The 72,089-nt window shown below is 42.6% G+C and overlaps 2 protein-coding genes across 2 annotated transcripts in view; one reads left to right on the top strand and one right to left on the bottom strand.

The window, feature by feature from the left end:
* The window catches only part of MARF1 (meiosis regulator and mRNA stability factor 1), a 53,960-nt gene extending 38,104 nt beyond the window's left edge, over positions 1–15,856 (top strand). The window contains exons 16-20 of the mRNA XM_070760232.1: positions 1,245–1,454; positions 8,200–8,260; positions 8,395–8,529; positions 11,437–11,607; positions 13,175–15,856. Of these exons, the coding sequence (XP_070616333.1) occupies positions 1,245–1,454; positions 8,200–8,260; positions 8,395–8,529; positions 11,437–11,607; positions 13,175–13,410 (813 nt within the window). The 3' untranslated portion in view covers positions 13,411–15,856. The remainder of the gene's footprint in view (positions 1–1,244; positions 1,455–8,199; positions 8,261–8,394; positions 8,530–11,436; positions 11,608–13,174) is intronic.
* A 4,399-nt stretch (positions 15,857–20,255) lies between these two features.
* Positions 20,256–58,955, bottom strand: BMERB1 (bMERB domain containing 1). Its single transcript, XM_070761879.1, has 6 exons — positions 58,574–58,955; positions 34,722–34,845; positions 31,287–31,360; positions 27,160–27,274; positions 23,695–23,777; positions 20,256–20,675 (listed from the first exon to the last, which is right to left on the bottom strand). Exons 1-6 carry the CDS (start codon positions 58,680–58,682, stop codon positions 20,545–20,547), a joined length of 636 nt encoding a protein of 211 aa, XP_070617980.1. The 5' UTR covers positions 58,683–58,955; the 3' UTR covers positions 20,256–20,544.
* Between the last annotated feature and the right edge of the window lie 13,134 nt (positions 58,956–72,089).

Here is a 72,089-nt window from a genome sequence, read left to right as displayed (position 1 = left end):
TGTGAGAAGAGGAGTGAATAGAATAGAATAGAATTTTTATTGGCCAAGTGTGATTGGACACACAAGGAATTTGTCTTGGTGCAGATGCTCTCAGTGTACATAAAAGAAAAAGATACATTTGTCAAGAATCATGAGGTCCAACACTTAATGATTGCCATAGGGTACAAATAAGCAGTCGAATCATATTAGGAACCAGTCAATATAAATTGTAAGGATACAAGCAACAAAGTCACAGTCATTTGTAGAAGGATGATGGGAACAATGAGAAGATTAATAGCAGTGTAGACTTAGGAAATAGTTTGACAGTGTTGAGGGAATTATTTGTTTAGCAGAGTGATGGCATTCGTGGAAAAAAACTGTTCTTGTGTCTAGTTATTCTAGTTGCTTGTCAGAAAGGGCACAGAAGGGGATCACAGGACCCCTGGACAGCACAACTGTCATAAATATGAGCCAATTACCAAACTTCCAAATTTTGATCACATGACCACAGAGATGCTGAAATGGTCGTAAGTGTGAAAAACAGTCATAAGTCACTTTTTTCACTGGTGGTGTAACCTCGAACCGTCACTAAATCAACTTTTGTAAGCCGAGGGTTGGTTGGTTGGTTGGTTATTCATTCATTCATTCATTCATTCATTCATTCATTCAATTTTTATGCCGCCCTTCTCCTTAGACTCAGGGTGGCTTACAACATGTTAGCAATAGCACTTTTTAACAGAGCCAGCCTATTGCCCCCACAATTCGGGTCCTCATTTTACCCACCTCGGAAGGATGGAAGGCTGAGTCAACCTTGAGCCGGTGATGAGATTTGAACCGCTGACCTTCAGATCTACAAGTCAGCTTCAGTGGCCTGCAGTACAGCACTCTACCTGCTGCGCCACCCTGGCTCATACCCTATTATTTATTTATTATTATTTATTTTTATTACTTAGATTTGTATGCCGCCCCTCTCCGAAGACTCGGGGCGGCTCACAACATGTAAAAAACAAATCATAAGCAATCAGACAGATTTAAAATATTTAAATACCCTGTTTCCCCCCAAAATAAACATCCCCTGATAATAAGTCCAATTGGGCTTTTCAGCGCATAGCAGTAAAGCCAAGGGCTTATTTCAGGGTTCAAAAAATTATAAGACAGTGTCTTATTTTCGGGGAAACATGGTAGTTCATAACTTGAGAATATTATTTCTTTTGTGGAAGCATGAGGGCTAGTTACATGGGAGTCCCTTTTTTTGTCCCCTACAGGTTTTTATTGATGGTGATACAGAATATGTGAAGCTTACAAACCTGTATATTTTTGCGAAGAAAGTACGATTGCTGCTTCACACCTACCATTACCAACAGATCTTCCTCCATGAGTTCTCATCAGCCTACAGCAAATACACAGGAGAAACCATTCATCCCAACACCTATGGCTACAATAACATTGAGGAACTTCTAGGGGCAATTCCATCGGTTTGTAGCTCCTGGCTTTCTCTTTTCTCTTAAAATGTGCAGGATTCTTAACAGTCCAAATTATAGTTTCCCTTAGTCATCCTGTTCTGTCGGGCTCTCTGGTAGACTCCTCCCAAAAATTCACAGGTACAAATGTCAGACACACGTTTGAAAATTCAAAACAATGTTCTTTATAATGAAAATTCACTTAAACCAAGCCCTGTTTTGGTATAGCAAAGAGCACTCCTCTCCAAACAAACTGGTAATTTGTACAAGTCCCTTATCAGTTCTGTGATACTTAGCTTGCAGCTGTGAGGCAATTCACAGTCCTTCTTCTTTCACAAAGTGAAACACACTTTGCTCTGTTTAGTTTCAAAGCGGGGAAAAATCAGCACACAAAAGGTCAAAGTCAGTAAAGCAGTCACAAAATACAACGATCAGATAGAAACATAGAAACATAGAAGTCTGACGGCAGAAAAAGACCCCATGGTCCATCTAGTCTGCCCTTATACTATTTTCTGTATTTTATCTTAGGATGGATATATGTTTATCCCAGGCATGTTTAAATTCAGTTACTGTGGATTTATCTACCACGTCTGCTGGAAGTTTGTTCCAAGGATCTACTACTCTTTCAGTAAAATAATATTTTCTCATGTTGCTTTTGATCTTTCCCCCAACTAACCTCAGATTGTGTCCCCTTGTTCTTGTGTTCACTTTCCTATTAAAAACACTTCCCTCCTGGACCTTATTTAACCCTTTAATATATTTAAATGTTTCGATCATGTCCCCCCTTTTCCTTCTGTCCTCCAGACTATACAGATTGAGTTCATTAAGTCTTTCCTGATACGTTTTATACTTAAGACCTTCCACCATTCTTGTAGCCCGTCTTTGGACCCGTTCAATTTTGTCAATATCTTTTTGTAGGTGAGGTCTCCAGAACTGAACACAGTATTCCAAATGTGGTCTCACCAGCATTCTATATAGCGGGATCATAATCTCCCTCTTCCTGCTTGTTATACCTCTAGCTATGCAGCCAAGCATCCTACTTGCTTTCCCTACCGCCTGACTGCACTGTTCACCCATTTTGAGACTGTCAGAAATCACTACGCCTAAATCCTTTTCTTTTGAAGTATTTGCTAACACAGAACTGCCAATACAATAGTCAGATTGAGGATTCCTTTTCCCCAAGTGCATTATTTTACATTTGGAAACATTAAACTGCAGTTTCCATTGCTTTGACCATTTATCTAGTAAAGCTAAATCATTTACCATATTGCCGACGCCTCCAGGAATATCAACCCTATTGCACACTTTAGAGTCATCGGCAAATAGGCAAACCTTCCCTACCAGACCTTCCCCTATGTCACTCACAAACATATTAAAAAGAATAGGACCCAGAACAGACCCTTGTGGCACACCGCTTGTAACCTGACTCTGCTCAGAATACTCGCCATTCACAACAACCCTCTGGTGTCTATGCTTCAGCCAGCTGCAAATCCATTGAACTATCCAGGGATTAAGTCCAATCTTCACTAATTTATCTATCAGCTCTTTATGTGGAACCGTATCAAAGGCTTTGCTGAAGTCCAGGTAGGCAATATCCACGGCACCACCTTCATCCAACACCTTTGTGACATAGTCAAAGAAATCAATGAGATTAGTCTGACATGATTTGCCTTCAGTAAAGCCATGCTGATTTGGGTCCAATAATTTATTGTTTTTTAGGTGCTGATTTATCCTCTTTTTCAGTAGAGTCTCCATCATTTTAACGACAACTGATGTCAAGCTAACTGGCCTGTAGTTACCAGCTTCTTCTCTACTGCCCTTCTTGTGGATAGGCACAACACTTGCCATTCTCCAATCCTCAGGAACATCTCCTGTTAACAAGGATTGGTTAAACAAATCAGTCAGGGGGGTAGCAATGACAGATCTGAGTTCTTTAAGAACTCTGGGGTGGATGCCATCTGGACCCATTGCCTTATTTATCTTTAATCGTTCAAGTTCTTCTAAGACATCGGCTTCTAAGATCACTGGAGCTGAATCCGTACAGTTGGAGGCAATGCTATATCCCTCTATAGTATTATTTTGTAAGGTGTCTTTTGAGAAAACTGAACAGAAGTAGCTATTGAAATGGTCAGCGATCTCCTTATTCCCATTAATGCATGTATTTTTCCCGGTACTAAGCTTCGTGATGCCGCAGTTTTTCTTCTTCTTATCACTAATATATCTGAAGAAGGTTTTATCCCCCTTCTTTAGAGATTTGGCAATTTCTTCCTCTTTTGAGGCTTTAGCAGCATATATTATCTGTTTCGCCTCCTTCTGTCTCATTTTATACACCTCCCTATCAGCTATACTTCCAGACTCTTTATACCTCCTATAGGCAGCCTTTTTTTCATTGACTATAGTCCTTACATCATTGCTAAACCATAGCGGTTTCTTCTTCCTTTTACCTTTAGTTATTTGTCTTACATACAGTCCAGTGGCTTTTAAGATGGCCTTTTTAAATACAGTCCACTGGGTGCTCGCTCCTGCCATTTTATCCCTCCCCTTTAATTCATTATCTAAATATTCCCCCATTGCATTAAAATTTGTTTTTCTGAAATCCAATACTTTGGTTGCATTATAGGATTGCTCACAATGAGTTTTTATATCAAACCACAAACATAGATGGTCACTGCAACCTAAATTTTCTCCCACCTTGACCTCTGAAACCCAATTCCCATTCGTAAAAACTAAATCTAGAATATTCTCCCCTCTAGTTGGTGTCTTAACCAGCTGTGCCAGAGCTGCTCCTGTAAAGGCCTCTACTATATTCTTACTTTTGCATGTAAGGGCACTGGGGATATTCCAGTCAACATCAGGCATGTTGAAATCACCCATAACCACAATATCTCCCTTTACTGCCATTTGGGTAATTTCATCCACCATCTTGTTGTCATATTCCTCAGATTGCCCTGGAGGCCTATAGATCACCCCAATTCTAATGACAGAACCGTCTTTATTTTGCATGCAAATCCAGAGGGTCTCTAGATCTTGACATGTATTTTGAATTAGTGTTGTTTTTAGAGTTTCTTTAACATAAATGGCTACTCCACCTCCCCTTCTCTCTATTCTATCCTTCCTATACAGTGTATATCCTGGTATGGATATTTCCCATTCATTAGAATACTTAAACTATGTCTCAGTTATGGCAACCAGGTCCAAATTATCTCTAGATATTATGGCCATTAATTCACAGAGCTTGTTGCTCAAGCTTCGAGCATTCGTGCACATTACACGAAGAACATTATTTTCATTATTAGTTTGCCCCTTATCATCAACAACTACATCTATTTTATTTGCAGCTCCCTTTTCATAAGCTTCCAAAAACTGCTTTATCCTCATTGGTCGGGGACAGAAATCACCCACATCAGTTACATCTCTGTCCCCTTTACCTAGTTTAAATGCCTGTCCAAAAAAGTTCTGAATTCCTCACCGAGGACCTGGGTACCTCTGTATGATGGATGCAAACCATCCCTCTTAAACAACTCCCTATTAGACCACCTACTGACATCATGACTTACATAGCCAAAACCTTCGGCTTTACACCACTGATTTAACCACACATTAAACTCTATGATACACGTTGTTTTATCCTCTTGGCCACAAACCGGTAACACCTCTGAGAAAGTCACTGAATCTGCTATTTTACCCAGCTCCACACTTAGACATTGAAAATCTCTTTTTACTATATTGACATTTCTCTGGGACAAATCATTTGTGCCAAGATGCACCACCACATCAATGTTATTGCCTTTACTCACAGCCTTGACAATGTTTGTAATCCTCCTCCTGTCCCTGCTGGCAGTGGCCCCTGGGAGACACCTCAGCACCTTCACCACGTCCTTACTCTGTCCCAAATCAACACCTCTAACAGTCGAATCACCCACAAGAAAATGTGTCCTCTTTATATTTCTACTAACTGCACTTGATGGTTTGGTGACATTTACAACAACTTCCCCTTTGAATATCCCCTCATTCTCTGCCTGAGGGGCCTTGCTAATATCTCCAACATCCTTACTATTTAAATCCGCAAGAACAGTATAGGAATTCGATAAAGAGAGACCAAAATTACTATGTTTTTGCTCAACTGCACGCAATCTTCCTGAACCGACAGTTGTCCACACAGCCCTCCTCCTCGGGTGGCGCTGTGGAAGTGGAGGCTGGACACATGGCTGCATTACAGCAGGTGGCTGGGACAATCTTTCCACTTCTGACTGCAAGCTACAAACTAAGGACTGCAATCCTCCACAATGGCCAAACCCACAGGCTGCTATTTATAGCAGCCTCACTAATTACCACAACGCCACCCAACCACAGGTGGCCTCATTTTCTTTGATAATAATCTCTCAGTTGTTGCTGCCTATGCATCGCTCTCTGCATGCGTGGCTGTATCATTACATTAACTCTTGTTCTGAATCCAAGGAGGAGCTAGATAATTTATCTCCTTCTGAGCTGTCTGCCCCACTCTCCTCCTCCCTATCACTCCTGTCTTCTTGGTCAGAGGAGCCTTCATCAGCAGATTCCACTGGGGACAAAACAGGCCTGCAGCATGTAGATTTCTCCCCCACATCCACAGTCCTTGGGGCAGGAGCTGGGCCAGAGCTAAGCACAACATCATCCTAACTCAAGGGGCCCATAGACACTGGCTGCCCTATTGCCCTTTAGAGTAAAACAGTAAGAAATGAAATAAGTTACTTTCCTCCGATATCTTAATTGGGGCCGTCATGCTGTTAATCAAAAAACCCTTGACATTCTCAATGAAAATGTTCATTTTATATCTTTAGCATGCCTATAAAATTCAGAGATAAAGTGGAGACGGATGGCCCTTCAGAAATCTGTGATTTAAACTCAGTAACGCAGCTCATGGGGTTTGGCACAGTGGTACTGCTTCAGGGCGTTTTGCTCAAAATACCATATTTTTAGAGTATAAGATTCACCTTTCCCCCCCTAAAAAGGGTGGAAATATCGGTGCATCTTATATACCAAATACAGCCATTTTTGACCTCCCAAAGCCCCATTCCCCACATTCCATTTTTCGCGGAAATGCGATGCGCTAAGGGTTTGGGAGCTCTGCAGAGTGCTCCTGAGGACTGGGGGAAGGCAAAAACACCCGCATTTTTGCAGAAAAACTGGGCATTTTTGCCTTCTCCCAGCCCTTAAGAGCACTCTGCAGGCCTCCCAAACCCTCTGTGTGTCCCATTTTTGTAAAAATTGGGTTAAAAACAACACACAAAAAAAAGGGGGTGCACAGAGAGTTTGAGAGGCTTGCAGAATGTTCCTGGGGGTCAGAGAGGACAAAAACCTTTTTTTCCTCACTTATCTTTTTGAAATCTTGGTGCGCCTTATAGTCCCCAAAAAACGGTACTGTTTGGAACGTTGAATTCATTTTTTCCAAAAAAGAATAGCTTGATGTATTCATCTGTGTATCTGCAGACCTGTACAATTAGTCCTCGACTTAAGGCTACAATTGAGCTTATAACTTATGTTGCTAGCAAGGACTGCCTGTATTGAAAGGAGCTTAGCAGCAACTGCCGTCTTTAACTTTATAATGATATGAAATGTCGTTTGGCGGGACCTAGGAGAAGAGCCTTCTCTGTGGCGGCCCCGACCCTCTGGAACCAGCTCCCCCCAGATATCAGAGTTGCCCCCACCCTCCTTGCCTTTCGCAAGCTCCTTAAAACCCACCTCTGTCGTCAGGCATGGGGGAATTGAAATTTTCCCTTCCCCCTAGGCTTATAGAATTTATACATGGTATGCTTGTATGTATGAGTGGTTCTTTAAATTGGGGTTTTAAAGATTATTTTTAATATTAGATTTGTTCACATTGTCTTTTTTATTGTTGTTATACAAATCTAATAAAAGGAAAGAAAGAAAGAAAGAAAGAAATTGTGATTTGAGCATATACAGTGATCCCTCGAGTTTCGCGATCTCGTGCTTCGCGAAACGCTATATCGTGATTTTTCCACCCGATGACGTCACTCTCTTCCTTTCTCATCTTTCTCTCTCTCTTTCTCTATCTTGCTTCTTCCTCTCTCACACTCTCTTCCTCCCTCTCTCATCTCTTTCTTTCCTTCTCTCTCTTTCTCTATCTCTCCCCCTCTTGCTGGCGGGCGGGCGCATCAGCGAGGAGCCGGGGTTTCCCCTTTGCGTGGGTGGCGGGGAAACCCCGATCTTTGTCTGCTCGCTGCTGCTGCAGGCAGGCAGGCGGCGGACAAGCGGCGGGCGGACAAGCGGCGGGCGGACAAGCGGCGGGCGCGGCAGCAGCGAGGAGCCGAAGATCGGGGTTTCCCCTTTGCGTGGGCGGCGGGGAAACCCGGATCTTCGGCTCCTCGCTGCTGCGGCGCTTCCGAGCAGATCAGCTGCTGGGCGGCGGAAGGAACCTTCCCTGGGTCTTCCCAGGTGCGGAAGTAAAAACACCATCTGCGCATGCGCGGCCATGGAAAAAAGGGCGCGCATGCGCAGATGGTGTTTTTACTTCCGCACCACTATATTGCGAAAAATCGAGTATCGCGAGGGGTCTTGGAACATAACCCTCGCGATACTCGAGGGATCACTGTATTTCATATTTTCATGGAATTCATCCAGTCAAAGTTTAAATGCAGTTAACGAAAGAGGGAAGATTGGAAAAAATGCTGACTAGAAGGGGACCTTCAAGCCAGCAACAAACCTACCTAAATTCATCTTAGCTTCCATCTCACCTGTGGTCTTTCTTGCCTTTAATTAGGTCATATGGATAAAAGGCCACGGCCATAAGAGGATTGTTGTTCTGAAGAACGACATGAAAAGTAAGTCATCCCCATTTGGGGTTAATTTTTCTCACTTTGAGGTGGGGGTTTCGGGAAATATAGCCCAAGTATCTTTCGCTATATATAAGATTGTCTGTCAAGGGAACACTTGCTAATCTCCTCCCTTCTATTAGCTCGTTTTAGCTCTCCCAGTCTTCCCCTGGCTGACGAAAGTTACGAAAATGAACTTGCCAATGGTGATGGACAATCCGCAAAGGCAGCAGGAGTGGACAAATCCTTAGATTTAATCCTGGAAGCACCCAGCATGGGTAATTGGCTACTGGCCGTTATTTTGTACCTAGCAATGCTGAAACTTGTGGCCTTGAATAGATAAGCCAAAAGATAATAAATGATTATTTATTAGGTAATAATTATTATCTAAGAATTGGGAGGCAGTGGTTCAGTGGCTAAGATGCTGAGCTTGTCAATCAGAAGGTTGGCAGTTTGAATCCCGAGCACCGCGTAACAGAGTGAGCGTCCGTTACTTGTCCCAGCTTCTGTCAACCTAGCAGTTCAAAAGCATTAAACAAATGCAAGTATTAAAAGAGGGACCACTTTGGTGGGAATTTAGCAGCGTTCTGTTCTGTCGGGCTCTCTGGCAGACTCCTCCCAAAAATTCACAGGTACAAATTTCAGACACACACACACGTTTGAAAATTCAAAACAATGTTCTTTATAATGAAAATTCACTTAAACCAAGCCCTCTTTTGGTATAGCAAAGAGCACTCGTCTCCAAACAAACTGGTAATTTGTACCAGTCCCTTATCAGTTCTGTGATACTTAGCTTGCAGCTGTGAGGCAATTCACAGTCCTTCTTCTTTCACAAAGTGAAACACACTTTGCCCTGGTTTAGTTTCAAAGCGGGGAAAAATCAGCACACAAAAGGTCAAAGTCAGTAAAGCAGGCACGAAACACAACGATCAGATAATCCTCCACAATGGCCAAACCCATAGGCTGCTATTTATAGCAGCCTCACTAATGACCACAGCCCCACCCAACCACAGGTGGCCTCATTTTCTTTGATAATAATCTCTCAGTTGTTGTTGCCTATGCATCACTCTCCGCATGCATGGATGTATCATTAACTCTTGTTCCGAATCCAAGGAGGAGCTAGACAATTGATCTCCTTCTGAGCTGTCTGCCCCACTCTCCTCCTCCCTGTCACTCATGTCTTCTTGGTCAGAGGAGCCTTCATCATCAGATTCCATGGGGGGGGGGCAAAACAGGCCTGCAGCATGTGGATGTCTCCCCCACATCCACAGTCCTTGGGGCAGGAGCTGGGCCAGAGCTAACCACAACACGTTCTGTGCGCCTTCAGCAGTGAGTCGTACCGTCTACATAACCACGGAGACATCTTCGGTCACCGCTGGCTCTTCGGCTTAGAAACAGAAATGAGCTCCCCCCCCTAGAGTCGAGAACGACTAGCACATATGTGCGGGGGAACCTTTACCTTATTACCTAAAAATGAAGAATAGATCAGCCATGGTGCATGGACAGTGTCCTTTGCCATCTGTATCTCCCAACCCAGGGGTAGGCAAAGTTGGCTCTTCTATGACTTGTGGACTTCAATTCCCAGCAATCCTGAGCCAATCATGCTAGCTCAGGAATTCTGGGAGTTAAAGTCCACATGTCACAGAAGAGCCAACTTTGCCTACCCCTGTCCCAACCTGTTCTATTTATTTATTTTTTGAAAATAACTCAAGGTGGCAAACTATTATTATTATTATTATTATTATTATTATTATTATTATTATTATTATTAGTTAGATTTGTATGCCGCCCCTCTCCGTAGACTCGGAGCGGCATACAAACATATCCAATATGCCAACGACGGCGAACCTTTTCAGCATCGAGTGTCAAAAAGGTCATGTGGAAACATTGCTTGCATGTGTGCGCACTCGTTGGGCCAGGCTCCAGGAAAGCCGAACTTCTGGGTTCTAGCGTGCATGCATGTCCAACGATCGGCTGGCCTGTGCGCATGCACACAACAATTTTAGCCATTGCAATGCAGAAAGAGACCGCGCTCTGGAAAAGCCAAATTGGTGCACATCAGTTTTCGGCACCACAGCGTGCGTGAAGGACAGCTGACCGTTGCTCATGCATGCACGCCAAAAACCCAGAAGACAAACTGGCCAAGGCTGCGCATGCCACTTTGGGCACATATGCCATAGGTTCATCATCACAGCAATATGCCTTCCTCCTCCTCCTCTTCCTCAACAACCCTGTGCGGTAGGTCGGGCTGAGAGAGAGGGGCTGCCTGGCCTACGATTACCCAGTTGGCTTTCATGGCTAAGGTGGGACTACAACTACCCTGCTTCCCCAAAAATAAGACGTACCCCGAAAGTAAGGCATGTCAGAGGTTTTGCAGAATTTGCTAATATAAGCCCCCCCCCCCTCCGAAAATAAGGCGTAGTCAAGTTTACATACGGTACGGTGGAAAAACATACGGTACCATTCAAAGCTGTTCATAACGGTACCGTAATAATGTGGCGTCCCCTGCTGGCCCCTTCCATCGCTTTGTACCGCCCAGTACAGCAGACACAGTCTGCTGCTGTCTCACCGCCATTACAGTCTCCACTACAGTGCGTAGGCTGTAGCTCCTCTGGTGGCCGGAAGCGGCAATAGCGGGAGTATACTGTTGTACCATATAAGTGCCGTCGCTTGTGTGTGTGGGTACCATACTGACCGGTACCGTACCATAATCAGTGTACCGTACGGTACACTTTCTTTGGGGGTGTCAGCTTTTCTGCCTGTGAATTTGTCTTATTTGAGAAACATAAGGCACCCCCCCAATATAAGAAAATTAATTTAAGTGTCTTATTTTCGGGGAAACACGGAAGAACTCCGGTCTCTCACTAGCAGGATGTCTTCAGCACTAGACCCTACTAAACAAATAGCAATAGCACTTAGACTTATATACCGCCTCATAGTGCATTTACAGCCCTCTCTAAGCAGTTTTACAGAATCAGCCCCAACATTTTAGCCCCTCGGATGGGTGGAAGGCTGAGTCAACCTTGAGCCGGTGGTGAGATTTGAACAACTGAACTACAGCTAGCAGTCAGCTGAAGTAGTCCGCAGTGCTGCACGGATTTGCAAGCTTGCTTTTATGCGAATCGTGAGGTCACTGTCCTTGTGTATTTCTAAGAAGTTGCTCTCATTTTATTCTCTCTTTGCAGTCTCCAATCAAACCGAGGAAGAGCTGCTGTGCCTCACCAACGTATCGCCTGTTGATCTTTTATGTGAACCGGTCCCTTCCTGCCTTCCCTCCCCGCAGCTGAGGCCAGATCCCGTGGTTCTTGAATCAACCGATCTCATCCGTTTCGAAGAGCACTCACCGATCCCTTCTGGTAAAGTTTAGCGTTGCCTTTAAAAATCTGGCTCTCATTTCTCCAGGAGCAGAAATGCTGACCGTTAACTACTGCTTCTAGGAAGCCATCCCTTAGCGAAGCCTTATTTAATTCTCTTCTCTTCTATAGAATTCTATTCTATTTCTATTCTATTCTAATTCCATTCCATTTTATATTCTATTCTGTTCTGTTGTTAATATTTCATTCGATTCTGTATTCTATTCTATTCTGTTCTAGTTTCTTTAATTCTATCATATGTTATTCTGTAGAATTATTTCCTATTTCTATTCTGTTTCTATTCTTTTCTATTCTAATTCCATTCCATTTTATATTCTGTTCTGTTCTTAACATTCCATTCTATTTTATATTCTGTTCTGTTCTCTTTAATTCTATTATATTTTATTCCACGGAATTCTTTCCTATTTCTATTCTATTTCTTTCTATTCTTCCTAGATTATGAAGTTTTGTTGTTCAGTTGCAAAGTCATGGCTGACTTTTCATGGACCACATCAGGCCACATCCCTCCGTCGTCCACTATTTCCCCGAGTTTGCCCAAACCCATGTTCATTGCACTCAGTGGCCTTGAAACAGAGATGAGTAACCGCTCCCTAGAATCTGCAAGGACTATACAGTAATACCTCATCATACGAACTTAATTGGTTCCAGGACAAGGTTCGTAAGGTGAAAAGTTCATAAGATGAAACAGTGTTTCCCGTAGGAATCAATGTAAAAGCAAATAATGCGTGCAAATCCTTCAGGAAAATCCCAAACTTTAGAAGGGAGGCGAACAGAGGGCAAGGAGGAGCAGCTAAAGGGGGCGGGTGGAAGAAGCAAGGCTAGGCTAAAGGGTGAGTGGGAAGAAAGGCAAGGGGGGCGCCCCTCCCTTTTCTTTCTTCAAAAGACACCCTTTCAGTTCCTTTGCAAGCACCTTGTTCTCTACAAAAATTTTCCTCCCCCAAGCTGCCCCTCCCTCCTCCCTTTTCTTTCTTAAAAAGACACCCTTTCAGTGCCTTTGCAAGCACCTTGTTCTCTACAAAATTTTTCCTACCCCAAGCTGCCCCTCCCTCCTCCCTTTTGTTTCTTCAAAAGACACCCTTTCAGTTCCTTTGCAAGCACCTTGTTCTCTACAAAATTTTTCCTCCCCCAAGCTGCCCCTCCCTCCTCCCTTTTCTTTCTTAAAAAGACACCCTTTCAGTTCCTTTGCAAGCACCTTGTTCTCTACAAAATTTTTCCTCCCCCAAGCTGCCCCTCTCTTCTCCCTTTTCTTTCTCAAAAAGACACCCTTTCAGTGCCTTTGCAAGCACATTGTTCTCTACAAAAATTTTCCTCCCCCAAGCAGCCCCTCCCTTTTCTTTCTTCAAAAAAGGGGGGGGGAAGGAAACCCCTTCATCCCAGCAGCAGCTGCTTGGGTTCGTAAGGTGAAAATAGTTCGGAAGAAGAGGCAAAAAAATCTTAAACACCGGGTTCGTATCTTGAAAAGTTCGTTAGAAGAGGCGTTCGTAAGATGAGGTACCACTGTACCTTTACTTTACTTTTCCAAAACTAAACAGTCCGCCTTTTGTTTCAGAAATGACGATGGGGCCTGAAGAGGAGAAGGCTGATGGTCCTCCAGAGGCGGCTAACAAAGATATCGGTCCTTTCTCCGAAGCACCTAAAGCTGCAGAAAGCATCTTTACACTTCCTGCTTCCTTATCCGAGCAGCCGGCAGGCAGAGAAGCCACGGACAGCCCAGCTCGAAAGCAGCCAAAAACCCGCGTGAAATTGGCAGCCAACTTCTCATTTGCACCCGTAACCAAGCTTTGAATCTTCATCCCAGTGTGAAAAGCATCGTAGCGTTAAGCCTGCACAGGAAATAAAGTCGGCTATGTATTTCTTTTTTAATTTTAATTTTTAATCACTGTCTGGAAGGGGTTGTAGCCACCAAATCTTGTTTTCTTTCTCACTGTGACTGCCTTCTGTGCAAATAAGTTGCTGACACTCAACCGAAGTTAAAGTTGGGGCAGTTGTTGGGTTTTTTTAAAAAAATTATCATTATTATTGGAACTTAAAAGTATGTGTGAAGCGCAATCTAACATTTTACCCTTTTTGTTTTGTTTTGTCCCATGTCGACAAAAGCAGAAGCGAACACCCTTGGCAGAGAACGGATTTTTTAAGTTTCCGATACCCCAAAGGGATGTCAAATCGACACGTCACACCTAAATCTCTCGGTCGTTTCTCCTTTGCAATTTTGTTATCGGGGAAATAACAATGCGGTGCATAATTTGTCGTGTGCAAAATGGCCTCCCGAGAGGATTTTTTTTAAACGGTCACTTAAGATGGGAATATGCAGTGGGGATCTTTAGCTTTGTATGGGCAAAACTTGGGAACTTTTTTTCTTTTTACGATGACTTGTAATTAACTATTGCCAAAAAAAACCCAACCCAACCCCCCCGATCGTTGGAGAAGTCGGTCGATTTGGTACAAAACCCCCCTTGTTTTAAAAGGCCTTCTGTGAATAGTTCAGTTCCGTCGAGGAAACTTTGCAGGAAATGGTTTTAAGCTTCCCTTTTATAAGCGCTGCCGGTGGATGACGATTTGAGATGAAGCCCGGGGGAGGAGGGGGGCTGTCATCTCGGTGCCGTGAGTTTTTAAGGCACCCTGAGAAGCAGTTGCATCCCCCTCCCTCGAGGTAGCCGAGGAGAGTGGGGAACCGTTGAGATTTCAAGAATATAAAATATGCACCGAAATGCATAAATCATGGATCGCACAAGGCAATGGGAAGCTTTTTTTAAGGCAGAAAAGGTGATGATGCTTCCGCAGTGCCGAAACAGGAGCAGGAGGTAGAAAGGCCAAGGTTAGGGGCCTAACCTTGTTTGCAAAACTTTTTAAAACGTGTAATAAATGGGAAGCTTTAGTGGTATGAATCGAGAAAGCGGGGTTTTTCTTAAACTCTGTCTGGTTTTTATTCCTCCTAATGCTGAAAAGCTGCTCTTGTGTGTCGTCAGGGTTTTTTGCTTCCAGTTCTTATTGGGGTATTTTTTTGTATGTATGGTGGTGATTGTTGTGGTTGTTGGCTTTTACATGGGCCAGCCTTTACAGAAGAGGTTGAGTCAGTGGGAACCTTTTGTCTTCCTTTTAGAGAGAGAGAGAGAGAGAAAGATATTAAAAACATGTTCCAAAGGTTTTATACCCTTTCCCGGGTAAACTTGGCACTTACAATGGGTTGTATTTGCCAGGGGAGAAATTTTTTTATTGCTTGTCAAAAGGAAAATAACCTATTCCAAGGTTTCCACTGGCCGAACGCAGAAATATATATATATTTTGTAACAATTATATTTTATAATGGACAACCAGGCTGGTGGCTTCATAGCTAGCAACTGAAAGAGGGAGAAAAAATACCACCAAATGGCTATAGGTACTTTTAAAAATAAAACAATGGATTTTGTTTAAAAGAAGAGTTTTAAACAAAGACACACATTGTACCTTTCTGAATTATATAGCCAAGGAAACACTGGAAGTACTTTTTTTCTGAGATTGAGACACGACACAGTTCCTCTAGCAACCTAGAGTTTATAGGAACAGATGGTTTGATACAGAATTTTTTTTTCCTTTCTGTCTAGTGTTTCGAGTATTTGTGAGACCATCTCTGTAGCTTTATGTATAACCTGCATAAAACGAAGGCCTCGTCACTCAATTGTGGGTCGGTACTTAGCAGAACCAATTGCTGTTTTGAGCAAGTCATCTTAAAAAAAAAAGAGAGACCCAAGGTGTTTTTTGGAGGGGGGAATAAAGAAATCAAATGTCCAGTAGTGTTCTGTATTCGAAATACAGATGTGGCTAGGTGATCCGTAGAGAAAAATCCCATCGTACATGAATCCATGTGGCATCCTGAACTAAATTGCTGTTTAAAAGTTAACACAGTGCCGTTTCGGATAAATTTGAGGGATTTTTCTTGTTGTAGCGCAAGATTATCTAATGAAGGGGTTTTGGGGGGGGGGGCGGGCAAGGCTTCAAAAAAAATAATGTAACTTTGACTAATTGGAACATGAATTAAGGTGACGAAATTCTTTAACCCACACTTTGGATTTTTTGATTTCTTTACTGTTATGAAATGAAACAGATCAAGGCAACTATGCACTCTGGGTGGGTAATGAGCGACAATAAGGCGGCATATAAACTTGTCTAATTCGTTCGGGCACTTTTGTGGGTCAAGTGGTATTTTGTGCATTTGGGACCAAACAGTTGTCAATAAAAATTTCAAGCAAGCAAATGACTTTCTCTGACTGGTTCTTTTTTTTTTTTTGCCCCAATAAAAATACAGTGGTACCTCATCTTACGAACGCCTCTTCTAACGAACTTTTCAAGATACGAACCCGGTGTTTAAGATTTTTTTGCCTCTTCTTCCGAACTATTTTCACCTTACGAACCCAAGCAGCTGCTGCTGGGATGAAGGGGTTTCTTTTTCCCCCCTTTTTTGAAGAAAGAAAAGGGAGGGGCGGCTTGGAGGGGGAAAGATTTTGCAGAGAACAATGTGCTTGCAAAGGCACTGAAAGGGTGTCTTTTGAAGAAAGAAAAGGGAGGGGCAGCTTGGGGGAGGAAAGATTTTGCAGAGAACAACGTGCTTGCAAAGGCACTGAAAGGGTGTCTTTTGAAGAAAGAAAAGGGAGGGGCAGCTTGGAGTAGGAAAGATTTTGCAGAGAACAACGTGCTTGCAAAGGCACTGAAAGGGTGTCTTTTTAAGAAAGAAAAGGGAGGGGCAGCTTGGGGGAGGAAAGATTTTGCAGAGAACAACGTGCTTGCAAAGGCACTGAAACGTGTCTTTTGAAGAAAGAAAAGGGAGGGGCTGCTTGGAGTAGGAAAGATTTTGCCGAGAACAAGGTGCTTGCAAAGGCACTGAAAGGGTGTCTTTTGAAGAAAGAAATGGGAGGGGCGCCCCCCTTGCCTTTCTTCCTTCCCACTCACCCTTTAGCCTAGCCTTGCTTCTTCCACCCGCCCCCTTTAGCTGCTCCTCCCTGCCCTCTGTTCGCCTCCCTTCTAAAGTTTGGGATTTTCCTGAAGGATTTGCACACATTATTTGCTTTTACATTGATTCCTATGGGAAACATTGTTTCATCTTACAAACTTTGCACCTTACGAACCTCTTCCTGGAACCAATTAAGTTCGTATGATGAGGTACCACTGTACTGTATAGGTAGCCCTCAACTTACAACAGTTCCTTTACCGACAATTTGAGATGACATCACTTATGACCCCCACCCTCCTCACCTTCTGTAAGAGTCTTAAGCCTTACTTATGCCGCCAGGCTTGGGGCGATTAAACCTTAGACCCCTGGCCGACGAATATTATGTATGGTTGTTGCTTGAATGGGTATGATTGGTTTTTTTAATATAATTAAGGATTTTAGAGTAGTTTACTTAGTTTTAATTAATTGGATTTAGCCTATTTTATTGTTTCTTTTTATATGTTGTGAACTGCCCCGAATCGTCGGAGAGGGGCAGCATGTAAATCCAATCAATCAATCGCCGCATATTCAGGGTCACGTGACCCACATTTGGATGCTTGGCAACTGGTTCATACTTAGCATTCTCGAGTCATGTGATTCCCCCTTTGCGACCTTAGAAACATAGAAGTCTGACGGCAGAAAAAGACCTCCTGGTCCATCTAGTCTGCCCTTATACTATTTCCTGTATTTTTATCTTAGGGTGGATCTATATTTATCCCAGGCATGTTTAAATTCAGTTACTGTGGATTTACCAACCCCGTTTGCTGGAAGTTTGTTCCAAGGATCTACTACTATCTCAGTCAAATAATATTTTCTCATGTTGCTTTTGATCTTTCCCCCAACTAACCTCAGATTGTGTCCCCTTGTTCTTGTGTTCACTTTCCTATTAAAAACACTTCCCTCCTGAACCTTATTTAACCCTTTGACATATTTAAATGTTTCGATCATGTCCCCCCTTTTCCTTCTGTCCTCCAGACTATACAGATTGAGTTCATGAAGTCTTTCCTGATACGTTTTGTGCTTAAGACCTTCCACCATTCTTGTAGCCCGTCTTTGGACCCGTTCAATTTTGTCAATATCTTTTTGTAGGTGAGGTCTCCAGAACTGAACACAACTTATAAATGTTCCTCACACAAGAACGATTGTTGTGGCATGTCGGCCATCGGATCCTACAGCAGTTGAATCGGATGAGGAAGAGGAGGCGTGGGAGTCAGGATCAGCATCAAGACGAGCTCTGAGGAAGAAAAGCTGAGAGCTGGCTGGAGGTGGAAGGAGTAATTGGTTGCCGATCAATTGGTTGCCGATCAATTTCCGGTCACAATTCAAAGTGTTGGTTATGACCTTTAAAGCCCTTCATGGCACTGGACCAGAATATCTCAGAGACCGCCTGCTGCCGCACGAATCCCAGCGACCGATTAGGTCCCACAGAGTGGGCCTTCTCCGGGTCCCGTCAACTAAGCAATGTCAGTTGGCGGGCCCCAGGGGAAGAGCCTTCTCTGTGGCGTCCCCGACCCTCTGGAACCAACTCCCCCCGGAGATTAGAACTGCCCCTACTCTCCTTGCCTTTCGTAAGCTTCTTAAGACCCACCTTTGTCGTCAGGCATGGGGGAACTGAGACATCTCCCCCGGGCATATACAATTTATGAATGGTATGTCTGTATGTATGTTTGTTTAGAAAATGGGGTTTTTAAAATATTTTTAAACTGTAATTTAGATTTGTTGTAAATTGTTTCACTTTGTTGTGAGCTGCCCCGAGTCTGCGGAGAGGGGCGGCATACAAATCTAAATAATAAATATATAATAAATAAATAAATGGAGCTGGCGGAGAGAGCAAGAGAGAGAGAGAAGTGGAGCCTGGGCCATCCATCAGGCCTCAGACGGAGAGTCCACAGCCCCCATGTCTGGAGGTGGCTGATGAGGAGGGGGGGAACAGCTGGGTCCTGTGCCTGTCATGTGGATGCACAGAAGGCAGAGGAGAGGAGTGGAAATCTATGGGCCGGTCCTTGGGATGGAAGAGCCAGAAGACCCACCCTATCTCTGGGGATAAAAGGCAGGGGACGAAGATAAATAAATGTGGCAGACGAGTATTCATCTCCCTACTAGAAGGACTCGTTAGCTTGCAGTGAGAGAGAAACCTTTTGCTGGCGCTTCTAATGAAGGAATCATTGAGTTAATTTGAGAGGGTTTGTTGTGTTTGGGGAGCTACCATATTTTTCAGAGTATAAGAAGCACCTTAGTTTTGGGGAAGGAAAATAGGGAAAAGAATTTGCTTACCAGGTATTCCTCTGGCTCTAGTGTCCTTAGTCTGGTCAGCTTCAGCACATTATTTTATCCCCTGGTTAGAGCTTTTAAAAAAAACTTTAGTCAGAGAGAGTAACAATGAAAGAGCTTGCAAGCCGGTAAGCGTTGGGAACGTCATTAGCACCTGGAAAGAAACATTCGGAGCAAGTAGAGCAATGGAAAAAAACCCTGCAAAGACTTAGGGCTTGGAAAATTTTCTTTACAGAGAGTAACAATGAAAGAGCTTGCAAGCTGGTAAGAGCTGGGAACACCGTTAACACCTGGTTAGGGCTGGAAAGAAACATTTGGAGCAAGTAGAGAATATAAAAAAAACCCTACAAAGACTTAGGGCTTGGAAAACATTCTTTGCAGAGAGTAACAATGAAAGAGCTTGCAAGCTGGTAAGAGCTGGGAACATAGCACTTGGCTAGGGCTGGAAAGAAACTTATTCGGAGCAAGTTGGAGCAATGAAAAAAACCTGCAAAGACTTAGGGCTTGAAAAACATTCATTGCAGAGAGTAACAATGAAAGAGCTTGCAAGCTGGTAAGAGCTGGGAACATAGCACCTGGCCAAGGCTGGAAAGAAACTTATTTGGAGCAAGTTGGAGCAATGAAAAAAAAACCTACAAAGACTTAGGACTTGGAAAACATTATTTGCAGAGAGAAGCAATGAAAGAGCCTGCAAGGTAAAAGCTGGGAAGATTGTTAGCAGCCAGTTAGGGCTGGGGGGGGGGGTTACAGTCAGGGTATAAGACGCACCCAAATTATCAGCCTCTTTTAGGGAAGAAAAAGGTGCATCTTATACTCCGAAAAATACGGTAGGTCAGAACAGCGATTTGGGTTGGATGAGAAGGTACTGCAAACCACAACAGAACAAGAGTGTCAGCTTCTGGTAGGCTATTCGCTATTCTATTCAGCGTTTTTATTAACACACATGTCATCGCGAAAAGGACCCAACCCAGCCCCCCCGGAAGGTGTTTGCCTCCGCCCACCGATCAAATGCCGCCCGTTCCAAGGAAGAAGGTGTGGGATACGTCCAGGGCTCGACAGACCATTTAAAACTGCTACGTGTTATTTCTACTTCCGATCTGGCGCTAGGCTAAGAATCGATTCTACTCCTAGGTGGAATTTTACCTATTGGGTGGATTCAATTGTTCACCCCGCCAGATCGGATACAATTGACACAGCATGCTAAACATAGCGCTCGCCTTGGGTCTTCCTCCTGCCTCTTATGGAGATGACTTGCCCTCCGCTGCTGAGTCAAGAAAATGGGAGTTGATTCGCACCCCAGATCAAGCCTGGGTGGACGCAGCTCTAGACACAAGAGATGGCCCTTGATGTTACCCATAAGCCACCCACCCCACCCCATCTATGTCTACGCCTCATGGTTCTTCTCCGTGTTCTGGTTATAGTTAATGTCTACTCGTCTTAACCTAGGGCATGCTCGCTGAGGTCCATGCAACACCAAGGAGTCACCAGGAATAGCACACTTCAGGACACAAGTTACTGTTAAGAAATACAACAGGAGATTCAACGGTCAAGAATAGCTGGGGGCTTGATGTCTTCATTCCTTTGCCCACCAGTTGTTGCCCAACAGGTGTGGTTTTTCGGCCAACGGGATAGTGGGTCGAGCAAAAGGCATTGCCCGAGAGAGAGAGAGAGAGAGAGGCTTGGAGCTACATGATGGCGCACTGGGTCATCCCACAGCAATCCTTGATGAGAGCAGCGCTGGTTTTGGCAATGGTGGGCTTGTTGGGTGGAAGGGGCGCGGGTGGTGGAGGCTCGGCTTTCTTCTCTGTAGGTACCCCTGCCAAGGTCAAAACAAAGCATCATTCATTGTCGGATTCGGGCATCTGAACACTAACACTAACCCAAGGAAAGCATGCATTTATTTGTTTGTTTGTTTGTATCTATCTATCTATCTATCTATCTATCTATCTATCTATCTATCTATCTATCTATCTATCTATTTATTGGATTTGTATGCCGCCCCTCTCCGGAGACTCGGAGCGGCTAACAGCAACAATAAAACTGTGTACAATAGTAATCCAATACTAAAAACGATTAAAAACCCATTAATATAAAAACCAGACATACATACATACATACCATGCATAGAATTGTAAAGGCCTAGGGGGAAAGAGGATCTCAATTCCCCCATGCCTGGCGGCAGAGGTGGGTTTTAAGTAGCTTACGAAAGGCAAGGAGGGTGGGGGCAATTCTAATCTCTGGGGAGAGTTGGTTCCAGAGGGCCGGGGCCGCCACAGAGAAGGCTCTTCCCCTGGGTCCCGCCAAGCGACATTGTTTAGTTGACGAGACCCGGAGAAGATCCACTCTGTGGGACCTAACTGGTCGCTGGGATTCATGCAGCAGAAGGCGGTCCCTGAGATAATCTGGTCCAGTGCCATGAAGGGCTTTACAGGTCATAACCAACACTTTGAATTGTGATCGGAAACTGATTGGCAACCAATGCAGACTGCGGAGTGTTGGTGTAACATGGGCATATTTAGGGAAGCCCATGATTGCTCTCGCAGCTGCATTCTGCATGATCCGAAGTTTCCAAACACTTTTCAAAGGTAGCCCCATGTAGAGAGTGTTACAGTAGTCGAGCCTCGAGGTGATGAGGGCATGAGTGACTGTGAGCAGTGACTCCCGGTCCAAGTAGGGTCGCAACTGGTGCACCAGGCGAACCTGGGCGAACGCCCCCCTCGCCACAGCTGAAAGATGTTTCTCTAATGTGAGCTGTGGATCGAGGTGGACGCCCAAGTTGTGAACCTTCTCTGAGGGGGACAGTGATTCTCCCCCCAGGGTAATGGACGGACAGATGGAATTGTCCTTGGGAGGCAAGACCCACAGCCACTCCGTCTTGTCTGGGGGATCCTAGATCAGTGGGCGGATCCAGCTGTTGTCATGCATAAAATAATGACTGACCAGATGATTATAATAGCACTAGCAATAACACTTATATAGTACCCCATACTATGTGGTTCTCAACCTGGAGGCCGGGACCCCTTTGAAGCTTTATGCCCCTTCAGTGGCATAGAAACATAGAAGATTGACATAGAAGATTTGCAACAAGTATGATCAAGGAAATGGAGCATAAACCAGGTTGCAACGCCTTGGTCTCTTCAGCCTTGAAAGACAGCATTTAAGGGGTGACTTGATCGAAGTGTATAAAATCATGCATGGGATAGAAAAGGTGGATAGAGAAAAATTATTTTCTCTATCACACAATACTAGGACGAGGGGGCATTCCCTGAAGCTCATGGGTAAGAAAGCGAGGACAAATAAAGGGAAATATTTCTTCACCCAGAGGGTCCTTGGTTTATGGAATTCACTTCCAGAAGAGGTTGTGACAGCTGTCAGCCTTAGGCAGGATTAGACAGATTCATGGATGCCAAGTGTATTGGTTGTTATTGAAACGGATGTCTATGTGCCGCCTCTATGTTGGTTGAGGTAGGCAGGGTTCCCTTGAGTTCCATTTGTTGGGGTTCAGGGGAAAGGGAGGGTCTTGCCTCTCTACTCAAGATCCCCATGGACAATTGGTGGGCCACTGTGTGACACAAAATGCTGGACTCAATGGGCTTTGGCCTGATTCAGCAGGGCTCTTCTTATGTTCTTATTGACGGCAGAAAAAGACCTCATGGTCCACCTAGTCTGCCCTTATACGATTTCCTGTATTTTATCTTAGGATGGATCTACGTTTATCCCAGGCATGTTTCAATTCAGTTCCTGTGGATTTAACAACCACGTCTGCTGGAGGTTTGTTCCAAGCATCTACTACTCTTTCGGTAAAGTAATATTTTCTCACGTTGCTTCTGATCTTTTCCCCAACTAACCTCAGATTGTGCCCCCTTGTTCGTGTGTTCACTTTCCTATTAAAAACACTTCCCTCCTGGACCTTATTTAACCCTTTAACATATTTAACTGTTTAAATGACGACCTGCTGATGCTTTGAAGATGCAAGTAGGGATGGCACTTGAATTATACTGTTGTGATTCAGCCTGAGGCTGCTCAGGGACCAGCTGTGTTTCTGCTGGCTCCATGCCCGGAGGAGGGGGACAGCGAAGAGGAGGGGGCTGAACAGTCAGACGAGGGAGAGGAAAATCAGGAATGGGATGAAGGAGAACAGCATGAGAGCCCCGGGGGGGGGGCTCTCCCCAGCCAGTAGCTTGGAGTCATTAGGTGATGTCGCACAAGCTGTCATTGACATGAGACAGAGACGTTCAGAGCAATGAAAGGAGCAGTTAAAGAGATATCACCATTGAATTAGAAACAGCTGGGTTTGGGTGTGGTCCTCATCAGCAGGGTTTAAAAGGCAGGCAAGGCCTTGGAGCCATGTGGAGTGTTATCAATTGGAGTTGCGGTGACCTGTTTTGATTCTCAGCGTCTCTGATCTTGGCTTGTGGCCTCGCAGTCTGGAAGACTCGTGGGAGGCATATGATTGCTATCTACAGCTTCGTCTTGGCAGCAAGAATCTGGTATTGCTTCATGGACTATTGCCTTTGTGTATATATTTGAAGTTCCAGCGTTTTTCCTGTTTGTAAGGACATTTTCTGTTACCTGTGTTTTCCTTGAATTATATAAACTGCCTTTGCCTTTTACCAGTGTGTCTGGCTTCTCTTTTTGGGTTGGTATTGGCTTCTGGAGTGACCCAGACAGAACATATACGACCCCATAAAATGGTAGTCCATTGTTTGTTTCTGTGGTTTATAACTAACTACAATGTAAAAAGTCACGAGCAAGAAAACCACATTTTGGTTTATTTTTTCTATATGAAAAAAACTTTCTTTTGAATAATTTGGGGGAAAGGCATGCAAACTTACTGGTTGGAGACTGTACAACTTTGTCCAAAGGTTTCAACTTAAGCCTTAGGAAATCAGCGATCTCCTTGTCTTCTTCCTTCTCTCTGTTTCAAAGCAAAACAACATACTATTGGACGTTAGATTTTGCTCTCTTTTTTCCCAATAAATTTTATTAATTTTCATAAAATAGACAAAACTGACAAACATACATTTAACATAAAAGTGGGGTTGCAACTTCCCCGCTTATTCTAGAAGTTAAATTTCGATACAGAAAACATAGAAACATAGAAACATAGAAGTCTGACGGCAGAAAAAGACCTCATGGTCCATCTAGTCTGCCCTTATACTATTTTCTGTATTTTACCCTTAGGATGGATATATGTTTATCCCAGGCATGTTTAAATTCAGTTACTGTGGATTTATCTACCACGTCTGCTGGAAGTTTGTTCCAAGGATCTACTACTCTTTCAGTAAAATAATATTTTCTCATGTTGCTTTTGAGCTTTCCCCCAACTAACTTCAGATTGTGTCCCCTTGTTCTTGTGTTCACTTTCCTATTAAAAACACTTCCCTCCTGGGCCTTATTTAACCCTTTAATACAGTGGTCCCCAAACTACGGCCCGGGGGCCGGATGTGGCCCGCTGAGGCAATTTATCTGGCCCGCAGCAGCCCACAAGATTTTATCAATAGATATAATAAGCTCCCTAATCTCCTGTCAACTCACGCCGGTCTGCTGCTGAGCGAGTAGGCGGTACAGAGGCAAGGAGAGGATAGGTGGGAGAGAGAGAAAGAGGGAGAGAGAGAATGAGTGAGAGAAAGAAAGAGAAAGAGAGAGAGGGACAGAGAAAGAGAGAGAGAGAGAAAGAGGGAGAGATAGAGAGGAAGAGAGAAAGGGGGATAGATGGAAAGAGTGAGAGAGAGAGAAAAAAAGAGAAAAATTAGAAAATGATGGAGAGAAAACGAGGGAGAGGAAAATGAAACAAATGAGAGAGAAGGAAGAAAAGAGAGAGGGAAGAGAGAAATGGAGAGGAAGGAAGGAGGGAGGGAAGGAAGGAGAAATGGAGGGAGTTTGTTGATTTAAGTTTAAATTACTTTATTACTTAATTATTTAATTACTTCTTTATTTTAAATATTATATTTGTTCCCATTTTGTTTTTTACTTTAAATAAGATTTGTGCAGTGTGCATAGGGATTTGTTCATAGTTTTTTTTTTATAGTCCGGCCCTCCAACAGTCTGAGGGACAGTGAACTGGCCCCCTGTGTAAAATGTTTGGGGATCCCTGCTTTAATATATTTAAATGTTTCAATCATGCCCCCCCCCCTTTTCCTTCTGTCCTCCAGACTATACAGATTGAGTTCATGAAGTCTTTCCTGATACGTTTTATGCTTAAGACCTTCCACCATTCTTGTAGCCCGTCTTTGGACCCGTTCAATTTTGTCAATATCTTTTTGTAGGGGAGGTCTCCAGAACTGAACACAGTACTGTATTCCAAATGTGGTCTCACCAGCATTCTATATAGCGGGATCATAATCTCCCTCTTCCTGCTTGTTATACCTCTAGCTATGCAGCCAAGCATCCTACTTGCTTTCCCTACCGCCTGACTGCACTGTTCACCCATTTTGAGACTGTCAGAAATCACTACCCCTAAATCCTTTTCTTCTGAAGTATTTGCTAACACAGAACTGCCAATACAATACTCAGATTGAGGATTCCTTTTCCCCAAGTGCATTATTTTACATTTGGAAACATTAAACTGCAGTTTCCATTGCTTTGACCATTTATCTAGTAAAGCTAAATCATTTACCATTTACCATGAAAAGAAGAAACTTGTTTAACCTTATATAATAAATCTTCATATATAAACTACATCCAACAGAAAGTTTAAATCATATCAATACTTCTACAATTCTCCTATTCTTTTTACTTTTACTTCTTCTTCTTATTTATCCATATATACACTTTATTCCAAATCTCATAAAATTCTGTTTCTTCTTGGTCTTTTAACCGTCTTGTCATCATATCCATTTCAGCGCAGTCTAATATTTTCTTAATAACCTCCTCTTCTTTTGGGATATTTTCCCCTTTCCAATTTTGCGCATATACTATCCTGGCCGCTGTCAAAATATGAATAACTAAATGTAAAATTTCTTTCTTATCTTTCTGATTAGTTATACCCAGTAGATAAAATTCCGGAGGTTTTTCTATCTCCTGCGTTACTATTTCTTTTATTATTCTTTCTATCATTTTCCAATAAAGCTTAACTTTACTACACATCCACCATTGATGATAATAGGAACCTATTTCTTTCTTACATTTCCAACATAACGGAGAAGTCTTAGGGAACATTTTCGCTATCTTACTCAGTGGGAGGTGCCACCTATAGAACATCTTAATTTGGTTTTCTTTTAACGAGACTGACTTTGTCATTTTCCAATTTGAGATCCAGACGTTTTCCCATGTATCTATATCAATTTCTCTACCTATATTTTTACACCAACTTATCATATTATCCTTTAAGGTCAAACCTTGCTCTTCTTTATGTATTTATTTTTAAATGAAATGCACAACCCATGAATTTGGGGTAAAGGAATTGAAAAAAGTCCTTAATTTTTATCAGTTTCTATCTTTTCTTGCACTTTTTTCTTCCAAGTGCAAGAGGATGTTAAATACACGATGGACAATTACAAAGGATATGGCGGTATTGGTTAAAAGGAACGAGGTGGGAGAATTTAAAGAAATCAAAGAAGCAGTGATAGAAAGCACTCAGGCGGTAATAGTCCTAGGCTGCAACAAAATGGACAATACAAAACTGATATTGGTATATGGTGGATCATATTCAATTTGAGATTATGGATAAGAGGATGAATTCGGCCAATGAAACTGATCTGCGGGAACTGATGGGACGATGGGACAAGGTAAGAGGATATATGGTCAGTAGAATTCAAGACCAAGCTACAAGGAATAAATTGGAATCACTTTATAATATGTAAATAGATATATTGCTCTTGAGTTAGAATGGTATACACAAAATATGCCCCCATTTTGGTGGATGGGTATTAATGTTGTCTGGTGGCGGGCAGTAATCACTGAGCACTTGTTATATGTTGTGTGTGTGTTTTATATTATAAAATCAATAAAAATATTTATTTTAAAAATTCTATCTTTTCTTGATAGAATTTTATTGATGCTGGCTAGACCTTTCCAATTCCTTTCCCACAGGTTCATGGGTTGTGCAATTCAATTTAGTAATATACATGTGTATGGAGTCAACTTACAGAAAATTGGAGCAGCTATTTAAATGGCCTTGAAAAAATGTTAATTAGGTTTAGTCTTGGTTTAGTACTTGAATTGACTGAACTAGGACGTTTATGTACAAGTTCCAAAAGAAACTAATATTGTTTGGTCAGGAAAGTGTCATGAATAAGACCATGAAGTCATCAAGAGTTGAGCTCAGCTGGAAGGTTCTTCATTTGAAGTTCTCTCACCTTAATCTTTCCACTTCTGCATCATCAACTAGAAAGTCTCTTTTCTCCACTAATTTGTGGATTTTCTGGATCAACTCATCCTCTCTTTTATTCTGCAGCTTCGTCTTGTCTTTCTCTGTTCAAGAGAGAGGGAGAGAGAGAAGCATCTATGGAGGTTCTCATTCACCCAGGTCTGGTGGTCCCCAAGAAGACTATACAATGATACCTCGTCTTAAGAACTTAATTGGTTCCGGGAGGAGGTTTGAAAGGTGAAAAGTTTGTAAGACGAAACAATGTTTCCCATATGAATCAATGGAAAAGTGATTAATGCGTGCAAGCCCAAAACTCACCCTGTTTGCCAGCCGAAGCGCCCGTTTTTGCACTGCTGGGATTCCCCTGAGTCTCCCCTCCATGGGAAACCCCACCTCTGGACTTCCGTGTTTTTGTGATGCTGCAAGGGTATCCCAGCAGGGGAATCCCAGCAGTGCAAAAACGGGTGCTTCACTGGCAACGGAAGTCCGGAGGTGGGTTTTCCCAGCGAGGGGAGCCTCAGCGAAATTGCAGCATCGCAAAAACATGGAGGTCCTCAAAACCCTACCTCCGGCCTTCCGTGTTTTTGTGATGCTGCGATTTCGCTGAGGCTCCCCTCCCTGGGAAACCCCACCTCCGGACTTCTGTTGCCAGCAAAGCCCCCGTTTTTGCACGGCTGGGATTCCTCTGCAGCATCACAAAAACACGGAAGTCCGGAGATGGTGTTTCCCATGGAGGGGAGCCGCAGGGGAATCCCAGCAGTGCAAAAAGGGGTGCTTTTGCTGGCAACAGAAGTCCAGAGGCGGGGCATCCCAATGGCTTGGGTTTGTAAGGTGAAAATAGTTTGGAAGAAGAGGCAAAAAAATCTTAAACCCCGGGTTTGCATCTCGAAAAGTTTGTATGACGAGGGGTTTGTAAGACGAGGTATCACGGTATATGCTATTTCATTTCTTCCATGTGTGGGCCATGTTACAGCAAACTCAATGTTTCGCCAAACTGCTTCTATTGCATAATAGCAAGGCAATTACAGGAAGGTGACATATCTACTAGCACAACAAAAGCAAACTCAGCACTTCACTAATTGCCCAATCAATAAAGAGTTGTTTTGCAACTCAAGGTCACCACAAAATGACAGAGAAAGTGTTTTTAAGGTTTCTAGGAACTAATTTTTTTTTGAGAGAGAGACAGAATGCGAGAGAGACTTTATGCTCATAAATTAATAATAATTGAATTTAATAATAATTTATTAGATTTGTATGCCGCTCCTCTCCTGCTTAATGGGACTTAGGTAAACTACAATCTGGAATTCTTCAATCATTTTAGTTAGTACAGTGTTCCCTCGATTTTCGCGGGGGATGCGTTCCGAGACCACCCGCGAAAGTTGAATTTCCGCGAAGTAGAGATACGGAAGTAAATACACCATTTTTGACTATGAACAGTATCACAAGCCTTCCCTTAACACTTTAAACTCCTAAATTACCCTTTACCATTCCCTTAACAACCATTTACTTACCATTATTACTGGTACTCACCTTTGAATAAGACACTTAGTGATTCTGATATTTATAAACATAATTATTTATTAACAATAATTATTTTTTTTTGGTTATTTATTTGCAAAAAATATTAGTTTGGCGATGACGTATGACGTCATCGGGCGGGAAAAACCATGGTATAGAAAAAAACCCGCAAAGTATTTTTTAATTAATATTTTTTGAAAAACTGTGGTATAGGCTATTCGCGAAGTTCGAACCCGTGAAAATCGAGGGAACACTGTACAAGGAAATTGTACATCTTGTGCCATCTTCAGTGTGAGAAAATGATAAAAATAAAACAAAAACACACATCTTTTACATTCTTTTATACAATTGAACTGAAAACCCCTAATACTGCATTAGTATTACACTATACAGTAGAATTCAATATAGAATAGGATAGGATAGAATTCTTTATTGGCTAAGTGTAATTGGACACACAAGGAGTTTGTCTTTGGTGCATATGCTTTCAGTGTACATAAAAGAAAATATACATTTGTCAAGAATCATGAGGTACAATACTTAATGATTGTCACAGGGGTCAGATAAGCAATGAGGAAACAATCAATAAAAATCTTAAAGATACGAGCAAGAAGTTACAGTCATACAGTCATAAGTGGGAGGAAAAGGGTGATAGGAATGATGAAAAAACAAAAAAAAACAGCCTTAGTAAATAGTTTGACAGTGTTGAGGGAATTATTTGTTTAGCAGAGTGATGGCATTTGGGAAAAAAACTGTTCTTGTGTCTAGTTGTCTTGGTGTGCAGTGCTCTATAGCAGTGTTTTTCAACCAGTGTGCCGTGGAACACTAGTGTGCCGCGAGACATGGTCAGGTGTGCCGTGAAGAAGGAAGCTCAGGTTCCGGTCTCGCAACTTTTTGCTGAGAGAAAGAGAGAGAAAGAAAGAGAGAGAGAGAGAAAGAGAGTGAGAGAGTGTGAGAGAGAAAGCAAGAGAGAGAGAGAGAAAAGGAGAGGAAGAGAGAGAGAGAGAGAGAAATGAGCAAAACGGAGAGGAAAAAAGAGAAATGAGAAAATGATTGAGACAGAGAATGAGAGGAAAGAGAGAGAAACAAAAGAGAGAGAGAAGTGACTCTTGATTTAAAGCATATGATAAAAAGCACCCAAAGAATAAGAGAGAAAAAAAACCCAGCCCTCACCTGTTTTTGGAAATGGTTCAAGAGTGTGTATACACACACACACACACAAGGGTGGGGAGGAGACAGGGATGGAAAAAGAGAGGAGAGTGTCTTAGGGTGTCATTTTGTGTCATTTTGGTTGGTGGTGTGCCCCAGGATTTTGTAAATGTAAAAAATGTGCCGCGGCTCAAAAAAGGTTGAAAATCACTGCTCTGTAGCATCGTTTTGAGGGTAGGAGTTGAAACAGTTTATGTCCAGGATGCGAGGGGTCAGTAAATATTTTCACAGCCCTCTTTTTGACTTGGGCAGTATACAGGTCCTCAATAGAAGGCAGGTTGGCAGCAATTGTTTTTTTCTGCAGTTCTATAGTTACTGCTCTGGGATACAAGTTGTTTTTCAACCTATTTGTCCTTGTTTTTATTGTCCTATACCATCTGCTAGATGTAGTTGACAAAAAGGAGTGCCCAGGATGAGATGGATTTTTAAGGATGTTTTGAACTTTCTTAAGGCAGCAGGAGCTATATAGCTCTTCCAAGGAAAGGAGAGGGCAACCAATGATCCTCTGGGCAACGATGTTTAACCTCTGGAGCGCTGTCCTATCTGCCACTATGCAATTGGCAAATCATGTTGCAGCGTGACCAAAATAATTTTGAATGAAATACTGTCAAAACTGTAGAAATGATAGTGGATTTTAGAAGAAAACTTCCTATACTACCACCTCTTACAATACTAGACAACACAGTATGAACAGTAGAGTCCTTCAAGTTTCTAGGCTGTATCATATCTCAAGACTTAAAATGGTCACCTAACATCAAAAACGTCATCAAAAAAGCACCAGAAAGAATGTTCTTTCTGCACCAACTCAGGAAGCTCAAACTGCCCAAGGAGCTGCTGATTCAGTTCTACAGAGGAATCACTGAGTCTGTCATCTGCACCTCTATAACTGTCTGGTTCTGTTCTGCAACCCAACAAGACCGACACAGACTTCAGAGGATAACCAGAACTGCAGAAGAAACAATTATTGCCAACCTGCCTTCCATTAAGGACCTGTATACTGCACGAGTCAAAAAGAGGGCGGTGAAAATATTTTCAGACTCCTCACATCCTATACATAAATTGTTTCAACTCCTATCCTCAAAACAATGCTATAGAGCACTGTACAGTATTTATTTATTCTTGATGAATGTGTTTTATTCTCGTTATGTACACTGAGAGCATATACAACCAAGACAAATTCCTTGTGTGTCCAATCACACTTGGCCAATAAAGCATTTTATTCTATTCTATTCTATTCTGTTCTGTTTTATTCTATTCTATTCTATTCACAGGTGCGGTAAATTAAAATACTCTCCATGGTGCAACGGTAGAAAGTCACCAACAGGATTAGTTTTTAGGATGGTTCTGCACTTGCTCCTGCACATATCAAAGTCATATCCGCGAAGTAATTACCTGAGATGGCAACTAAATTCTGCAGCTCTTTCTTAAGAGCCATGATGTCTTTGCACAACTGAATGTCGTCCATCCTAAGAAATGGAAAAAGAAGAGGCTGTTTTAGGTAGCATCATACAATTGAGGTCATCCAATCCAGTCCTATGCTCAGGGAAGATTAAAGTCCTCCCTGGCCAGACTGATAATTGTCCAGTTTGCCCTTTTCTTCAGGGTGGGCAACAAAGGAGAACACAAAGGAGAACCCCAAGTCATTTCATTAATTTGGTAATTTCATTTCATTCATTCATTCATTCACTCAGAGAGAGTCTGCAACTTGGGCGTCCTCCTCGATCCACAGCTCACATTAGAGAACCATCTTTCAGCTGTGGCGAGGGGGGCGTTTACCCAGGTTCGCCTGGTGCACCAGTTGCGGCCCTATTTGGACCGGGAGTCACTGCTCACAGTCACTCATGCCCTCATCACCTCGAGGTTCGACTACTGTAACGCTCTCTACATGGGGCTACCTTTGAAAAGTGTTGGGAAACTTCAGATCGTGCAGAATGCAGCTGCGAGAGCTATCATGGGCTTTCCTAAATACGCCCATGTTACGCCAACACTCCGCAGTCTGCACTGGTTGCCGATCAGTTTCCGGTCACAATTCAAAGTGTTGGTCATCACCTATAAAGCCCTTCATGGCACCGGACCAGAATATCTCCGAGACCGCCTTCTGCCGCACGAATCCCAGCGACCAGTTAGGTCTCACAGAGTTGGCCTTCTCCGGGTCCCGTCAACTAAACAATGTCGTTTGGCGGGACCCAGGGGAAGAGCCTTCTCTGTGGCAGCCCTGACCCTTTGGAACCAACTCCCCCCAGATATCAGAGTTGCCCCCACCCTCTTTGCCTTTCGTAAGCTCCCAACTCTGTCGCCAGGCATAGGGGAATTGAGACTTTCCCTTTTCCCTAGGCTTATAAAATTTATGCATGGCATGTCAGTATGTATGATTGGTTTCTTAAATTGGGTTTTTTTATATTAACTTAAATATTAGATTTGTGTTGTGATTCCGTCTGAGGCTCCTCAGGGAACGGCTGAACCTCTGCCGGCTCCCTGCTCAGAGGGGGAGGATGAGGAACAGGAGGAGGAGGAGGAGGCCCAGGCAGAAAGGGAGGAGGAATATCAGGCCGAGGGAGAGGGAGAACAGCCAGAATCCCCCGGGGTGGAGCTCTCCCCAGCAAGCAGCCTGGAGTCCTTAGATGAAAATGCTCAAGCCATCATCGATCACAGGCAGAGAAGAGAAGCACAACGAAGGGGACAATTAGCCAGGTACTTCCAGCCCTAAATAGGTAACAGCTGGGTTTGGGTGTAGTTCTCCCCAGAAAGGCTGAAAAGGCAGACCCACCCTTCCTATATTGTGGAGTATTATCTTTGGGAGTCCTGGGACCTGGCTGTGATCTTTGGCGTCTCTGATTCTGGCTTGTGGCCTTGAAGGCTGAAACCTTGGGGGAAAAGGCATGGGGGCTTATTCTCTACAGTGGTGTGTGTGCCAGCAAGAAGTCTGCTGTATTTTCTGGCCGTCAGGACTTTGCTGTGAAGCCTCATAGCCTGCCTGTTGGGAAGAACAGGTTTTTCTCTGTGTTTATTTTTCAAACTATAAAAGTGCTTTTGCTTTTACCAGCGTGTCTGGCTGCTTTTTCCAGTTGGTGTTGAAGTCTGGGGGCACCCAGACAGAACAGATTTGTTTACATTGTATTATTATTGCTGTTAGCCGTCCCGAGTCTACGGAGAGGGGCGGCATACAAATCTAATAAATAAATAAATAAATAAATAAATAAATAAATAAATAAATAAATAAATAAATAAATAAATAAATAAATAAATAAATAAATAAATAAATAAATAAATAAATAAATAAATAAATAAATAAATAAATAAATAAATAAATAAATAAATAAATAAATAAATAAATAAATAAATAAATAAATAAATAAATAAATAAATAAATAAACAAACAAACAAACAAACAAATAAATAACTTTCATTTCATTCATTCATTCATTCATGCTATTTCATCGTAACATTCACATTTGAGTCTAGAATGCCCCAATATTTCCCCCCGCACCCTAAACTCTATCCTAAAGTCAAACTCCTTGACCATCAAGTTCTAAAGAAATTCAGATCTGATTTTGAGGATAGTGAAAAAATGAGCCAACCATTGAAAGGGGTTTCATGAAAAAATGAAATCGCCCGAGAAAGAGAACAGCGTGAGAAAGAAACTCAAAATAATAAATAGATTTTGCTTGGTATAAGAAGCGACACCAAAAAAAGTCTTTCAAGCATCCACTTACCTATGTGGTATGGCTGGATTACTATTATCTTTGTCATCTTTTCTACTATCTTCTCCTATTGTTATCTTGGTATCTTACCAAATAGTACTTTGCTATTTGTATGTATACTGAGAGCTTATGCACTGGAGATAAATTCCTTGTATCCAATCACACTTGGCCAATAAACCTATTCTATTCTGTTCTGATCATTCCCAGACTTTCTGCTATGCCTGTTTTTGTATACTGATGCAAAATAATGCTTAAAATTACATCATATTCAGGTTGAAAAAAAGCTCCTCAGATTACTAGAGTTCACAGAACCAACTACCAGCTAGACTGTGTTGCTTCTCTGGGTCATATATGTGTGGGTGTATGTGTGTATATGGACATGACAATAAAGTTATCTATTCTTTTCTACTCTGTCATCTATATTCTATTTTCTACTTTCTTTTTTCAATTTTATCTATTTTCTATTTATGTTCTATTTTCTATTTTCTATATTTTATTTTCTATTCTATATTCTGTTATATATTATTCTATATCCTATGTTCTATGTTCTATACTTTCTATTCTATTCTGATCATTCCTAGACTTTCTGCTACTCCTGTTTTTGTTAACTGATGCAAAACAATGCTTTAAATTAAACCAGATTCAGGTTGAATGTTAAAAAACAGTTCCTTGGATTAAAAGCGATTCACAGAACAACTACATCTTTGGACCCGTTCAATTTTGTCAATATCTTTTTGTAGGTGAGGTCTCCAGAACTGAACACAGTATTCCAAATGTGGTCTCACCAGCGCTCTATATAAGGGGATCACAATCTCCCTCTTCTTGCTTGTTATACCTCTAGCTATGCAGCCAAGCACCCTACTTGCTTTCCCTACCGCCTGACTGCACTGTTCACCCATTTTGAGACTGTCAGAAATCACGACCCCTAAATCCTTTTCTTCTGAAGTATTTGCCAACACAGAACTGCCAATACAATACTCAGATTGAGGATTCCTTTCCCCCAAGTGCATTATTTAACATTTGGAAACATTAAACTGCAGTTTCCATTGCTTTGACCATTGATCTAGTAAAGCAAATTAAGTAATGTCTTAATTTGAATCCTGATTTCCAAGCAAAGTTAACTTACATAAATCTCAGTTCTGATTCTCTTCTGACCAAGACTTCCCGAAGTCTTTGAATCTTTGCCATTTCCACCTCTATCTCCTCCGGCATCATGGTGGTTTCTGCCATTGAAATGATGTCAAGTTGATCTGTACAGATGTAAGGTAGAGAGAAGAGGAGAGAATTTGTGAATGAAGGCAAATATACATATCCCAGGATAACGTTGCAGGATTGCAATCTGGCTCAATCACCAGAACTAGAGATTTAATTTTATGAAGATTGAGATGCTGGAGCCCATCCTCAGGAAACGTCTCACTAGCAGAATGGAGAGAATTTGGGTCAATGAACTAAAGCTGTTTCAGTTTTGGTCTCCATGATATAAAAAGGATGTTGAGACAAAGGCAAAGTTGGCTCTTCTATGACATGCGATCTTCAATTCCCAGAATTCCTGACCTAGCATGATTAGCTCAGGAATTCTGGGAGTTGAAGTCCACATGTCATAGAATGTTGTGATTCAGCCTGAGGCTCCTCAAGGACCGGCTGGAGCTCTGCCGGATCCATGCCCAGAGGAGGAGGACAGTGAACAGGAGGGGGAGGACCAGGCAGACGGGGGAGAGGAACATCAGGAAGTGGAGGAGGGAGAGCAGCATGAGACCCCCCGGGGGGGGGGCTCTCCCCAGCTAGTAGCCTGGATTCATTGGATGAAGACGCACAGGCTATAATAGACATGAGGCAGCGACGTGCAGCTCAACGACGGGGCCAATTAGAAAGGTATTTCCATCCCTGAATTGGCAACAGCTGGGTTTGGGTGTGGTTCTCCTCAGCAGGCTTGAAAAAGCAGGCCCGCCCTTACAGTCTTGTGGAGAGTTATCAATTGGGAGTCCTGTGACCTTGCTTCGATTCTTGGCGTCTCTGATCTTGGCTTGTGGCCTAGAAGTCTGGAAGACTTGGGGGAGGCGTGGGTTTTATTATCTCCAGCGTTGTTTTTGCCAGCAAGAATCCTGTTTTATTGCCTGGCCTTCATGAAACCTCTGTGAAGCTTCATAGTGTTCCTGTCTGTAAGAACAGTTTTTGTTACCTGTGTTTGCTTTGAATTATATAAACTGCCTTTGCTTTTTACCAGTGTGTCTGGATACTCTTTTTGGTTGGTGTTGGCATCTGGGGGGACCCAGACAGAACATAGAAGAGCCAACTTTGCCTCCCACTGCTCTAGAAAGAGTGCAGAGAAGAGCAACAAAGAGGATTAGGGGACTAGAGGATAAAACATATGAAGAACGGTTGCAGGAACTGGGTATGTCTAGTTTAATGAAAAGAAGGACCAGAATCGAATAGAATTCTTTATTGGCCTAGTGTGATTGGACACACAAGGAATTTGTCTTGGTGCATATGCTCTCAGTGTACATAAAAGAAAATGATACATTTGCCAAGAATCTCCTGGGAGGAAACAGGGCCTCCACCCTCCCTGTGGCTTCCCCAATCGCACACATTATTTGCTTTTGCATTGATACTTATGGGAAAAATTGCTTCTTCTTACAACTTTTCTATTTAAGAACGTGGTCACGGAATGAATTACCGGTAAGTTCGTAAGTAGAGGTACCACTGTAGTTCTGTCTTTACACTGATATTCACAAATGTTAAGGTTAGGGTTAAATTCTTCCTTCTGTCTCCCAAAGCCATCCTTACGTACAGGTGCAAAAAGGTAGGTGAACAGGTGTGGCATTAGAAAGACTCAGAAAGGTATGATGCGCTCTGCCGCCATCTATTGATCATCCCAAGCTTTGCAGATGATATGTTGGCTCCATCGTACCTTTGTCTTAACCATGAAAATCTGTTTTGCATTTGTTTTTCCATCACAAGCTAAGACACAACGCTAGTTTTCGCTTTATGTTTTATGTAGGGTATAAATCACAGCCCAAAGCTAATTAGTTTAATGCACTTATTTCTGAGAATTTAGACATATTGCCAAAGGATACATATTCTTGGCCGTTTGCAGAGTCCATTAATAAAAACATAAATCAGTTCTCCTAATGCAGTTAAAGTTAAAACAAATGCTAAAATTAAAATCAAGCTATACCAAGATTAAAGCAGGCATTGCAAAATTCCGGATGTTCATGAAGATGCTTAAAGAGTTGTGTGAACCCAACCAATTGTGGATTATTCCATAGAATAATTTTAGAATTATAAGAATAATCATGTTCTTTCTGCCCCAACTCAAGACAGCTCAAACTGTCCAAGGAGCTGCTGATTCAGTCCTACAGAGGAATCATTGAGTCTATCATCTGCATCTGTATAACTTTCTGGTTTGGTTCTGCAACCCAACAAGACCGACACAGACTTCAGAGGATAATCAGAACAGTAGAAAAAGACAATTACTGCTAACCTGCCTTCCATTGAAGATCTGTATACTGCATGAGTCAAAAAGAGGACTATGAAAATATTTACAAACCCCTCGCCTCCTGCAATTGTGAATGCTCCAACACTGGTGTTGTGGTTAGCTCTGGCCCAGCTCCTGCCCCAAGGATTCTGGATGTGGGGGAGACATCCACATGCTGCAGGCCTGTTTTGCCCCCCGGTGGAATATGCTGATGAAGGCTCCTCTGACCAAGAAGACATGAGTGACAGGGAGGAGGAGAGTGTGGCAGACAGCTCAGAAGGAGATCAATTATCTAGCTCCTCCTTGGATTCAGAACAAGAGTTAATGATACAGCCACGCATGCGGAGAGCGATGCATAGGCAACAACAACTGAGAGATTATTATCAAAGAAAATGAGGCCACCTGTGGTTGGGTGGGGCTGTGGTAATTAGTGAGGCTGCTATAAATAGCAGCCTGTGGGTTTGGCCATTGTGGAGGATTATCTGATCATTGTGTTTCATGACTGCTTTACTGACTTTGACCTTTTGTGGGCTGATTTTTCCCCGCTTTGAAACTAAACCAGAGCAAAGTGTGTTTCACTTTGTGAAAGAAGAAGGACTGTGAATTGCCTCACAGCTGCAAGCTAAGTATCACAGAACTGATAAGGGACTTGTACAAATTACCAGTTTGTTTGGAGACGAGTGCTCTTTGCTATACCAAAAGAGGGCTTGGTTTATGTGAATTTTCATTATAAAGAACATTGTTTTGAATTTTCAAACGTGTGTGTGTCCGAAATTTGTACCTGTGAGTTTTTGGGAGGAGTCTACCAGAGAGCCCGACAGAACAACTGGAAGGTTTTAAGATGTTGGATAACCATTTGTCTGAAGTAGTGTAGGGATTCCTGGTTGGACTAGAAGACCTCAAAGGTCCCTTCCAACTCTGTTGTTGTTGTTATTTGCAGAGGTGCAAAAGGCAGAGGAGAGAAGAGCAGTGGAAATCTATGGGCTGGCCCTTGGGAAGGAAGAGCTACCGATGCCCCATCCTTAGCTCTGGAGATAAAAGGCAAGCAGTGGAGGTGAATAAGTGCGGCAGTCAACTATTCATCTTCCAGAAGAACGGAATTGTTAGCCTGCGGGTAAGAGAGAAACCTCTTGCTGGGGCTATTGGCACTCCTAATCAAGGAATCTTTTGCATTCACTTCTGTTCTGTCTGGGTCACTCCGGAAGCTATGACCAACCCAAAAAGATAAGCCAGACACACCCGTTTAATCCAAACACAGTTTTATAGTGGTAAAGAGAAAAGAAGCCAACAGAAAATGTCCCTACAAGTCAGGAAAGCACTGGAACTCCAAATAGATACACGAAGGCAATTGTCCATACATAAACACAGGATCCTCAATGCCAAACGAGGCTGTTGCTAACATACACCAACCTCCCACGGGTCTTCAAGACTGCTGGGCCACGAGCCAGGAACAAAAACACTGAGAGAAAAGGCAGATAACAGCAACTCCACTCTGATAACACTCCACGCTGCCGAAAGAGTTTGCCTGCCTTATAAACCCTTCCCTGCTAATGAGGACCACACCCAACCCCCTGGTGTTCCTCATTCAACGCTGATAATATTTATTCAGTTGATTCCTCCTTTGATCTATGCGTCTCTGTCGCATACTAATGATAGCTTGTGCTTCGTCATCCAATGACTCCAGAGACTCCAGAGAATCCAAGCTACTTGCTTGAGAGAGCCCCTCCCCAGGGCTCCCAGGCCTTTCTTCCTCATCACTTTCCTGACTGCTATCTCCCTTGTCTGACTGCCAAGAACTCTCCTCTCCGCTCTCAGCCTCCCCCCGGGCATGGAGCCAGCAGAGATGCAGCTGGTCTTTCACCTGACTCAGGCTGAACCACAACAACTTCCGAGGGCTTGCCTTGTTTAGAAAGCTGGGTCAGAACACTAACCTTGAGTTCTTTTTTTTTTTAACCTTAAATAATATCACAAGACCACTTAGCATGACTCACTTAACAATTGCCTTGCTTAGCAATGGAACTTCTGCATCCAGTTGTGGTCAAGGGCTGCCTAGAAATCATAAACTGGGTCTCCAAGGATTGTGAGCCTTCATTCAATTTGTCTTTGCAGTTGCATTGGATAATTTGGTCTTGCGATCCATAGCTGTAACTGGCCAACTTCCCCCCCCCCTCCAAAAAACCCCCCTCTGTGCTGCATGATATATGCTGTATGATATATTTTCTGGGCTGGCTGAGGAATGTGAAATGTTAAGCTGACAGCTATTAGAGGGAAGCAATAAACCAGCTTGCTGTTTGCTGACTTTTCCGCCTGTCGTAGGACTTTTATCACTGACTACTTAAGATGATGGGATTTGGTTCATGTGTATTTACCGTAATATATTCTGGCAACCTTTATCCTGCTGATTGGAATTTTCCTAACGCACACTACCAAAAAACACATGTGTGATGCTTCTGCGCAAAAGCATCCCATGTGGGTGGGCGGAGCATCCCTGGTCAGTGGGCGGAGCATCCCGCTGCCGGCACTACCAGTTTATAGAATTTGGCCAAACTGGGAGCAACCCACCACTGACAACTACTAGAAACCAACAAAGAGTTAGAACTCCTTGTTGCCACTGTATTTTTACAGGGGCAAACTTCCTGCTAATAACCAATTTCCATTCAGAAAGAAGAGAATTAATCCTTGGATCAGAAAAATTCTTTCGGGTGTAGACCAAAAGAGACAAGGAGATTACCTCCTGCAAGATCTTTCTTCAAAATATGTTCTGGAAGGATTCTTGGGAGTAAGGAATGTGAAAATATACGATGATTGTCAATCAGCAACATTGATTGACAATCAATTTCACACGTTGTTGTGCAAATGGAATAGTTGCGCAAATGAAATATTCAATGAGAATATTTCATTCATTCAGATCTAGGATGTGTTATTTGAGAGTTCCCTTTATTTTTTTTGAGTATATATAAACAGGGACCAAACTGCACGCTCACTGATCATGTTAGCTAGTTAGGTAATGAAATGTCAGCAAGCAAAAAGTCGCTCATAGTCGCTCATGCCCTCATCACCTCGAGGTTCGATTACTGCAACGCTCTCTACATGGGGCTACCTTTGAAAAGTGTTCGGAAACTTCAGATCGTGCAGAACGCAGCCGCAAGAGCCGTCGTGGGGCTTCCAAGATTCGCCCACGTTTCTTCAACACTCCGTGGCTTGCATTGGCTGCCGATCAGTTTCCGGTCACAATTCAAAGTGTTGGTCATGACCTTTAAAGCCCTACATGGCATTGGGCCAGATTACCTCTGGAACCACCTGCTACTGCACGAATCCCACAGAGTTGGCCTTCTCCAGGTCCCGTCGACTAAACAATGTCGTTTGGCGGACCCCAGGGGAAGAGCCTTCTCTGTGGCGGCCCCAGCCCTCTGGAACCAACTCCCCCCGGAGATTAGAACTGCCCCCACCCTCCTTGTCTTTCGTAAACTACTCAAGACTCATTTATGCCACCAGGCATGGGGGAGTTGAGATATTCCTTCCCCCTAGGCCATTGCAAGTTATGCATGGTATGTTTGTGTGTATGTTTGGTTTTTATAATAAGGGTTTTTAGTTGTTTTATTAATTGGATTGCTACATGCTGTTTTTATCATTGTTGTTAGCCGCCCCGAGTCTGCGGAGAGCGGCGGCATACAAATCCAATAAATAAATAAATAAGTAAGTAAGTAAGTAAGTAAGTAAGTAAGTAAGTAAGTAAGTAAGTAAGTAAGTAAGTAAGTAAGTAAGTAAATAAATAAATAAGTAAATAAAAATTAAATAAAAATAAAAATAAATAAAAATAAAATAAAATAAATAAATAAATAAATAAAATAAAATAAAATATAAAATACCAAGCTCAGAGAATACCAAGGACCCCACAACTTTCCTCCTCCTCCTTCCCATCCTCCTTCTCCTCCCTCCTCCTCCTCCCTCCTCCCCTCTGAAAACCCCACTTTTTCTAGCACTGGTGATATTACGTAGCTGGGTATAATGAAATATCTACAAGCAAACAATCAAGCTCAGAGAGCACCAAAGCTCCCCCCAAATAGACGGCACAACATGAGTGAATTGTGCACAGCTCCAAACCTGGTTTTGAAGGAAGGCATAGATTTAAAAGTGGGGGGGGGGGAAGACTAGGCAAAATTAACCCAAGGCTCCTCTAGAATGTTTGTATCCTACCATCTGTGATACAAGCCAGACGTAGAAATGTTACTGAGTAATATAAAAATAAAAGCAAGTAATTTTCAATGCCAATATTAATGGAAACTATTATTATGATGGATTAGTAATCTGATAGATGGACATTTAGGCACAGGATTTTTTTTTATGCCGATGCTACAGAAATGTAAAACGTACAAATATTTGTGTGTTTTATTGTTGTCCTTTTTGTTTTCGTATTGTTTTTGGGGGGGAAACTCAATCAAACTTAATTTTTTTTAAAAAAGAAATGTTGAGTGGATTAAACAATATAATAACATAATGAGCAAGCCGCTATCTGGTTCTCCGTGGACAACTCTAATGACATTCTTGGATGGAGGCACCAGGAGCTGAGCTCTCATTGACGATTTCACTCTTTAACTTTAGTAAAATAATTACTCCCGCTAGCAACTTTAAGTATTGACTAGAGCCAGTCGGCCATCGTTGTGCTGAAAATATCAATAATGAGGAAAAGCTTTATGCCCCTTCAGTGACAACCTGCTGATAATAATAATAATAATAATAATAATAATAATAATAATAATAATAATTTATTAGACTTGTATGCCGCCCCTCTCCGAAGACTCGGAGCGGCTCTGATGCTCTGAAGATGCTCTGAAGTAGGGATATAACCCAATGTTGGTAAAGAGAGATTGCTGTCCATGGTCCTGAATATGAGAGCTCTATTTAATTTTTAATTTATTATTAGAGTTGGAAGGGACCTTGTAGCTCATCTAGTCCAACCCCCACACCACCCCCACTCATGCAGGAATCCCTACACCAGTGGTTCTCAACCTGAAGTTCAGGACCCCTTTGGGGGTCAAACAACTGTTTCACAGGAGTCGCCTAAGACCATGAGAAAAGACAAATTTCCCATGGGATTAGGAACTTGTTGTGATTCAGCCTGAGGCTCCTTAGGGACCGGCTGGATCTCTGCCGGATCCATGCCCAGAGGAGGAGGACAGTGAACAGGAGGGGGAGGACCAGGCAGATGGGGGAGAGGAACGTCAGGAAGAGGAGGAGGGAGAGCAGCCTGAGACCCCCGGGGGGGGGGGGCGGCTCTCCCCAGCTAGTAGCCTGGAGTCATTGGATGAAGACGCACAGGCTATAATAGACATGAGGCAGCGACAAGCAGCTCAAAGACAGGGCCAATTAGAAAGGTATTTCCATCCCTGAATTGGCAACAGCTGGGTTTGGGTGTGGTTCTCCTCAGCAGGGTTGAAAAGGCAGGCCCGCCCTTACAGTCTTGTGGAGAGTTATCAATTGGGAGTCCTGTGACCTTGCTTCGATCCTCAGCGTCTCTGATCTTGGCTTGTGGCCTAGAAGTCTGGAAGACTTGGGGGAGGCGTGGGTTTTATTATCTCCAGCGTTGTTTTTGCCAGCAAGAATCCTGTTTTATTGCCTGGCCTTCGTGAAACCTCTGTGCAGCTTCATCGTGTTCCTGTCTGTAAGAACAGTTTTTGTTACCTGTGTTTGCTTTGAATTATATAAACTGCCTTTGCTTTTTACCAGTGTGTCTGGCTACTCTTTTTGGTTGGTGTTGGCGTCTGGGGGAACCCAGACAGAACAGGAACTAAAGTTCTTATTCTGACACCTTGGAACATATTTTTACAATCTGACAAATCAGGTGTTTACAGTGGAGGTGCCCCTCTGACCTTTCTGCCAATCAGCTTAAAGTTCTGTTGGAAGAATTGCTGGACTTATGGTTGGGGGTCACCAAAACATGAGGAACTGTATTAAGGGGTCACAGCATTAGAAAGGTTGAGAAGCACTGTTTAAAGTGAAGTAACAGAACAACAGTGTTGGAGATCTTCTACTCCAACCCCCTGCTCTGGCAGGAAACCCTACACCATTTCAGACAAAGGTCCAAAATTTCTAATAACACTCTAATAATAAATAATAAAGCTCTAATGACACTCAAAAATCAGGTAACAAAATTAAAAGGCAGGGGGGAGTAGTTTCTGTTTGAGCATCTTACTGTTTTATGGTTGTTACTGGTTTTACTGGTGTGGTGAGATGCCCAGAGATGTTTAGAATTGTCTTTGCACCCTTCTCTTTCTTTCCAACTTCTGTTTCTGTTCTGTCTGGGTCACTCCAGAAGCCAATACCAACCCAAACGAGAAGCCAGACACACCAGTAAAAGGCAAAGGCAGTTTATAAAATTCAAGAAAAACACAGGTCCTTACAAACAGGAAAACGCTGTATCTTCAAATGTATCCACGAAGGCAAAAGTCCATGCAGCAATACAGGATTCTTGCTGCCAAGACGAGGCTGTAGATAGCAGACCTACACCTCCCACGGGTCTTCCAAACTGCTGGGCCACAAGCCAGGAACAGAGACGTCGAGAACAAAGCAGGACACCGTAACTCCAACTGATAACACTCCACATGGCTTCAAGGGCTTGCCTGCCTTTTAAACCCTGCTATGGAGGACCACACCCAAGCCCAGCTGTTCCTAATTCAGTGCTGATAATACTTCTTTAATTGCTCCTTTCTCTGATCTGAACGTCTCTGTCGCATGTCAATGACGGCTTGTGCTTCATCACCTAATGACTCCAAGCTACTGGCTGGGGAGAGGCCCCCCCCCCAGGGCTCTCATGCTGTTCTCCTTCGTCCCATTCCTGACTTTCCTCTCCCCCGTCCGACTGTTCAGCCCCCTCCTCTTCGCTGTCATCCTCCTCCGGGCATGGAGCCGGCAGAGACACTGCCTGTCCCTGAGCAGCCTCAGGCTGAACCACAACAGTTTCCTTTTTGTATTTTACCATCTAATAAACTCTAATTTAAAAAAATTAAAAAGACGATCAGCCATATAAATCCTATAAATGCATAAATAAGTGCCTTTCCAGATTAACGAATGTTATGAAACAGCATAAGCTTTTCTGAGTCACATGAAAAGATGCTTTTTAATAACATTTTTAGTGTGAAAGGAGGCCACCAGGCTCCTGATTTTTCAGCGCCAGAGTCTTACACAACTGTCATCTATTGTCCATGCCACTGATGTCTCTTTATAGTCTTGATCATAATCCAAGCTAGTGACTCCAAAAATAGATTGCATCAAGGAATTCATGCAAGCCCCCTAAATGAGTGAAAACTTCCAGCTTTAGCTACGGATCATTAAATACTGTCTGGTTTCTCCTCTGCCTTTACAGGAGGTGGAAGTAGGTTTGATGAACCAGAGCCAAAAAATTAGAATTTTTCAGCAGCAGTCTCTTAATGATAAGTCTTCCATCCTGCTTTCTTTTTAGGTATTTTTTTTAATCTGAAAAAGCAGCCTAAATACAACATCTTGAGATGACTTCATCGTTGTATGAAATGGTTTCTCTGCTGTTTCTATTACCTTTAATAAGTATTATTATTATTGTTGTTGTTGTTGTTGTTGTTGTTGTTGTTGTTGTTGTTGGATTTGTATGCCGCCCCTCTCCGCAGACTCGGGGCGGCTAACAACAGTGGTAAAACAACATGAACAATCCAATTAATAAAAACAACTAAAAAACCCTTATTATAAAAAACCAAACATACACACAAACATACCATGCATAACTTGTAACAGCCTAGGGGGAAAGGATAACTTAACTCCCCCATGCCTGGCGACAAAGGTGGGTCTTAAGTAATTTGCGAAAGACAAGGAGGGTGGGGGCCGTTCTAATCTCTGGGGGGAGTTGGTTCCAGGGGGGCGGGGCCGCCACAGAGAAGGCTCTTCCCCTGGGGCCCGCCAAACGACATTGTTTGGTCGACGGGACCCGGAGAAGGCCAACTCTGTGGGACCTTATCGGCCACTGGGATTTGTGCGGTAGAAGGCGGTTCCAGATGTATTCTGGCCCAATGCCATGTAGGACTTTAAAGGTCATTACCAACACTTTGAATTGTGACCGGAAACCGATCGGCAGCCATTGCAGGCCGCGGAGTGTTGCAGAAACGTGGGCATTGCTCCAGCTTGGTTTTATTATTTATTAATTATTGCTTAATTTTTAATTTCTGCTTATGGTTGCAAGTTTGATTTTGATGAGGGGGTGGTGTTTGAATATTTGGGAATAAGTGTGTGTGTGTATGTGTGTGTACATTTATCCAAATGAATGCAAGAACAAATTTAGTAAGGAATTACATCTGGAATCAAGAAAAACTCGGTTCAAATTGCTAATACACCCATATATACTGCTCAAAGAAATAAAGGGAACATTCAAATAACACATCCTAGATTTGAATGAATGACATATTCTCATTGAATACTTTGTTCTGTACAAAGTTGAATGTGCTGATGACATCAAAATGAAATTGATTGTCAATCAGAATTTCTTCCTAAGTGGACAGTTTGATTTCACGGAAGTTTGATTTACTTGGAGTTTATTTTTTTGAGCAGTGTATATTTGTCCTGAGCTAGTTAGAAAATTAAGTTGGGAGATGATGATAGATAGATAGATAGATAGATAGATAGATAGATAGATAGATAGATAGATAGATAGATAGATAGATAGATAGATGGGGAAGAGAGAGAAATGATAGATGAGATAGGTAGGTAGGTAGGTAGGTAGATAGATAGATAGATAGATAGATAGATAGATAGATAGATAGATGATAGATAGATAGATAGATAGATAGATAGATAGATAGATAGATAGATAGATAGATAGATAGATGGGGAAGAGAGAGAAATGATAGATGATAAATAGAGATAGATAGATAGATAGATAGATAGATAGATAGATAGATAGATAGATAGATAGATAGATAGATAGATAGATAGATAGATAGAGGGGGAAGAGAGAAAAATGATAGATGATAAATAGAGATAGGTAGGTAGGTAGGTAGGTAGGTAGGTAGGTAGATAGATAGATAGATAGATAGATAGATAGATAGATAGATAGATAGATAGATAGATAGATAGATAGAGGGGGAAGAGAGAAAATGATAGATGATAAATAGAGATAGGTAGGTAGGTAGGTAGGTAGGTAGGTAGGTAGGTAGATAGATAGATAGATAGATAGATAGATAGATAGATAGATAGATAGATAGATAGATAGATAGATAGATAGATAGATAGAGGGGGAAGAGAGAAAAATGATAGATGATAAATAGAGATAGGTAGGTAGGTAGGTAGGTAGGTAGATAGATAGATAGATAGATAGATAGATAGATAGATAGATAGATAGATAGATAGATAGATAGATAGATAGATAGATAGATAGATAGATAGATAGATAGAGGGGGAAGAGAGAAAAATGATAGATGATAAATAGAGATAGGTAGGTAGGTAGGTAGGTAGGTAGGTAGGTAGGTAGATAGATAGATAGATAGATAGATAGATAGATAGATAGATAGATAGATAGATAGATAGATAGATGTGTGTGTGAGAGAGAGAGAGAGAGAGAGAGACAAAGCACTAGATTAATAGAGTTAGGGAGAGAGAGATTTATTTTAAAAAAAACATGTATTTGTGCTGCAATCCCCATCCAACATACAACCCAAGATACTTTAGGAACAGCTGAACAGGTCTCTTGAAAGCTACGCTAGTATTTTAGCATATTCGTTTCTTGTAAAATAAGACCTATTCCTATTCCATGCTCAATTGCTCTTCTTTGGCCCCTTTGCCTTCCCCAAAAGCATTTCCCATCTCCCGAACCATGAAGAAATTTACTTTTCCAGCAGGGCTTGGAAATTGCCTGCACCATCCCCTTCACGAAGAAAGAAACACGCAGCTTTCATTTCAGACCTGATTGCCTCTATTTAAAGTTATTTTATGCAGGATTTAATTGCTTTCCTTTCACTGCAGGTGCTTAGCTCTTCCAAGGCAAACGAAGGCACCCGTTCCGTGGAACACCTGCTGGTGGATATTTTGCGGATGTGAAAAGGAGTTTTGCAATATTCTCCACTTTTGGTACCCAACAAGGCATCACGCTCGCTTTATTTCTTGTTGCTGTTTTGACCCAACTTTTCAAAATGTTAGAACTAGCAAAGGGGGCATTGTGGCCCACCAGTAAGCAACAGAGCTGGCAGTGAGGAGGTTGGGGAGGAACAGTGGCCAATCCTGGAGTCTGGGGAAGGCTCGGGCAATGGCTCTACATCCGAGGCAGAGAGGGAGCCAGGGCAGTCTGGCAGTTATCAGCTGCCTCCAGAGTCAGACATCAGCAAAGCAGAATAACAGCCTGTTCCCAGTGTGTTCCTACACAGATTTTCCAGATGAAGGGAACTACAGAAAATGGTTAATAGACAGTGATGGCCTGTTACCAGACATATCGGTGCTCGGTTCCGGTAGTGAGTTTCGGGATGCATGCACAACTGCGCACCCCTTACATGTGCACGCATGACCCTGCATGAGATTTCACTTCTACACATGCGCAACAAACAAAATCTTGTGTGAAGATGCTCGTGTGAGTGAGATTTCGGCGATTTGCTTCTGTGCATGCGTGGAAGCAAAAATATGGCCAAAAATTGCTGAAATCTCGCTCCTGTGAAAGTCTTCACGTAAGATTTCGCTTGCTGTGCATGTGCAGAAGTAAAATCTTGCACTGACAGGTGTGCGTACGTCCAATGGACATGCGAGGGCACACTGGTAGAGCTGAAGATGGCAGTACGTCCCCGTTTATAGATCTAATGGTATGTCAAGAGTTTCCATAGCCCCAGTTTAATCCTTGGTTGTAAGATGAAGATAAAAAAGGAAGGAAGGAAGGAAGGAAAGAAAGAAAGAAGAAAGAAAGAAAGAAAGAAAGAAAGAAGGAAGGAAGGAAGGAAAGAAGGAAGAAAGGAAGGAAGGAAGGAAGAAAGAAGGAAGGAAAGAAGGAAGAAAGAAAGAAAGAAGGAAAGAAGAAAGAAAGAAAGAAAGAAAGAGAGAAGGAAAGAAAGAAGGAAGGAAGGAAGGAAGGAAAGAAAGAAGAAAGGAGGGAGGAAGGAAGGAAGGAAGGAAGGAAGGAAGGAAGGAAGGAAGGAAGAGATGCTTGGTCACAGCTGGCCTTTGCAGGCTCATTCCTGGGCCGAATTGTGCAGCCATGCGCATCAAGCAACGTCTGTGAAATGGTGATAGCATTAATTCACACCACAGCATGGCCATGGATGAGCCTCCTCAAGCAACGGTCTTGTTTCAACTTGACCAAAGTCATCCTTTGCGTTTATTCACTGATGGTCTTGGGGGATTTCCTGTCAAAAATAAGTTTATTTCTGGAGGTAATATTACAATGCAAGTAAATGGTTTGTAACCATGGGAAAGGCGGATGTAAGCCATAATCAACATGTAATCATGGGTTTACTAACTGTGCTGCAATCTGATTGGCTGTAACCTATATAACAGGAGTAACACCCTTGCAGGGGTGTGGTTTGTTACAGTGGTTTGTTCTAGAGTGGTTTGTTACAGTGGTTTTGTTATAATGACTGGTTTGTAGTTAGTGGTTAGTGCTTAGTGGTTGCAGTGGTGGATGTAATAAGAGTTACATGATAGAATTATGGATAGTTTGTTATAGTGGTTAAATGTAAAGGTGATAGTTTATTTAGAGAAGCAGTTTGATAAGAAGAAAAGTAAAATATATTTTTACAAGAAATCCTGCTGCAGTGTTTTTCATTGAAGACTTCAATTAGATATGTGATCCCCTTATATAGAGCGCTGGTGAGACCACATTTGGAGTACTGTGTTCAGTTCTGGAGACCTCACCTACAAAAAGATATTGACAAAATTGAACGGGTCCAAAGACGGGCTACAAGAATGGTGGAAGGTCTTAAGCATAAAACGTATCAAGAAGGACTTAATGAACTCAATCTGTATAGTCTGGAGGACAGAAGGGGGGACATGATCAAAACATTTAAATATGTTAAAGGGTTAAATAAGGTCCAGGAGAGAAGTGTTTTTAATAGGAAAGTGAACACAAGAACAAGGGGACACAATCTGAAGTTAGTTGGGGGAAAGATCAAAAGCAACGTGAGAAAATATTATTTCACTGAAAGAGTAGTAGATCCTTGGAACAAACTTCCAGCAGACATGGTTCATAAATCCACAGTAACTGAATTTAAACATGCCTGGGATAAACATATATCCATTGTAAGATAAAATACAGGAAATAGTATAAGGGCAGACTAGATGGACCATGAGGTCTTTTTCTGCCGTCAGTCTTCTATGTTTCTATGTTTCTATATAGTTGTGTACTGTGGCTACTTGGTGGGTTTCCTTCCACACATATGTAAAACTCACCCAACCTTTCCCTCTCGGTGCTACCCTCTCTTTAGTGTTAAGAAATGAATATTGTCTTTGCCTATTCTGGTCTGCTCCTTATACCTCTGTTTTGAGAAGTTCAAAAGAAGCTTTGAGTTTTGAGCCACCCCGACTCCTCGGAGAAGGGCACCATTTAAGTCCAATAAATAATAAATAAAAGTTTTTCTCTGTGTTTAATACAGGTAGTCACAACTGGGAGCAAACCCTCCATTGCTAAGTGGTTGCTAAGTGGGTCGTGTGCAGTTTTATGACCTTTTTTTGCCATTGAGCGAATCACAAGGGGAGGAACAAAAAACCTAAATCAAAATTGGACTCCCTGTCTCAAAGGCAGATAGAGAATCGAAGCAAAAAAGAAGGGATTTTCTCGAATTCCAAGCCTGTCAAAAATGAATCTGATGCCACGTTATCTTCCCCCGAAAATCCATGTGCACGCATGTTCTTCCAGAAGGCCAAATCCCCAGGAGGTTCAGTTGGCGAGACCAGTAAGATACGGTTTTGCCTACTCGTTTCTTGAATCTTTCCGCTGCCAAAATACACAAAGATCTGGAAAATGTTTTAAACGCAGTGTCATGGTTGAAAACGGTAACGGGAGGGGGTGAAAGGAAAGCACTGGAGTGTAAGGGAATTTTGGGAAGGAAATTTGGAACGCAACTTTTTTTAAAAAAAAATAATGATAGGGTTTTATATGCTTTTTAATATTAGATTTGTTCTACTACTACATTGTTTTTATTGTTGTTGTGAGCCGCCCTGAGTCTTCGGAGAGGGGCGGCATACAAATCTAATTAATAATAATAATAATAATAATAATAATAATAATAATAATAATAATAATAATAATAACTGGGAGCCTGAGAGAGATCCAACACATCAAGGTCACCCAGCTGAGGAAGTTCGGGGCAAACAGATTGTTCTCAAAACAAAGAGAGTGGAAGCGATTGGTGGACAATTCACAATGGGAAGTCCAAGGAAAAAGGAAAGTTTTCCAATGTTGTTTTTCACGTGAAATCGTCAGAATTGGCTTTCCTACTTCTGCAACCACATGGAAAGTTCGGGAAGGAAAGGAGGGTGGGAGGAAGGGAGGAAAAGGAAGGAAGGAAGAAAAAGAAAGAAAGAAAAAAGAAAGGGAGAGAAAGGGAGAGAAAGAAGAAAGGAAGGAAGGAAGGAAAGAAAAAAAAGAGGAAGGAAGGAAGAAAAAGAAAGAAAGAAAAAAGAAAGGGAGAGAAAGAAGGAAGGAAGGAAAGAAAGAAAGAAAGAGGAAGGAAGGAAAGAAAGAGAAAGAAAGGGGAAGGAAGGAAGAAAAAGAAAGAAAAAAGAAAGGGAGAGAAAGAAGAAAGGAAGGAAGGAAGGAAAGGGGAAGGAAGGAAGGAAAGAAAGGGGAAGGAAGGAAGGAAGAGAGAGAGGGGGAAGGAAGGAAGGAAAGAAAGGGGAAAGAAGGAAGGAAGGAAGAGAGAGAGAGAGGGAAGGAAGAAAGAAAGAAAGAAAGAAAGAAAGAAAGAAAGAAAGAAAGAAAGAAAGAAAGAAAATGATCCCTATCTAGTTTACCCCAGGAGACCAATAATGATCTGTCCAACTTTTTAAATTCGGTGTCTCAAAGCTCCAAACCACCAACGTAGCTCCATGGGCTCCAAAGCTATCTAAAGGCTTAAAAAGAATTAAAACCAAAAGGGAAAAAAAGATTAACCACCCGCTTGTCATGAAAAGCAAATCCTGTGAAGAGATTCCAGACATCTTGGTCAAAGACGGAAGATCTCAGCAGGTTCCAGACACTGGTATTAGCAATCGAATCGAATAATAAATGATAACATCCCCTCCCCACCCCACCATCCCCACTCCAGCCCATCATTCAGACCACATTAAAACTGATAGCTCTTTTCAGACGGGATTAAAAAATAAACCAGCCGACCACTAACCCTGATCAATTATTCAGGCAGTGGCTGCTTGGATCTTGTCTAAATAATCAGTTCTCAAGACTATCCAAGAAAGGTCAGATACTTTAGTGTTATTCTGGCATCTAATTAAAATAAATAAATGATTTCCATCACCAGGGACAGGAGAAACACACACAACACACACACAAACACAGCAAGATGAAAATGGGTGAAGAACAACCATATTATCACTTGTGCTGTGCCTGTGACTTTCGGGTTCAATTGGCCCATCCGTTACTTAAATATCCAAGGAGAAAGAATATACACTGCTCAAAAAAATAAAGGGAACACTCAAAGAACACATCCTGGATCTGAATGGATGAAATATTCTCACTAAATGCTTTTTTCTGTACAAAGCTGGATGTGCTGAAAAACAAAATGAAATTGATTGTCAATCCGTGTCGCTTCCTAAGTGGACAGTTTGATTTCACAGAAGTTTGATTTACTTGGAGTTATATTGTGTTGATTAAGTGTTCCCTTTATTTTTTTTGAGCAGTATATTTTGAAGGATTGCTGCCATTTTTTTTCACTGTGTCCCCCTGTAAATTCTTGCAAGTCCTTGGAAGACCGGGATTTCTCATTTCGAAGCCCTTGTTGGTTGCAAAGCAATTTGGGGGAAAACAAGCTTGAAAGTATTCTGCTCTATTATTTTTTGTTTCCCTACATGTTTCATAATAAGAATAAGAATAAGAATAAAAGAATAAGCAAGCAAAACTACTGTGGGACTTCCGACTTCCGACTGACCGAATTCTGAAGCACAACACACCAGACATTGTGATCGTGGAGAAAAAGAAAGTATGGATCATCGACATCGCAATCCCAGGGGACAGCAGAATTGAGGAGAAGCAGCTAGAGAAATGAGTGAAATACGAAGATCTAAAAATCGAGCTGCAACGACTCTGGCATAGGCCAGTGAAAGTGGTCCCAGTGGTACTTGGCATGATGGGCGCAGTACCAAAGGATCTCGGCGGACATTTGAAAACCATCGGAATTGACGAAATCTCCATCTGTCAATTGCAAAAGGCTGCTTTACTGGGATCAGCAAACATAATTCGCCGCTACATCACGCAGTCCTAGGTGCTTGGGAAGCGCCCGACTGGTGATGAAATACGAAATCCAGCATAGTGATCTCGTTTGCTGGATTGTACTGACATAATAATAATAATAATAATAATAATAATAATAATAATAATAATAATAATAATAATAATAATAATAATAATAATAATAATATATTATTATTATTATTATTATTATTATTAAATAATTTATTAGATTTGTATGCTGCCCCTCTCCGAAGATTAGGGGCAACTCACAACATAGTAATAATACAATACATCGCAAATCTAATAATAAAATTTTAAAAGTCCATTAAAAAACATTAATACAACATAATCAGTATCATAAAATCACCAACTATCTGCCCTTTGTCCGCTAACTGTTCAGTCATTTCTTGATTGTTTTGATGGAAGTGTGACCCTCATCTTTCAAACATTCGATTCTCTCTAAGTTACACGCTTTTGCTAAAGACACGATCCTATGCTTTCATCCTATGAAATCATGTAAACAGTAAAATCTTTGAGTTGAATGCAAACCCTCCTGATTTTGAGGACACATTTGTATAGTTTCCTGGCAACAATATACAAATGGTTTGCTGTTACTTCTCTCTCTTAGCCATCTCCCATTTAAGAGCTAACAATGGCTACTCCTGCTTCATATTTTTGGAGATTTCTCAAGCATCACATTGAGAAAGTTGCAAAATTAAATTATTAATAGAATAGAGTAGAATAGAATAGAACAGAACAGAATAGAATAGAATTCTTTATTGGCCGAGTGTGATCGGACACACAAGGAATTTGTCTTGGTGCATATGCTCTCAGTGTACATAAAAGAAAATATAGATTTGTCAAGAATCGTGGCACAACACTTAATGATTGTCATAGGGGTCAAATAAGCAATGAAGAAACAGTCAATATTAATAAAAATCTAAGCATACTTCCATTATTATACTGATACATTATTCGATTTCTATGCCGCCCACTCCTAATGCGACTCAGCGCAGTTTACAGCAATGAAAATAATACAGAACAATATAAAAGAAGTTGAATATTAAAACAATAAAACACCATTATAAAACCTAGAAGTGTCTACTCAACTTACATGCATACCACAGACAGGTGCTAATATTCACGGCCCCCAGGCCTGCCGGCAAAGCCAGGTCTTCACAGCCTTTGAGAAGGCCAGTAGGGTGGGAGCAGTATGGACATGGGGGAGGGGAGTTGGTTCCATAGAACCAGGGCAGCCACGGAGAAGGCCCTGCCATGCAGTCCCGCCAACCTGCATTGTTTAGTTGACAGAACCTGGAGGAGGCCAACCTTGAGGCCGCACGAATCCCAGCGACCGATTAGGTCCCACAGAGTTGGCCTTCTCCGGGTCCCGTCGACCAAACAATGTCGTTTGGCAGGTCCCAGGGGAAGAGCCTTCTCTGTGGCGGCCCCGGCCCTCTGGAACCAGCTCCCGCCTGAGATTAGAACAGCCCCCACCCTCCTTGCCTTTCGCAAACTCCTTAAGACCCACCTCTGTCGTCAGGCATGGGGGAATTGAAATATCTTCCCCAGGCCTATACTGTTTACGTATGGTATGTTGTGTGAATGTTTTTAAATTATGGGTTTTTAGCTTTCTAATTATTGAATTTGTATTTTACACTGTTTTTCTGTTGCTGTTGAGAGCTGCAGAGAGGGGCGGCATACAAATTTAATAAATAAATAAAAATAAAATCTTATTGGCCTCTGGGAGGTATACGGCAGGAGATGGTCCCATAAATAGTCTGGTCCTAAGCCATGTAGGGCTTTAAATGAACAGGAACAGGAAGAACAGGAAGGGACTTTGAAGGTCTTAGAGGAAGGGACATTGGAGGTCTTCTAGTCCAACCCCCTGCTCGAGCAAGGAAACGTATACCATCTCAGACAAATGGCTGCCCATTCTCTCCACAACTTCCGGAAGTAAGCCAGATCAATTGCACTGTCAGGAAATTTCTCCTTTAGTTCCAGCTTGCTTCTCCCCTTAGTTTTAGTTCCCACCCGTTGCTTCTGGTCCTGCTTTGGAGAATGGGTTCACCCCTTCTTCTTTGCGGCAGCCCCTCAAATATTGGAAGAATGCTCTCATGTCAACCCCTAGCCCCGCAATGGCGAACATATGGCACACGTACCACAGGTAGCACGCAGAGCTATATATGCCGGCATGTGAGCCATTGCCCTAGCTCAGCGCCATTATGCATGTGTGCACCAGCCAGCTGGTTTTTGTGTGGAGGCTCTATGAGGGCGTTTTTGGCGGCTTCTGGAGCCTGGGAAGAGCAAAAAATGGGCCTACCAAGCCCACCAGAAATTGGAAAACGGGGCATTTCTACCCTCTGGATGCTGGTGTGGGAAGGGATGTGTGGGAGGCTGTTTTTGCCCTCCAGGAGTGTGTGGGAGGCCTTTTTCGCCCTTCAGAGGTATGTGGGAGGCCATTTTCACCCTCCATGCGTGTGTGGGAGGCCATTTTCACCCTCCAGGGGTTTGTGGGAGGCCATTTTCACCCTCCAGGAGTGTATGTGGGAAGCCATTTTCACCCTCCAGGTGTGTGTGTGTGGGAGGCCATTTTCACCCTCCATGGGTTTGTGGGAGGCCATTTTCACCCTCCAGGGGTGTGTGGTAGGCCATTTTCGCCCTCCAGGGGTATGTGGTAGGCCATTTGTCCCCTCTGGGGGTGTGTGGGAGGCCATTTTTACCCTCCAGGGGCATGTGGGAGTCCAATTTTGCCCTCCAGGGTGTGTGGGAAGCCACTTTTGCCCTCCCCAGGCTCCAAGGAATCCTCTGCAGTCTGAGGAGAGCGAAAAATAGGCCTACCAGGCCCACTGGAAGTCAGGAAACGGGATGAGGGGAAGGGAGGTCATGCGCACATGCGCAGGAGGGTGGGGCACATGGGGGGGTATTGAATTATAGGTGTGGACACACATGCGCACGCGATAGTGTGCCTTCATCACCTGAGGGGGACAAGGTTCGCCATCACTGCGGCCTAGTCCTTCTTTTCATTACACCGGGCATGCCTTACCTCACAAATTTAAGCTGCTTCCGTAAAATCTAGGCTATGTCCAAATCTTGGTAGCCCAATTTTTTTCCCCCAACATCTTGCAACAGGCAAAACTACCAGTGACTTTTTCAACCAGAGAAGATAACAGAGGGATATAGCATGCCAACACCTTCGTTGTCCCAAGAAACAAACGTTCGAATCAAAAGTTCATCAGATCCTCTCTTTTTTTTTTGCATTTTAGAGGTTTCAAATATTAAAAAGGAAGGAGGGGAAAGGATCAAGTTTGGTATTCCCAGGTTGCTTTGATTCGGCATGTCTTGAAATAAAATTCTTTTAAAATCATCAAGACAAGCTTGACTTCTGTTTACCTGCAATCATTATTATTATTATTATTATTATTATTATTATTATTATTATTTATTAGATTTGTATGCCGCCCCTCTCCGCATTTTTTCTTTTCTTTTTTACAAAAAAATTTGTTTTGTTTTTAACACACATAAACAAACATAAACAAAACATTATAAAAACACTGGGTGATGAGCGGCAGTCCTGTTTCTTATTTTCTGATACTGGAAAAGAAAATCGAAAGAAAACCAGAACTATTTCTACTGGGAATAACTCATGAAAGAAACAAAAGACATCAAACTTACTTAATTCTGCACATAACAACAGGGGCGAGGTTAATTTTTGCACAACAATGGAAAAGTGAAAATATACCAACTGAAGATGAATTGTTAGGGGGGGAAATTATGATCTGTGCAGATATGGATAAATTAACAATGGAAATAAAAGATACAGCTGAGTCGGAATACTACCAAAGCTGGAATAAATTTTATTTCTGGTTAGAAAGTCGGGGGGAAAACAAAAAAACAAAATAAAGACAAACCAATTAAATAGTCAATTAACTTAAATAACAGGGGAAGAAAGGAAAAGAGGATTGGTTGAATATAGGAATAAGAGAGATACCGATGTTAAGATCTATGTAAAATAAAATGTATATAGTATTAGAAATATTAAATGATAGTAATGTAGAAATATCGCTACAGAAAAATGCCTTTTTCTTGATGACTATGGAAATGATCTGACCTACTCTTCTTTCCAAATGATTTTTTTTATTTATTTATTTATTTATTTATTTATTTATTTATTTATTTATTTATTTATTTATTTATTTATTTATTTATTTATTTATTTATTTATTTATTTATTTATTTATTCAATTTTTTTATGCCGCCCTTCTCCTTAGACTCAGGGCGGCTTACAACATGTTAGCAATAGCACTTTTGAACAGAGCCAACATATTGCCCCTATAATCCGGGTCCTCGTTTTACCCACCTCGGAAGGATGGAAGGCAGAGTCAACCTTGAGCCGGTGATGAGATTTGAACTGCTGACCTGCAGATCTAGCAGTCAGCTTTAGTGACCTGCAGTTCTGCACTCTACCCACTGTGCCACCTCAGCTCATATTTTGGACTTACAAGTCCACTTACGTCCTTGGAATTCTCAAGCAATCCCCTATCAAAGTACAAACCAAAGGTAGCCCAGCTTAGATTCTACAATCAACCAAGGATCCTGTAAAACATTAGATTTTTTGTCTCTTAAATCCCACCCTCCAACCCCCTTCCTAATAAGGAAAATCACATTAGATCACAATCCTCCAGGTCACAGTTGTCCCAAATGGACTTCCTTGGGGTTTTTTTTTATCCCTTGAAAACGTTTGGCTTCTCCTCCAAGAAGGTTCTTTGGTTCTTCTAAAGAACCTGCCTTCTGCTTTGGTTGTGTCACAAGTTCGTGGGAAGGGATCTTCCAAGTATAAATAAAAACAAAAACCGAATTGTGAAGGTTACCGGCTACTTGGGGGGAGCAATGAAGGGTTTTCAAGGGGTGTGTGGGGGAACCCCAAGAAGGTCCACTTGTCTTTTGGGGGTTGGAGAAAGCACCTTTGGTACATTGGATTCTCCACTGCCTTTCACGTCTCCTCTTTATCAAAACAAAACATGATGCTGCTGAGAATGGATCGTTTGACTCGTCCGAGATGCTGGGATCGCAGGGGACAATAAACCTTACAGATTTCTTCTGCTTTTGTTTGTCACACAACCACCCAAAATAAGGGGGGTCTTCTAAGTACAGGGAAGATGGGAAAACAAAGACCGAATCCTGAAGGTTATCAACCCTTTCTAAATTCCCCCCCCATCGCTTTAGGGATGCTAAGGGACATAGCTTCGCTGCCCAAGCCTCACCAGGAACAAATGTGTGAATTCAAGATTTCTGGGCTACCCGGGAAGGCAGAAATCGCCCTGCCCCCTTTCCTTTTGTTCCTAGGAAACCAAACAGGACAAGACGGGAGGAAGAGCGATGAGTTGTGAATGTCACCATCTCTTTGCTTTCGAAATGCTGATGCAAACAGCTGGCCAGCTGCATTCCTTCCTTCCTTCCTTCCTCCCTTTCCCTCCTTCCTTCCTTCCTTCCTTCCTTTCTTTCTTTCCTTCCTTCCTTCTTTCCTTTCCTTTCCATTCCTTTCCTTCCTTCCTTCCTTTCCTTTCCTTCCTTCCTTCCTTTCCCTCCCTCCCCTCCCTCCCTCCTTTCCCTTCTTTCCCTTTCCTTTCTTCCTTTCCTTTCTTTCCTGCCTTCCCTTCCTTAATTTCCTTTCCTTCCTTTCCCTCCCCCTTTGTTTCCTTCCTTCCTTCCTTTCCCTCCTTCCCCCTCCCTTTCCTTCCTTCCTTTCTTCCTTCCCTTCCTTTCCTGCCTTCCTTTTCTTTCCTTCCTTTCCCTCCCTCCCTCTCTTCCCTTCCCTTTCCTTCCTTTCTTTCCTTTCTTCCTTCCTTTCCTTCCTTCCTTCCTTCCTTTCCTTTCCCTCCCCCTTCCTTTCCTTCCTTCCTTCCTTTCCTTCCTTCCCCCTCCCTTTCCTTCCTTCCTTCCCTTCCTTTCCTGCTTTCCTTCCTTCCTTCCTTTTCTTTCCTTCCTTTCCCTCCCTCCCTCTCTTCCCTTCCCTTCCCTTCCTTCCTTCCTTCCTTCTCCTGCATGCACAAATTTCCCATTTGATTTGGCTGGAGGGTTGGTGTTGGGTGGGGGAGAGAAAGAAACCATCCCTTCCACTTACTTTTCCCGAGCCCATCCGTGGGTTTCCACTCCGTCTCTTTCACCGCCCCGTAGCTCCTCAGAGCTTTCTCGGCTCCTAAGCTGCTAGAGATGGATTGCTTCAACTCCATGCTGTCGAATGCCTTCCTGGGCCCGCTTGCTTGTTCTTCAACACTTGGGCTGGCCTGGGACCCACTTCCTTTCAGTCCATCCCAGCTGGAGGAGAAGGGAGAAGAAGACAAACGCAGGGTGGGGAAAGAGGCGGAAGGGTCGCTCGGTCCGGTCTTCGGGGAAGGGGGGTTGTTGTGGGTCCTTGTATTGTGTGGGGTGTGTGTGCCTGTTTCGTTTAATTCCTGCTGCTATCAGATGGGCAAGCGCTGAGCTCACTGCATCCTTGTCTTGTGTTGGTACCCTAGGATGGGGGAGAGAGAGAGAGAGGCGACAGGAATGCAGTGCGCAGACTCAGAGGGGAGATTCTGGGTAAGCCCCCTCCCCCACGGCCCAAGGGAACACAAGGAAGGGAAGGGGAAGAAGCAGGCAAACAATGGGATTGCAAGAAAGAGGGTGGACAAGCCCAGGAAACAGCCTTGACCACTAGGCAGATGTAAAACAACGAATACCAGCAGGGGAAAACCAGCTCGGATCTGGGGCGTGCATAAGCGCACCAGAGAGCCTCCCCTCCATCTCCCTAATGCCCCCTTTTATTTTATTCGTATCCATTTCATGGATCCAAATCGTGGTTTTTTTACTTATATGTATTACCATATACGTGCTTGACAAAATAAAAATCTGGGCTGCATTTTTGCCACTGTCTGGTGGTTTTTGGAGTAGTGGGAGAGAAAGGATGAACTCATCTCTTGGTTGTGAGGCTGTCCAACCTTTTGGGGGGGGGGGTCCCAGGGCTCCCACCCTGGGAAGGGTGTAGGTTCAAGCCAGCTTGCTTTGTGCCAGCTTTTCACCCCCACCCCCCCCAAGAGATCGATTCCAACCGGGCTGGAGAACGGATGGAAATTAATATTCAGACGCTGTTATTAGAGTAGATGTTCGGTTGAGTTGTACAACACGTAGACCAGGTAAAGGGGGGGGGGGGTGTAGGATGGAGTGTGAGTCTGCTAATTGAATTGGACATGGTCTGGACAGGTAGAGTGAACTAAGGTGTTATATTAAAAATAGACTGCTCAAAAAAACAAAGGGGACACTCAAAGAACACATCCTAGATCTGAATGAATGAAATATTCTCCTTGAATACTTTGTTCTGTGCAAAGTTGAAGGTGCACAACAGCCTGTGAAATTGACTGTCAATCAGTGTTGCTTCCTGAGTGGACAGTTTGATTTCACAGAAGTTTGATTTACTTGGAGATGTATTGTGTTGTTTAGGTATTTCCTTTATTTTTTTGAGCAGTGTATATTAGAATGAAATTTTATTTATTTATTTATTTATTCGATTTTTTTATGTCGCCCTTCTCCTTAGACTCAGGGTGGCTTACAATATGTTATCAATAGCACTTTTTAACAGAGCCTGCATATTGTCCCCATAATCTGGGTCCTCATTTGACCCACCTTGTAATGATGGAAGGCTGAGTCAACCTTGAGATGGTGATGAGATTTGAACCGCTGACCTTCAGATCTACAGTCAGCTTCAGTGGCCTGCAGTACAGCACTCTACCTGCTGCGCCACCCCAGCTCATACCGTGGTTTAGGTCAATAAACCTGGTTTACAAAAGGGCCCGCAATTTCTTTGAATGTATGTTTATATCTCAGCGATTCAAGCTCCAATTGACTTCTCAGGGCTGGTTCAGACAATACCCAAAATCCTCAAGGGAGTTTCTTGATCTGTCACCCCACTATATGAACAGGACGATTTCCTTTATAAACCAGTTGACGGCTTAAAAGTTAAATGCAAATGAACCAATTTATTTTATTGAGCAATGAACCCATTAAGTTTATTCAACAAACGATAAGCTGAATATCTACCCTTAACAGATATTTGATTATGGCACTGGAACAGAATATCTCCGGGACCGCCTTCTGCCACACGAATCCCAGCGACCAGTTAGGTCCCACTGAGTGGGCCTTCTCCGGGTCCCATCAACTAAACAATGTCGTTTGGCGGGACCCAGGGGAAGAGCCTTCTCTGTGGCGGCCCCGACCCTTTGGAATCAACTCCCCCCAGATATCAGAGTTGCCCCCACCCTCCTTGCCTTTCGTAAGCTCCTTAAAACCCACCTCTATCGTCAGGCATGGGGGAATTGCATTTAAAAAAAATATTTATGGCTTTAGGACAATTGTGCTATTTGACACAAACACATTTTTTGTGTTTATATAAACATGGTGCTGTCTTGTTGTCATGTTTTGGACTACTTTTAAGCTAACCGGGACAGTTGGAATTTCTTCAAAATATTGCGTCTGAATAAAGGAATGAACAGAAGGAGATGTAGGGTAGATATATAAATGCAGTTATAGGTGTAGATGAAGAAATACAGGTAACCCTTGACTTCCGATGAAAATTGAGCCCCAAATTTATGTCACTAACTGAGACATTTGGTAAGTAAAGAGCTGTTTTTCTAGGTGCCGCCATAGGTGCCACCATGCGCAGAAAGTCTTTTTAAACAGTGCGCAGCCTGTGTACCCACGCAAAGCACCCACACAATGCAACAATGAGCAAACCGGCAGCGGGAGAAGACGGAATCCACCCCTGGACTACTTGTGTAAGTAAAGGTATACATGTAGCTATAGATATATAGGTGCAGGTATAGATGTAGATGTAGGTTAGCTATAGATATACAAACATATTCAAAATAATAAACATAGAAACATAGAAGACTGACGGCAGAAAAAGACCTCCTGGTCCATCTAGTCTGCCCTTATACTATTTTCTGTATTTTATTTTAGGATGGATATATGTTTATCCCAGGCATGTTTAAACTCAGTTATTGTGGATTTATCTACCACATCTGCTGGAAGTTTGTTCCAAGGATCTACTACTCTTTCAGTAAAATAATATTTTCTCATGTTGCTTTTGATCTTTCCCCCAACTAACTTCAGATTGTGTCCCCTTGTTCTTGTGTTCACTTTCCTATTAAAAACACTTCCCTCCTGGACCTTATTTAACCCTTTAATATATTTAAATGTTTCGATCATGTCCCCCCTTTTCCTTCTGTCCTCCAGACTCTACAGATTGAGTTCATGAAGTCTTTCCTGATACGTTTTATGCTTAAGACCTTCCACCATTCTTGTAGCCTTTCTTTGGACCCGTTCAATTTTGTCAATATCTTTTTGTAGGTGAGGTCTCCAGAACTGAACACAGTACAGTATTCCAAATGTGGTCTCGCCAGCATTCTATATAGCGGGATCATAATCTCCCTCTTCCTGCTTGTTATACCTCTAGCTATGCAGCCAAGCATCCTACTTGCTTTCCCTGCCGCCTGACTGCACTGTTCACCCATTTTGAGACTGTCAGAAATCACTGCCCCTAAATCCTTCTCTTCTGAAGTATTTGCTAACACAGAACTGCCAATACAATACTCAGATTGAGGATTCCTTTTCCCCAAGTGCATTATTTTACATTTGGAAACATTAAACTGGCCAATAATCACATTGCCAAAAAACGAAGCAGCTGTTTCTTGAGAATGAGCTCAACGTGTAATACGAGGGTCACCCAGAACGTAATCCACCACATTTTTTTCTTCAACAATTATTTATTGAACACAATGAAACTTACACTCTAGAAAGAATGCTGTTTCTTCTACACTCCCTGTTTTTCCACGTAATCTCCGTCCCGTTCCATGGCCTTCCTCCAGCGAGATACAAGGGCGTGTATGCCCTGTCAGTACTATTACTTGTTCTGGTCACGAAGCCTTGGAGCTCTGCTGAACCCCCTCTGTGCCCAGCGACTAACCGTACTTCTGTCGACTGCAGATTCTCCATAAACTGTTCCCAACAGTTTCTTTCTCCGCAGTGAGAAATTCAACGACATGCTGCTTGTAATGTACAACACTTACAGACGCCATTTCAAAACACTACTGCAGCTACGCTATCTGTCTGAAGAAATGCAAAATTTATACACACGCTCCTGACAATTCAAATAATGTATATCTCACTGTAGGCTGAGGAAAAAAAATGTGGTGCATTACTTTCTTGGTAACCCTTGTAATCATGCCTGTTGCATTTGGAAGGCAGTGACACGGCAAGTATTTTGCTCTGTCCATGTTTCTAGTCCCTATGTTAAAGGGCTGAGGTGGGTTTAGGTTGTTTGAGAGGCCAGGATAATAATTTAAGAAAGTGTTTTGGTGGCATTCTAAAGAAACCGGCCAGACAGTGCAATGAGTCACAAACTTAAGTAGCAGGCGGTTGTGAAAATATACAGCTAATCTGAGGGTGATGATTGAATTATTGGGGGTGGCCTGGACTATCTGCTGGAAACCAGTACCACCACCACCCCAAAAAATGGGGGAGGAAAAAACATTAATGCCATCTGGAGTAGAATGGGAGAGAAGAGCAGAGCAGTATGAAGACAACTGCTGTTTTACAACAATTATATTAATCTGGAGACTCAAAAAAACAACAACAACCCAACAACCAACAACAGCAACAGAAAACCAGCAGGATCATAAATTGCCCTATTAGTAAACATTTGTGTGGATCAAGAAAGAGAAAGTCAGGGGTGTTGATCACACAAATGATACCACCAGGTGTTAGACAGTTCTTTCTTTCTTTGTTGGATTTATGTGCCACCCGTCTGCAAGGACTCGGGGCGGCTTACAACATTTACAGTTGTAAATCCTCCATAGCAGGGTGTCTATGCAATGAATGGAATAGAATTTATTTATTGAATATATTAGCTAGTCATCTTACACAGGATAACTCTGAGCGAGTAGAGTAGAGTAGACTGGGGTAGAGTAGACTGGGGTAGAGTAGAGTAGAGTAGATTGGGGTAGAGTAGAGTAGATATAGATGTAGAGTAGAGTAGATTGGGGTAGAGTAGATATAGATGTAGAGTAGACTGGGGTAGAGTAGAGTAGAGTAGACTGGAGTAGAGTAGAGTAGAGTAGAGTAGACTGGGGTAGAGTAGAGTAGAGTAGATTGGGGTAGAGTAGAGTAGATATAGATGTAGTAGAGTAGAGTAGATTGGGGTAGATTGGGGTAGAGTAGATATAGATGTAGAGTAGACTGGGGTAGAGTAGAGTAGAATAGAGTAGAGTAGACTGGAGTAGAGTAGAGTGGGATGGGATGGGGTGGGATGGAGAGGGTGGGGTGGGGTGGGGAGGGATGGGATGGGATAGGATAGGGAATAGAATTAGAAGTAGAAGTAGAATTAAACAAAGCAGAACAGAATAGAATATGGAGTAGAGTAAAATTAGAACAGAATAGAACAGAACAGAACAGAGAGTAGAGTAGAGTAGAGTAGAGTAGAGTAGAGTAGAGTAGAGTAGAGTAAAGTAGGGCTGTTATGGATTTAGCTGCTTGACCATATCAAAAACCATTATGACCTTTCTTGCCACACGTTGTTAAGTAATCAACTCAATTGTCCAGTTAGTAACACCGTTGTTAAGTGAATCTAGTTTCCCCCCTTTCACTTTGCTTGTCAGAAGGTCCCAAAAGAAGACCAGAAGACCCCGGGATGCTGCAAAAGTCATAAACAGAGACCAGTTGCCAAGCATCTCAATTTTGCTCACGGGACCATGAGGATGCAGTGATGGTCGAATGTGTGGCAAACAGTCACGAGTCCCTCTTTTCCAGCTTTGAACGGTCACTAAACAAACGTTATAACTTGAGGACTACCTGTACCTTTGTTTTGCAGTGTCTCTCAAACAAACCTGCACACTTTTCTGCAGGATTTGTCTCCAAAGGCCGGTCGTGTTTAGCCTTCCGTGTCCAGTTCTCCTGTCAAGGTTGTGTAGTGTTTCATCAGCCTTAATGACTAATATCCCTGCTGGATTTTGGGGAGGGTTGAAAAGCAGCAGGGGGATGAAATGAGAGCAGACCGGACTTAAATTCTTTGGATAAACCAAAGGGAGATTCTATTCCCAACTCCCAAGCCCTAACGTCAATCAAAAGTAGGGGAGCTGTGATAAAACTCTTTCCTGCTGTTGGAAGAAATATCCATTTGGCTTCAGTTCCAAGTGAGTAGAATACAATAGAGCAGAGTAGGGTAGAATAGAATAGAATAGAATAGAATAGAATAGAACAGAATTCTTTACTGGCCAAGCGTGATTGGACGCACGAGGAAAAGACCTCATGGTCCATCTAGTCTGCCCTTATACTATTTCCTGTATTTTATCTTAGGGTGGATATACTGTTTATCCCAGGCATGTTTAAATTCAGTTCCTGTGGATTTACCAACCACGTCTGCTGGAAGTTTGTTCCAAGCATCCACGACTCTTTCAGTCAAATAATATTTTCTCACGGTGCTTCTGATCTTTTCCCCGACTAACTTCAGACGGTGCCCCCTTGTTCTTGTGTTCACTTTCCTATTAAAAACACTTCCCTCCTGAACCTTATTTAACCCTTTAACATATCTAAATGTTTCGATCATGTCCCCCTTTTCCTTTCTGTCCTGCAGACTATACAGATGGACTTCATTACATCTCCTGTTCATATCCAGACAAACCCCCTGAATTATCTCATTGACTCTCGGACAGCTAATAACCATCCAATCAGAGTTCAGACTGAATTTGGTATTTTTGTCCACCTATCAAGTCCTTCCCAAGGACTTGCAAAGGCAGTTGTTGTTGTTTGATGGTTTTAAAGGTATCACAATAGGATGTAAGCTGTTCCAATAAAGCTGCCTTTTGCAATTGACCGATGGTGATGTTGTCAATGCCGCTGGTGTTCAAACAAGTCAGGATATCACATAAACACCTGGATATATCTAGATGCGATTATTATTTGCAATACTGTTAGCTAAAGTAGTACTGTATTTACTGAATTATTTTCATATTATAAATGTTTTGGGGGGTGGTCAGCGAAGCATCTGAAACTGGTCAACGAGCTGAAGAGTTTAGGGACCCCTGAAGAAAGAAACTCAGACTGCACAAAACTGGAAAGGGGAAAATGTTCCCCAAAAAGAAGATGTAGTTTAAAAAATCTTGGATTGTGCAGAGAACTGCAGAAAAAACAATTACTGCCAACCTGCCTTCCATTGAGGACCTGTGTACTGCACGAGTCAAAAAGAGGGCGGGAAAAATATTTACTGACCCCTCACATCCTGGACACAAATTGTTTCAACTCCTACCCTCAAAACGTCGCTACAGAGCACTGCACACCAAGACAACTAGACACAAGAACAGGTTTTTTCCGAACGCCATCACTCTACTAAACAAATAATTCCCTCAACATTGTCAGACTTTCTACTAAATCTGCACTTCTATTCTACTAGTTTTTCTCATCATTCCTATCACCCATTTCCTCCCATGTTGACTGTATGACTGTAACTTGTTGCTTATATCCTAAGATTTTTATTAATATTGCTTCTTCATTGCTTACTTGACCCCTATGACAATCATTGTGTTGTACCATATGATTCTTGACAAATGTATATTTTATTTTATGTACGCTGAGAGCATATGCACCAAGACAAATTCCTCGTGTGTCCAATCACACTTGGCCAATAAAAATTCTATTCTATTCTAGATGGATATGATGACAAGAAGGCTGAATGATCAAGAAGAATCTGACTTTTATACTATCTGGAATAAAGTTTATACAGTACATGGATAGACAAAAATAAAATTAAAATTAAGGTTATGAAAATTGCATTAATATATTAAAATGTTATTGAAATTTTGTTGTTGTTGTGGTTGTAGTTGGTTTTTCTTTTTTATTAACTTAACCCTATGTTTATTAGAATATGTAAACAAAATTCTTCTTTTCACTTAGAATACTATGTTGACTTAAAGACTTAAGAATTTATCCTTTTTTCTGTATTAAAAATTGACTTCAAGAAAAGAGGGGTAATTGTAACCCCTACTAGGTGTTTAAATGTTTGTGAGTTTGTATGTCCTTTTATGGAAAAATTAATAAAGTATATTTTAAAAAAAGAAACAAAGAAACTCAGCGTAATTTCCAAACGTTATCTCTTTTTGTCTCATCCTCTTTTTGCCTAGGTAACAGTTTTTGTAGATCTCCATCAAGGTCACCTTCAAAATTCTGCTTTCAAAATTCTGCAACTGTGGGCAGAAGGAGATCTTTTTTTAAAAAAATAAATTTTATTGATTTTATAGGTTTACAAAAAACAAACATATAACAGTGCACAGTGCATGTGCCCATCACCAAACAACACACACACCCCGTCACCCCCACCACTCCTATAGAAGGATTCAAAGACTTTTAAGTTATTTGTCTATCTATTGATCCTTGGCTCTATCTTGAACGATTTTTACTAAAAGAGTGATTGTAATTTATTTTTCGTATTTACATCACAGATTCTACTTAACATATAATCTTTTACCTTGTTCCATCGCACCATCAGCTTCTCTAGTTTATTCTCATCAAAATTATTTAATCTTATTTCCATAATTTCAAAATGTATGTGATCCACCATGTACCAGTACCAATTCTGTAGTGTCCATTTTGTAGAGTCTTTCCATCCTAATACTATCACCGCTTGAGCACTTTCCAATGCTACAGTTTTAATTTCTTTAGATTCTCCTAGTTCCCTATATTTAATTAAGATTGCTGTTTCTTTTATAATTATCCAATTAATGTTTAACATTTTATTAATTTCATTCTGGACTACCTTCCAGAATTTCTGTATTTCTGTACATTCCCAGATCATATGCATAAAAATTCCTTTTTTCTGGCATCCATGCCAGCATTTACCCTTCTCTTTCCCCTGGAAGTGTGCAAGTTGTACAGGTGTATAGTACCACTTATGTAAGATTTTTCTTCTCATCTCTTTAACTCTCGTGTTTTTAATCTTATATATATTTACTATTATTTCTTCCATTTCTCTTTCGTCTATTTGTAAGTCATCCTGCCAACATCTTGTTAAACTTTTAACTACTTCTTCTTCCCTCTGCAATAGCATTCTATATATGGGGCAGAAGGAGATCTACAAAAACTGTTACCTAGGCAAAAGGGGGACTGTTGTATCCTGTAATGGCTACCTTGTAACTCTGTAAATAGTTTGTTCCTCTTTCAGCGCTGTCTGAGCCCAAGCAGGAAGTCGCTCCTGATTGGCTCAGACGCGGCCGGCTCTGGCTTTGGCGGGAACCGCAAATATATAAAAGGAGCGGTTTCTCCAGCCAGAGTCAGTCGGTACTCGCTGAATTGTCGCTTTACCTTGCTGAGCTGTCACTTATTCTCTGAGCTGAATAAAAGTACCGATTGCTCCAAACCCTGTCTCTGGGTCTACTTCACTGGCGACGAACGGACGGAAGAAACTTCGCGTGCAACATGGACAAAATCCAGATCGGCCAGGCTCCGGAACTCTTCGATCCCGAGAAATCGACATGGGACGAGTACATGGCCACCTTCGAGATCTTCCTCGAGGCGGCGGGAATGCAGGACGCCGAAGCCGATCGCAGACGGGCTATTTTCCTTAACTACTGCGGCGCAGAAATCCGCAGACTAGCCCAAACTCTCACCGAACCAGAACAAGCAAGAGCCACAGCGTGGGACGTCCTACAACAAAAACTGGCGAGCCACTTCAAGCCGACCAAACCAGCCATGGTTTTTCGGCATCAATTCCACATGATGGTTCAGAGGGAAACCGAGTCGATCAGCCAGTTTACAACGCGGCTGCGAACGGTACTTGCTCAATGCAAGTTTAAAGACCCGGAAGCTCGCCTCACAGACGCCCTGGTTTTCGGCATGAAAAGCAACACGGTGAGAAATAAACTCCTCATCGAAGAAGAGCCGACTCTACAAACCGTAATTAAACTGGCGCAAACCGCAGAAGCAGCCGACGCGGCGGCGAGAGAATTGAAAGAGCACGGAAGGCGAGAACTCATTGCAAAAATCGACTCCGCGTCTCCCAGCGCCGTGGAAACTGACAACCCCAGCCAACAAAGTTCCAGCGGAGACAACTGCCTCCTGGTGCAAGACCAGCCGAGACACCTGAGAGCTACTCACCCAGCCCCCTGCGCGGGCTGCCGGGGAAATCACCAGCGCCATCGATGCCCCTTCCGAGACGCTACATGCCGCCGTTGCAACCGGAGAGGCCACATCGCCATCGCATGCAGAGCAACAGCGCCAGAGGACACATTTGCCACACCGCAATACCAGCGACCTCAAAACCAGACCCCCCAAGCGCGAGAAAGGAGACCATTCCGCAACGCGGGTCAAAGGAACTACTCAACCGCTAACCGCGACTACTATAGAGGTAACTCTCAATTTTCCGTGAATAACACGGCAACCAAAAAGGGGGCTAAAATTGTTATATCACTGTTACTCAATAACCAACCTTGCTCAATGGAGCTGGATACGGGCTCTAGATATACCATCATGCCCTGGGAAAAATTTAAACTGTATATGCCTAATGTATCTAAGGCTGACCTAAATCAAACCTCTTTGGTGATTAGAGACTTTCAGGGGGGAGTAATCTCGGTCTTGGGAACAGCAAATGTACCTATCGCATTCAAGAATGTTAAATGTACCCTTCCCATGCTTATTGTAACAGGGGCCAAGCACTCTCTTCTGGGTTTAGCATGGATGGAACCACTGGGAATCGAGATTTCGGGTGTGTGTAATGTAAACTGTTATGATATGCCTAACTTTGTGAAAGAGTTCCCTGAAGTGTTCAGCCCCACACTGGGATTGTATAAGGGGCCCCCTATATCTTTCTCTATTGACCCCAAGGTCCCACCGATCAGACTAAAACCTCGCAGGGTCCCCCTGCCGCTCCTCCCCAAACTAGACATACAGCTGGACAAACTCATTAGCCAAGGTATTTTGGTCCCTGTGGAGCAGGGGCCATGGGAAACTCCCATAGTTACCCCTCTGAAGCCAGATGGCTCGTTAAGAGTTTGCGCTGATTACAAATCGACCCTAAACAAGGCACTCCAACACCACCCCTACCCCATCCCGGTTGTGCAACAACTGCTACACTCCCTGGGGGAGGGGAAAAGGTTCGCAAAGATCGACCTGGCGCAGGCTTACCAGCAACTTCCGGTCGATGAACAAACAGCAAACGCTCAAACAATTGTAACGCACAGGGGGGCTTTCAAATGCACGAGGTTACAGTTTGGGGTAAGCATAGCCCCAGGAATATTCCAGAGCATTATGGAACGCCTATTGTCAGGGGTAAATGGGGCCATTCCATACTTTGATGACATCTTAATTGCAGGGGAAAACCAGGAACAAGTAAACAAAAGAATAAGGGAAGTACTTAAGAGGTTACAGGACAAAGGTTTAAGAATCAAGCCTGATAAATGTGTCTGGGGAACCAACAGTATAGAATTCCTAGGATATAAAATAGATAAGGAAGGTATCCACCCCACAATAGAGAAGCTGAGAGCAATTAGAGAAGCCCCAGAGCCACGAGATAAGAATGAGTTGCAGGCATTTTTGGGCCTCCTTAATTTTTATTCCGTTTTTTTAAAGCAGAAGGCAACAGTAGCAGAGCCTCTCCATCGTTTACTCCAGAAGGAAGCCCGCTGGACATGGGGGAAAACTGAACGTGAAGCTTTTTCTCAAATAAAAAATTTATTAACCTCTAAAAGTGTAGTAGTCCAATATAGTGCTTCACTACCCATTAGGCTCACGTGCGACGCTTCGCCGTACGGCATAGGAGGAGTCCTAGCTCACGTTCTACCTAATAAGACAGAGGCCCCAATAGCATTTTTTTCTAGAACCATGACCAGCACAGAAAGGAATTATAGCCAGTTAGACAAGGAGGCTCTAGCATTAGTGGCAGGGGTAAAGAAGTTTCACAATTACATTTTTGGAAGAAGCTTTGAGCTAGTCACTGACCACAAACCCTTACTAGGCCTGCTAGCCCCCAACAAGCCCACTCCACCTTTCATGTCTCCAAGACTAATCAGATGGGCTCTTTTCCTCTCAGGGTATCAGTATGAGCTCACCCACAAGGGGGGGAAGGAAATCAATCATGCAGACGGCCTAAGCAGATGCCCCATAGCAGACTTAGTGGAAGACCCTGTTCCTTCCACAGATGTGTTAATGATAGAACTCGAGGAAAACCCACTAACCACAGCAAAAGAGGTAGCTGCACACACGCAGCAAGATCAAATCCTTAAACAAGTGGTGAACTGTGTTCTAAAGGGATGGCAAAATGATGTTGTGAAACCTGAATTGTGTGATTTTAAAAACAAAAGACTTGAATTATCGTATGTAAAAGGTTGTTTACTGTGGGGGGATAGAGTGATCATTCCCAAAAGCCTAAGGGGAAAGGTACTCAAAATGTTACATGTGGGTCATCCTGGGATTGTCAGGATGAAGAGCCTGGCAAGGGGGCATTTATGGTGGCCAGGGCTGGATGCTGATATTGAAAATTGGGTTTCAAAGTGTGATCCGTGCCAAGAGTCACGACCCAGTCCCCCCAAAACAACTCCGGCTGAGTGGGAACAGCCTGCTGGTCCTTGGTCTAGAATCCACATTGATTTTGCTGGCCCAGTGGGGTCTCAGTATTTTTTAATAGTGGTGGATGCTTTCTCCAAATGGTTGGAAATAATAGCAATGAACAACATAACCACAAGTGCCACTATCAAGGTATTGAGCAGACTGTTTGCATCCCATGGTTGCCCAGATCTCTTAGTGTCTGACAATGGGCCACAGCTAACAGCCAGGCAATTCGAATTGTTCCTAGATGGCCTAGGGGTCAGGCATGCCCTCATCTCGCCTTATTCGCCCTGGGCTAACGGATTGGCAGAACGTTACGTACGGGTGGCAAAGGAGGCATTGCGCAGATCAGGCCCTGGGGATGTGCAACAGAACTTGGACCAATTCTTACTCACCCAACACATTACCCCTAACTCGCACACACATGTAAGCCCTGCAGAGTTATTGATGGGAAGGAAGTTGAGGTCACCACTAGACAGGTTAAACCCAAGGTTCTGTGTTAATAATAACCAAATGTGTACAAAACCTGAAAGAGAAATGTATTTGGGACAAAATGTATATGTAAAAAGTTTTGATGGAAATGTAAATTGGATGAAGGGAATTATTGTTAAGCAAAATGCACCTAAGACCTATGTTGTTAAACTAGAGGATGGTCGTTTGTGGAAACGACACATAGACCACATTCGGAAGCGAACAGAAAATCAATTGCCACAAACCGCTGACATGGACTCTCCCCCTTCAACAGACTTTAGTACATTGCCCGAAATAAGAGACACGCAAAGAGACTTATCGGGCCAGGGGGAACCATCCAGCGACGCCGAACCATCCTCGTCCTCCGAAGCCTTCGTTGGGCCCGCCAGGCCAAGTCCGCAACACCGGGAGAACAGCGGCGAGCCATCCTCCACAGTCGGTGGCGAAGGAGAAATTGAACTGCGCAGGTCAGCGCGAGCTCCTCAGAGGCCCCACCGATTGGACGACTTTGTCACATGGCTTTCTTGATGGATGTGTCCAACTATGAG

This window comes from Erythrolamprus reginae, chromosome 9 (genome assembly GCF_031021105.1).
Source record: "Erythrolamprus reginae isolate rEryReg1 chromosome 9, rEryReg1.hap1, whole genome shotgun sequence".
In the NCBI taxonomy this organism is placed as follows: Eukaryota; Metazoa; Chordata; class Lepidosauria; order Squamata; family Dipsadidae; genus Erythrolamprus; species Erythrolamprus reginae.
Note: the sequence above shows the minus strand (reverse complement) of the source record. Positions and strands in the feature narration are given on the sequence as shown.

Bases quoted from the DNA above. Each gene is read 5' to 3' on its own strand.
- BMERB1 (XM_070761879.1), bottom strand. From the start codon at position 58,682: ATGGAGTTGAAGCAATCCATCTCTAGCAGCTTAGGAGCCGAGAAAGCT. The intron at 23,778-27,159 runs GTGAGAGAACTT...GCTTTGAAACAG, and splicing joins GCAGAAGTGGAAAGATTAAG to AGAGAAGGAAGAAGACAAGG. The intron at 20,676-23,694 runs GTAAGTTTGCAT...TGACCTTGGCAG, and splicing joins AGTTGTACAGTCTCCAACCA to GGGTACCTACAGAGAAGAAA.